The sequence below is a fragment of the Dreissena polymorpha genome, chromosome 5 (assembly GCF_020536995.1).
Source record: "Dreissena polymorpha isolate Duluth1 chromosome 5, UMN_Dpol_1.0, whole genome shotgun sequence".
Taxonomy (NCBI): Eukaryota; Metazoa; Mollusca; class Bivalvia; order Myida; family Dreissenidae; genus Dreissena; species Dreissena polymorpha.
In genome coordinates this window covers 8,493,751-8,565,839 of record NC_068359.1, presented here as the reverse complement: position 1 = coordinate 8,565,839, position 72,089 = coordinate 8,493,751, and the positions used below count along the sequence as shown (strand labels likewise).

The 72,089-nt window shown below is 34.9% G+C and overlaps 1 protein-coding gene and 1 long non-coding RNA gene across 3 annotated transcripts; both read left to right on the top strand.

Annotated features, from left to right (window-relative positions):
* Positions 1-37,055: 37,055 nt before the first annotated feature.
* LOC127832199 (uncharacterized) lies at positions 37,056-45,137 on the top strand. Of its 2 annotated transcripts, none has more exons than XR_008026738.1 (6): positions 37,056-37,594; positions 38,566-38,648; positions 39,915-40,010; positions 40,263-42,154; positions 42,519-42,587; positions 42,865-45,137. It is a non-coding gene; the product is annotated as an uncharacterized LOC127832199 (long non-coding RNA). The 2 variants fall into 2 exon arrangements; XR_008026737.1 differs by having other exon boundaries at positions 37,057-37,594; positions 42,492-42,587.
* Positions 45,138-67,628: 22,491 nt separating this feature from the next.
* LOC127881385 (uncharacterized) lies at positions 67,629-68,237 on the top strand. Its single transcript, XM_052429169.1, has one exon. The coding sequence runs from the start codon at positions 67,629-67,631 to the stop codon at positions 68,235-68,237; it is 609 nt and encodes a 202-aa protein (XP_052285129.1).
* Positions 68,238-72,089: the final 3,852 nt, after the last annotated feature.

Below are 72,089 nucleotides of genomic sequence, written 5' to 3'. Positions count from 1 at the left end.
TATTCAACGTATTTCGGCGGAAAATTTTATACCTAGTTCATAATATCGACATTGATGAGAGCAAGTTAAATAGTAAAAAAATATATATATCTAGAAATATCAAAACTCGAACACATGTCATTTCATGACGATGGGGGCAGCCATTTTTAAATTAATAAAATTGAAAGAAACATGCTAAAAACTCACTCATCGCCTAATTGACATTCCAAACGGTTGCCGATGACAAATGGATTGGATTGTAATCTTTCCGTTGATGTGTGCAAACTGCATGATCAGACCTCATAAACACTCCAAAAAATAACTGTAAGAAGCATTTCGGCAATGTTTACAATTGTTGTCGAATCACATGTACTTGTATTATTGCGCACAAAATAGTACGCTTACAGACTGACAGTAAGATCGATACGAACTCCGTTCAATTCATTACGGTATACTGTTATTGATAATATATAATAATAATTCGCTTCAACAACCTAAATGTAAAAACAATTCTTTTAAACGGAGTTTTTAATAACGAAAATGAAAACAACGGAAGTCGGATGGATATTATGTGAGATGCACTTCGACTCCAGAAAAACAATACAAATACACTAAAAAAGACGTCTGGGGGAAAATTTCAGCTGGAAAATATTTGACATTTGGTAAGTGATTATATCTCTGTGTGATCATTTCTCTTATTAAGCGCGATCTCTTCCTGATTAATGTAAACAGTTGTTTTACTAGTCGCGACCAAACTGTCAAAATAATGATGTGGTTTCTCAGGTATGTGTATACACATACCAGGTTTTCTAACTACTTCACGTGATTTCGACCGATTTGTAATGCACGTTTTGTCTACGGAGCACAGTGAGTGCCACGCTTTCAAAATGGGTAGAAGGAATCGATATACAAATGTATAGGAACACATTATTTAATACGGTACAAGGACAGTAGTTATTCAGGAAGGAAGAACGAAAAATACATGAGACCTAGCTGTGTATTTCTATGTAAAACTATGATTTCTAGAGTCGTCTGCACAACACTCATAAAATCTTGTTATTGATGAGCAATATCTCCTTTTATCACAATGATTTCTACCCAGCCAAACCTATTTTTTATATTTATTTAATATTTTAATTTTTTAATTTTAAGTTTTTTTAATTCACTGATATTTCTCTATAAACCACCGGAAAGCATAAAATAAACTGTTGTTAACACTGAAAGTGCATTTTAACCTATAAACTTAAACAATTGTGAGTCGAGTCGATGCACGGTCATCTAATCTTTACATAGTACATAACTATTTATAGAACTGCTTTTTTTTCAGGAATTAAATAGTGTTGTCATTGGTGTAAGGTTACAATTATTAAGTGAAATATTTATAAGTGCTCATAGTAACGGAAAGTCCGATTCGCCCATACAATTAGTCTGACAACGTGGGATTAGTTTAAAATTAATAGAAATTCTGTAATGTATACAGTTTTGCTAGTGAAAATTTTACCTTTGACACTATTTGCATAGTTATTCATGATATTGCATTATAGCAATTATCGTAAAGACTGATGACTTTAGTAGTGGTGATCAGGGGCGAGAAAAGTATATGTTGTAGCAAACACGCCGTTTCCAGTTTAATGACTACATTTGATGTATGTGGCGTATTATAAAAATTAGAAACTTACAATTAATAATTATTGTATGTGGGGATTGAAAACCATTTATTTGACCTCAGTAATTATCACAGTGTTAGTGAGCTGAATTATTCACAGACCGGTTATTTTAACTGATTTGAGGATTGAAAAACCATATTAATTACCTTCGTTCATTATCGAGAATGATGATAGGGGATGTGTAGGCTGTACAGTGGCATTGATTGGTTAAAGATTCGTATGGATTGTAATTGAAACTTATTGACAGACTGGATTAATGATGTTGCTGTCCAGCTTGCGAAGTGGTTGTTGCTCTCGCTTCCCACCTAGGTGACCCGGGTTCGACTTCTGGCCCTGTAGCATGTGAGTTTGGATAGTAGTCAGCATTCCGGACATGTGGAGTTTCCTCCAGGTACTCCGGCTCCCCCCCCCACACACACACACACACACACACACACACACACACACACACACACACACACACACACCACAAGACCACACCAAAAATGAAAACCTTCAGTAACAACGAAATGGCTCGAAAATTGCAGCTTTAATTCTACATTCGTCCCAACTTTCAATAGTCCAGTTAGATAATAAGGAAGGAGTATGCGGGTCTAGCCTTTTTCTCGGAAAGGACTTCATAAACTTCGAAATGACACCAAAACAATGATGATATTGGATGGTGCATATAAGCTATATTTCTCATTCTTATTTAATAATAATTTTCCTTTATTTAGTGTTCATTTGTATTTGCTAAATTATTGATTATGACGGTGATTGTGTTTTGTGAATATTCATTTCTGCGACTGAATTTGTTTTGTAATCAGATCTAGATTTTAAAATGTGTTTATCTTCAAATAATATATAATTTAAAATGATACATTAGTTTGGCTAAAGATAAGGTGATTTAAATGCTGCAACAATGTACATGATAAGTTAAAATATGTATTTACAATGCAATACAGATATACCATCGAGTTTATAAAATGTCACACGCAATTCGTTTAAATTTCATTGGGGTTTGCATGGAGTTATAACTATTGCTGTGTGTGTTATTTTTGCTGTGAAAAACTTGTTTACGTTCAACGTCCGAAACAAACAGATATCCTAAAATAACTACAATATCATAAGAACGCTCTGTTATTTGGGAAATCTTCATTTTTGGAACAAAACTGTTAATTAGTAAATTATTAGTGTGCATCGATCTGACATATTTAACGACCACTGCTCTGAAGAATTTCACGGGGTACTGTGAGAATTCTTAAGACTTCCGGTTTATCTGACATTATTCACGAAATGACAAAATTTACGCTACACCGACAGTCTGTCGGTTAGTCTGTCTGCCAGAAGACAATTTTGATTTTGAACGATATCTAGATATCAAGTTTACCTACAACCATGCACACTGGTATTATGCTTGTTTGAAGTGAAGGGCGACATCTATTGATTTCGACGTCAACAAGTAACATTTCAATGTCGCAAGGGCGTAACAAGAAATTCGCGAACACACGATATCTCCAAAATTATTTGACCTACGATCATTCACACTGGTATGCTGGTTACTTAAAAGAAGACGGCGTTTGATTTTGATGTCAACATATTAAAGGCCAAGGTCTAAGGAGTTTCTAGCATGCATCTCTGTTCGAAATCTCAAAGTTCACTCCGAACAACGGTAATCCGAATAGGCATGTTGGCTAGTGGGAAGGAAAGGATGACGATTTTAAGATTATTACTTGTTTCTGCACAATTCATACATTTGATTATCTAAATCGGTGTTCTAGTTACTTGCAATGAAAGTAATATTTCAGGGTGGGAGATCGTATTATAATGTCATGAGTGGTATTATGAAACATATTATCACAGATAATACGATAATATTAGTTTAATATGACCACGAATGAAAATTGAATCCACATTTGAATAGAAATTGATATGTAGGACTGCGATTTTTGCAATATTAATGATCTTTGTATTAAATATTTTATATTAAAATATGCAAAAGTAATTGATTAGGGTTGTATATTCAAGGTTAAGCTATATATTGTGCTTTAATAGTGATCTTGGGGACTGAGTGGGTACTAAATATTCTGGGATTCAATAAGTCGATATTCTTTGTCTTATAATATTTGAGAGCGAAAGAACCAATCTCGCTAAAAATAAATCGAATAATTTATGTTGAAAATCCGAAGAAAATAATTATGTGGTAAAATCTATTATAATGCAATTATATATGTAGATTTTCAATATTACTGATTTCTCGTCAAAATCACAAACCCAACATGTAACTCCGCATAAAAACACTGCTATATTGCCCTCTTATCTTTATTTAATCTCACATAACAGTATGTTTTAAAAATATTTCGTTAACAATTTAAGAAATCATCATACTTTGAAGAGAAGTATTAAATATGCGTAATTTATTTATAAAGAAATAACAGACCACCCTTTATGTTGAAAGCGAAAATAAATGTATATTTCCTCGTTAGATCTTTTGGAATGAATGACTAGTATTACTACTTTGTCGCGATTTTGTTCCCTTGAGCAATTTCTAAGAGTATTTTTCAGCTTGAAAAATACATTTTCAAAGAAATATTACACAATTACTCAATTCAAAGGCATCTCTGCGTTTTAGCGACACTGATAAAAACACAAATGCTAAAATCGAACGTATCTCTACTTTACAATTGCTGATTTGTCAAATTAATGTGCTTATTAGAATGTTAACAGGACTCTGTGGTTTGTCTGGGCATACGAAGTAATATTGAAATGATAAACACTCAATTAAAATACAATTTTGTGTCTAATTTAAATACTAAAAAATAGATTGTTAAGATTGGGGAACAAATAATGAGATGAAATAAACAACTTTAGATTTAAAGCGATTGTTGCGAAATTCCATAAAATATTATGTTTATAGATGTATAATGTTACTGTACTTATATATTTATTTTCATCTCCGTGCGAATTAGTGTATAATGTTACTGTGCGCAAAAATGTTTGAAGTCTGTATACGCATAGATGTACAGTGTTCATGAGGGGAAATATTAAGTGTGTAGGTGCGTATAGACATGAAGTGTGTAATCAGCATACTGAATATTTCTTCTCGAGTCTCAAACTTAAAGAACAACTTATGCTTGCGTTGAAGTAAGAACCCAATTCTTGTTTCAATTTTATTGTTTTTCAAGTAAAACAAGTCATTTAAATCTTTTTCAACGTGATAACTTTACTAACTTAAAAATACGATGATAAAATGAAGCTCATCGAATTGTGAAGCAAGAGGAAAACAAACAAAAATCATGTACCGTCATAAATGGAAAGCAGTCTTAAGAAGGATTTGCCGATACTAGCTTTTTATTTTGTTATCATGGCAAACCAAATCTAGCGAACACAATGTTGTGGTTTTTTATTCAGGAAACATTGTAACGGCTTTTACTTAAACTTTCAAATTCACTGGCGAAAGCTGTTATATGGTAATTAAAGACTCATATACTGTTTATGTGTCTGACAAATGTTGATGAAGCCGTAACGTCAAACGAGTAACAAGTAAATCATAAATCTTAATGTTTCATATGTTATTTGTATAAACATACAGTAATTTTGGCAATGTTTTTTTTTTCTTGAATGTGTTCCCGTTTTTAACCCTAATCATACCACCTTGTTTAATTTAGCAAATATATTTAAGTACATTTTGCTTTGACTTTGTTCAACTATTACTGGAATGCAAATTTTCAGGCATTCGTATAATAAAGCCGGCAAATCCAAATGATTAACACTGCTTTCCTTAATTTCAGTCAACATGATATCATGGTGTTGCTGAATAATGCATCAAGCACGTGTTTTGTTTCGTCTGCTCATTTCAAAACTTAAAAATAAATCACAATCTCGCATGGGTGAAGAAAATGTTCGATGTTATCGCGAAAGTTTATTTTATTTGTAATTTCCTGTATCTGAAGCGGGTGAAGTTTAGTCTGGAAGTTGTTGTAAGGCATACCCATACTAGTTGTCACATCAGTCGCTGATCTAGCTGGTTTTAGGAGTATCAATAGTTGTTGAAACTGGAGTTGTTGGTGTTGTTGTTCAAGGGAGAACCAGTAGCCATTTAGCCGGACTGACCGGATGTCGCACCGGTTGTCGTCGTAAGGGTTGTCGTAAGGGTTGTCGTAGGAGTAGTTGTAGGCGTAGTCTAAGGGCTTGTCGGAGGGGTTGTCGTAGGGGTTGTCGTAGGGGTCGTTGTAGGTGTGGTCGTAGGTGTGGTCGTAGGCGTGGTCGTAGGGGTTGTGGTAGGGGTTGTCTAAGAAGTTGTCGTAGGGGTCGTTGTAGGTGTGGTTGTAGGTGTTGTCGTAGGGGTTGTCGTAGGGGTTGTCGTACGGGTTGTCGTAGGGGTTGTCGTAGGGCAAGGCGTTGTTGTCGGGCATGTAGGACATGTCACAGATGGCCCTGAAAACAGACAACATTATATGAGCTCTTTGGTCGCTGTGGTGTATGTATACGGTGTGAATTAAGCGCCACCCTTTTACCGGGAGGTTCTTGGGTGGAGTCATGACCAGCCTGCTAAACTATATCGGCTTAACATCAAAGAGTTATGTTCAGAACGATGAAGGGGCAAACAATTTAAAACTACATATTCATATTCCAAATGTCTGAGTGCATGTTGATACATTTCCCCATTCCACAAGAGCCGTCACCGGCATTTGTTTATATTTCAATATACCTCGTTGACACAGTGTTTAAAACTTAGACAACTTCGACAATCGGTGCTGTATTCTGATTTTTTTTTATCTACACGACAAATAAACTTGATATTATATTTTAAACCGTGTGTTTTTGTTTTTTCCAAAGTATAGCTTATTCTTAAGAAAGTTTATTCAATCTTGTTATATGGATACCATACAAAGGTTGATATTACTTGTGGGGCAATTGAACTCATCCGTCCCATCGTGGCAGTCGCTGATGCCATTGCAGATCTGATAGGTTCTCAGGTACGTGCATTTCCCTCAACTGCCCCGGTCGCAGCGCAGCATGCTTCTCACCGCTGAAAAATAAACGTGATGAATCAACCGCTGGCAAATATGCAAGCTCACCGCACCGCTTTATCCAAATCAAAGCACTGACAGTACTGGTGTGACGATGCTTTTGAAGAGGATGGATATAAAACATCAATTTAAGTCTATCTATATCACCGCACTTGTGTATGTTGATACGAACATTTGGGTACGATAAAAAATTTGGGTACGAAAATTTTGGGTACGAAAAAAAAATTGGTACAAAAAAAATTGCGTACGAAACATTTTTGGTACGAAAAAATGTTTAGGGGTACGGGGAAGTAGTACCCGTGGGTAACTTGACCCATTGAGCGAAACTGGGAGGCGGGTCACATTCTTGTTCATTAAGTATGCCAATACCTTCATGATGATTCACGAAAGTAGGTATGAGCACATAGCCGGACCATGTGAGCTCAATCGTATGAGCACTTGACTATCCGAGTTCGCCCACGAACATATGGATAAGTTAACTAATAGCGAAATGACATTATACATGTATATGCTGAAATCTAACAATCGAACGAAATATCAAACATGGTATGTACACTTAGATGGTTGTGTAATTTCTGTTAGAATATCGTATTCAATATGTAAATTTTAAATGATTGTGCTCGCACTTGAGTTTGTTTCCTTGTTTGAGTCTATACGCGCCTAGGCTGCACCCAGTCTGTGTATTTGTGTTTTTCCAAGGTAATGAGTTACCTCCGCGCTGAGGCTGCATAATGTTGGGACCCGGAGTGTGTCCAGCACTCCTACCTAATAAGATTAGATTGACGACAGTTGGGACGAATTTTTAATGATAGCTGCAATTTCCAGCTATTTGTTTTGTACTGAAATACTTTTTAATTTTTTATATGGTCAAATGCTGCGGGGGGATGAGATTATCCGGAAAAAAAACACCTGTCCGGAATGGTGACCACAAAACAGACAAAATATAACATTGCGCCGGGAGCGGGAATCGAACCGGTGTCGTTAAGGTGAAAAAGCGAACGTCCTTACCACTTCGCTAGCGGGACGAACAATTACGCAAAGAAATGTTGTTATATCTATACATATCATAGCAGTGCAGCGTTTACAATTTGCAGGTTCGAAATTGTTCGCATTCTTTAGTTTTGTGATCACGTAAAAAGTAAATATTACATGTTTTTATTCGCAATTTATTTACTAAATCGAGAACAAATATCAAACAAAATAGATAAAATATATAGTTGTTTCATTAGTCCATAAAAATAAAATGGATGTAAAATTACTACTAATTTTAAATTAACGTTCTGATACACTTATTGAATCTGTTTCCTCACGATATGCTGTTCTATTAATATTTACCTTTATCAACACGAACGACAACTCTGCTAGGAGAATGTTATCAATGAATATCAACGAGCAATCTCCTACGCAGTGGCGAATACCAAGGGAAGTAACTGAAAAATCGAGTTATCTCAATCGGACTGGCTCGGTCTTTTACATAGGTCCCCATTGTGAAGAACTTTTTTACTGGTTATCAAACCTTAGACGACGCTATTCCAGCATCGTCAAAAAGTAAAGTCTTACGTTTATAACTAAATCAGCTTCAGTCGCTAATTTGTTTGAGGTATGTGTCAGTTAATAATGTTGTTAATACTGTTGTTCAAATGTTTGATGTTCTTACACATTCTTTATTTTACAAGATTTTTAAAGTTTAACAGATTTACTAAAGTATGTGAAACTGTTTAAACAGAATTAAGAATACAAATGTATGGTCCGGTTTCTAGTTGACTCCTGACCGATAAAAAAAGAATATACGATAAAAATGTACTGAAATGAATCATTAATTGTAGTTACATTTTTGCTGTAAGCACACACCTGTTATTGGTCTAGAGTCAACGTGGATGTACATAAGTGTAGCAATGGAAATGCTTTTCCCAAATTCTCGACTTTTCGTAAGATTAACAAAATAAAGTCTCTTGCTTCATCAGTGAAAAAAAAATAAACAAATATTGCGACACACAGTTTTATTAATTTGTGTCAATAGGATAATTTTCATTAGATTTATGCTATTTGTGCTTACATTAATAGTAATACACGTTTTTATTACATTTGAACATATGAAATCTGCTAATGATTTCTAATGAACATCATACCAATCAAACACACAATAAAGCCACAAAGCGCTTATATCAATTGTAACTATTTGTTGTTGTTGTTGTTTGCGTACATTTCTGTCAGTTTTTGCTGAGTATGTCTCTATATAATGTACATAAGCATAATTAAATTCTATTTGTATACACTGACACTCGAAAATTAACCCTAAAATGTGCATAGTTCATAGTTGTTTGTATGTGACTAAGGGGTACCCACACATCAGTTCCATTGAATAGGTAATACATTTTTAAATATACGGTCATGCATTTATTCCAGTGCATTATGACATAATTTTTGTAAATTTCAGTTAATATATCAAGGTCAGCTTTTCAAAGAAGGGTATGTACTTGAAAAGGGTAGTATAATGAGGCTGTTTATACATAATTTTCAAACAAATGTAAAACTGTTTTGTTCATGGATACTTATCAGACGAAATCGAAAACATAAACATGGTTTATTGCATTTTAGAAAAAAAATATGCATAATCTAATACAGCGTTTAAAATACACAGTTGTTTAGTCTGACTCAACGATTGCGTGTAACAATAAAACTAATCCAAACGTTTCCGGGTTCGAAAATGTAAATAAGTCCAAGAAGGCTAAGAATTATGAACTACTTTGTCAATAACATTCAGACACAAGCATCGCAATTTAAATAACATACTAATAAAACAGAAACTAGAGGTATTAAGCATATACAACTTACCAGGATAATATCTCGGTGGCCCTCTGTGACTATGTCTGTTCCTGTTTCTGTTCTTATGCCCTGAGGTAGCGTGTATCTCCAGAAGTGCAAATACTAACATGAACATCTACAAAAAATAGATATAAGCAGTCCAGTTGAAAAAGCAAACACTCAAGTGATCAAGACATAAACAGGAAAATAAATGTCTACAGATAACTTTACAAATTTAATATATAAAAAAATAAACCGAACAGTTATTTAGCGGCTCACCACACTTACCAGATTCTGATTCATCAATTATCCATGATTTATCAATGCACTTCGACGGCTGAAGTACAAATACTGAAAAGTTCTTACCAAAACGTGTTTGGCGTTCATATTTCCGGCAAAAGGCATCAACTGAGTGTACACATTTTGATAAATATCAAGCCAGCTTATGTAGCATTTAAATTGCTCATATCTTTGATGTTAAGGAAAACCACGGACTAAATCTAAATAGTATTGGCTAGCTGATGGTTTATGTTCAAAGAACTTTCGACGCCTCGACAGGACTTTTTTTTATAAATATTAGTTCTCACTTTCAAAAGAGATAGATAGTTCTTGCATTAACTTTGATGACTTTGATCATTTAAAGTATACACCTTAATCACACTAACTTTAATATCTATTTTTTTACCTTTGAAAAGGGTCAATTTGTTCTCTACCTCAGTTTGGTTACTTTGATCTCTTCGGTGTTTAAACGTTGAAGCCTAAAATAGTGTTAAATTATAAGCGGAGCATTTTCCAGCTGAATGTTTGATCTATGTAAAAGTATGGAGCCATCGTGATGCATTCGACCAAGCTACTAAAATCAAAGAAAGCAATTTCAGCAAAAATTGTCTACACTTTCCTTTATCAAAGTCATCAAACGCGGCAGTGTAGTCTAGTCTGATTCGCCTAGAGACACATGATTCAGGTCGGTTTGAAAATTTCAAAAGAAACATCAACTGAATAGTAATGACACATTATATATTTGTTTATCTTTAAAATTATAGTTAGGTTGGATAGGATTGTTTGTATCTGTTTAAAATTGCCATACAAGATACAATAGTTTCACACGAAATCCTTAAAATGTCTATGTTTGATCAATAGGCCAGACTAAATGGTGATGCATTTTCAAGTCAAAAGTCTGTGTCCCAAAGAAAGAAAAGTGAACTGCATACCCTCTTCAAGCACAATAACATTCAGACGGGCTTTCGTGTCGCTTTAATGAAAAACATAACACGTGTTACCCTTAGTCATAACATGTTTGGAGAGAGGCTCCATTTGATACCGGAAATGGTATACATTAGTATACTCAAACGTTTTGAGCGTTCTTCAAATCTACAAATCTCTAACAAAGACAAGTTACGCCCAATCAACTATCTTGCAAGGGTATAAATAAGCACACAACTAGAAACAATACGCTTGTTAAAGGTACCTTTTAACGTTTTGGTAAGTTGACAAAAGTTTGAACAATTGATTCAAATTCGCAAATTTTTAGTTGTTTGTTATGATATGTGTGAGGAAACAGTAATACTGAACATTTACCGTTCTCTTAAATATCCATTAAATGCATCTGTTAGGGATTTAAAAACCTGAAAATAATAAAGCGTTGCGACGCGAAACGAGAAAATAATTTGGGGAGTTCTGTTGTTGTCGTTAAATTTTGTGATACTACAAGGATTGCGTATATAAAATATTAAATACATGATAGTATGAGCATGGATGGACGAGTGGCCTAAGCGTTAGACTTTTACTCCAGGGGTCAGTGGTTCGAGCCCTGTTGAGGTTTCCTTTTTTATTCGTGTTTTTACTGGAGCTTTTTAGATCCATTCCTTACATTTATCAATTAAAAGCATTTAATGACAAACTTCAACACATGCCCAAATCTGCGAAAACATCAATTTTAGATGTTCTTTGTAAACATGTTTGCACTTTCAATTGTGTTATTATTTAGAAGTGGAGCTTGATTAGTAATCTGTTTGTTTTTTTCCAAAATTTTCAATTAAAGGTGAGGTATACTGAGCAGAACACCTCCTTGTTATACATAGTTACATAGATGACTAATCCTTCTGAACATTCTTGGACCTAGCGACTACAAAAGATCAAACAATATTTCATTTAAGTCTATGTATATACAATCCGCCTCACTCATCGCCAAAAGCATGGGCTTAAAAGTATATGTCATGTGTGGTTTTAAGAAGATAAAGCGAGTCCCTCAGGTAATTATATTTGATTTAACAGTCATTTAGTGCTTTGATTTATCGCTATTTTAGGTTTATATATAACTGTTGTTACAGGCTTGAATTTCATGTGTGTGTTTTATTGATTGTTCATTTAACAACACATTCCAGGCTTTTCTAGCTCGTAATTGAATGCAAAAACATCACTTTTGGAAAACAGTATTATTAAATATTAGTCAGAATAAATATAATACACAATTATCATTTAATTACTTAGTGCAAAGCACTATCTTCAATTAATGTTTTGAATTCAACATGACGTATTTTAATCATTCATATATGACAATTCGAACATTCTTATCACGAAATTGCATTGAAAAGAAGAAGAAATCAATGTGAACATGTATACAAACATAAGCCACAACGTGTACACATAGTGTGCATCAGCCAAGAAAGAATTGCCCAAAACATTTTCTGTTAAAGTGTGTACTGTATTTCGTAAATAGTTTAATAATAAGTTTGACACACATTTTATTTCAATTGTTTTAATTAGTGTTGTCTTCTGCACATGATGATTGAACAATTGCACAGATTGATAGAAACAATATGAACATTACAGGAATGCTAGTTTGACTTACTGGACCTTGTTGGTTAATATGAGTGTATGTTCTCTTTAAAGTAGTTCTCATTTATTGTGTTAAGCAGATGTGAAACTTAGTAAGATGTTACACTGAAGTTAAAATAACGATATTTTTTCAATAAAAAATCATTAAATAATTGTAAGAGGTTGACTTTAGACGTAACCATCACATCACTCAATGTTTTTTACTCCAAATAAATATCTTAATATATATTTATATGGATGAAGGATGTGTTAAGGTAAATAAGTAAAACGATTTCTCCAGTTCAAAGAAAACATATTAAAATTGTCCAAAAAAGCTTTGCACGTATTAAATTTAACACACATTATATCAAAATAAATTGACACTTCTTTATGTAAATGGACAATTGACACTTCGATATCTACATGGACAATTGACACTTCGATATGTACATGGACAATTGACACTTCGATATACACATGGGCAATTGACACTTAGATATGTACATGGACTATTGACACTTCGATATGTACATAGACAATTGACACTTAGATATGTACATGGACAACTGACACTGCGATATGTACATGGACAATGACACTTTTTTATGTACATGGACAATTGACACTTCTTTATATAATTGGACAATTGACACCTAGATATGTATATGGACAATTGACATTTAGATATGTTAATGGAAAAATTGACCTTTAGACATAAACAAAACATTCCGTGTTATGATGTAAATGTTCACATTAAGTTACAAGTTCGTGTTTTGCATTAAGTATGGTATGACAGCGTGTTTATTTTTAAAAAAATAACTCAGAAGATGTTCGAAATATGTATGATATGTTTTTTGAAGAAAGATGCCACCATAATTAACACATTTTAAAGAATATGATATTGAAAAGATTCGTGTAAATCAATAAACACCAAATAAAACCGATTCTTCGAATATTGTTTTCCATAAAATATAAATGCGTTAACAGTTTTACCATGCAACTAATTGTTGTAGGGCCATGGTAATGATCTGATATATGTTCGTCCATTAGTTAATTTATTATTCTGTTTATTATTTGTGTCCGTACCGAAATCTATTTTGTAATTTTAACAAGACTATGTGTGGCGTGCATAGTCCATGTTCTGTTGTAAGGTCAAGGTCACAGTGGTCACTGTTTGTGAAGTTTGTGCATATTCTGTATTTGGATATAATAAATGGCGTAATGCCTTGTTCAAACTTCAATTGCATATGATGGTTTACAACTGGTACAATGATCATCATATGAAGTTTCCGTGTCGAGTGGAGCAAGAAATATGACTCGCTTAAAAGTTAATGTCATATTGGGCACTGAGGTGCTTGAATGGGTTTCAAACTACATTGGCACGACTGTTGCTATCATATGAAGATGTTGTTCATGATTTTTATTAAAAATTTGTTAGGTGTTGTTTTTGTTTCGGTTTCAGTTATGTCGCAGTGCAATCGATGATGGACCTTGCCGAAGTGGTTACTTTTTTCCACACAGAACAAATACAGAATGATTACAGTCAGGTGTAACATTTTTCTGGCACTTTTATGTCAGACACACACACACACGCTCACACGGACTCACGAACCCCACCCACACTTATAATAGTAAACACCAAAATTTTATAAATTGTTCTGGGTAAGATAAGCAAATGATGTTGTTTCTAAATTCAAATACCAAGTATTTTGTGATTTTCTACCCACATGAAAAGGATTCGTCACTGATTTACTATATATACATGTTTTTGATAGATACTCGATTTAAATGATTTTCGAATGATCAGAAAAAATATTTTCACTGGGATTGATGCAGTAAAAAGTTAAAATGTGCTTTTTTATGATAAGGAAATGCTATAAATCAATAATCCACCACAAACAAACTAATTTTTGTCTTTAATTCTTTTGCTACCATTTATTCTCTTCGTTAAAGATTTCAACCGGAGAATATCCGCTCCGATAATGACGTCATGACGCAAAAAACGGCGTTATTTTACCCCCCAAAAAACTGCCAAAATTATCAATGATTTTCAATGTTTGTAACGGTGATTTATCTTTTTACAATTCATATTTTTGTTCCATTAGCCACAAAATGCAATAAATTAAACAAACACAATTATAAATAATTATAACATTTTGGCCTCTGATGGTATTTGAATAATGGTTTATTCGAAGCATATTCGATTTCGCTTCCATGTCTGGATCATCAAGGCTTTAACAGCATATTATAAACGCAACTGTTGTAGCATACACTTTTGCAAAATTCGCAATTAAAAAGCACTAAAAAACGCGCTTCCCTCTGATATTTTTCATATTTCTAACAAAATAGTATTTTGGATCTTGGAAAGAGATAAACTAATATAAATATTAATGGAATCTATGACATTGTCAAAGAAATGTCAATGTGTGATAATGTTCTTTAAAAACTAGGTGGTTTGGGTAAGGGCGCATGCATCCAGCATTGTTGTAGTGGTATCTCTGTATGTTCATGTTCCAGGGTTTCACCGGTCGAACACCGGTGATTTTAGAGCCACCACGTTGGTGTAAATTGTAAGGTATCTTTTGAAATTCACAAATTTGCGATTGGATGCACACAAAGTAAAACATCTTGGCACGTAATAATGTATTGATTTATTTATTAGAATATAACTTTGTCCAACATGAATTGTTGTTGAATACATATATCAGTTACTATTTGCCACATGACAGAAAATATACAATAATCGCCTGTGTAACCGGTCTCGCCGTGGTGCCTTCTACTAACACGGTCTCGCCGTCGGGCATGGTGCACACGTCGTGGTCGTCGCTGAAAAAAATGACATCGAAGTCAAGCCGGAACATATTACAGTATTATTTCAACATTGTATAGACCTTGTGAGAAAATTAATTCTCGCTCGTGGATACAATTAGTTGGGATTTAAAATACTTATAGGTATATGATAGTGTGTAGATTATTTATAAGTTTATATTTAAATTTTATTAATTGTATATCGTAACTGGCTATAATAAACAAAGGTATGTGGTGAAGAGGGACACAAATAATCGACGAAATGTCCACATGCCATTGAGTACTACTTCTTGACAAAACGTCTATGAGGTTAAAGAAATGGTTAACAACAAGGTTAACAGGTTAACACCAACGAAACAGCAAAGTTGTAATTAACGGAATGTGTCATTGGTTGAATAATCTTCAAGATAAAGCTCTATAACATTGTTTTTAGATTTTGTTAAACCAAATGTATGTGAATATGTTGACCAAATACATATTTGCAAATAGACGTGTATATACGAAAATTCCTTAGGAATGTCCAGTGGTCTATAATATACATGACATAACGTCGTGTAAGTACTGAATTGTTCAGGTTCCATATGTTTCATCGATGATCAAATACGTGACATATGAAACATAACAAGGAAAATAGTTCGCTTTTCTCTAATTCTGAAATGATATAGCATTAATTCTCGATGTCCAAGTGTCAATTGATCTTTAGTTTGCCTCACTCATCAAGTTTTTGTTTCTTAACACAGACCACTGTGAAGTTGACACATCATTGACCAAGCTATAATATAATGACACAATAGAAGCTAATGTGATTTTAAAATTACCTGTTCTAATTGAACCTCTCTACCCCCATGTACAATTTCTCTTAACATTTCAATAGATTGCCCACGACAGCGTCATTTTCGGTGCATGCGCTTTACCCTATTTACTTATTCATTATTAGCTTTTTTGTATTCGGTTAGGGGATCATTATATCCGTTAGCATCTATGAAGTTACTAAGTTACTATAGATGATGCCGAGATTTGGCACTCATATTCATAACAATGATGCCACGTTATGACAGTGCTATTTTTACATAATTACATGTAAACGAAGTTTAATTGATAGTCCGATTTTAAGGTTTCATGCGTTATAAAAAAAAACGTTCCGGTTTTCTATTGTCTGGTAAATAATCATTATGCAGTTTCGTTTGACGGTGCAGACTTCGATTGACTTTTATTCATTAACGAACCGATAGTATAAAGCTGTGTTTATTTTGGGTTGTTATTTCGCTGGTTTGGATACCTTTTTTTAATATATGACATGTTTTGGTGATAATCTCATGTCCAAGCTGTGATCAAGTTCCTCAAAGTTGGTCTTACTTGCTATGCAATTAAGTTCGTCGGCCCCGTCGTGGCAGTGCATGACTCCATCACAGACTTGCGCCGGGGTCACGTATGTAGGGTAGTTTTTCTGGCCACACTGGAGCCCTCCTCGTCCTATCACTAAATAAAGAAAACGATTTCTTAAGATGTCCATTTCAGAATGATAATTGTGATAAATGTTATATTGAACACAAAGTTTATAATCGGGTTCGTATTTTTATGAAAGTAAATGCCATAAATTCTATTTGAAACTTTTAAGGCCATGCATTAACTTACGTTTATCAAATATAATTATTTGCAATAAAAACGACGTTTTCCTGAAAAAATATACGTCATTTACTTTTATAAGCACTTGTTTCCATTTAACACAACTTATAATTTCTGTTACACTACTTTTAAAAGGTATTTGAATTATCATTTTCACATGGCATGCGCGATCTTTCTTATAAACAAAGCAGGAAATCAACGATTGGTTATGCTGCAATAAATATGGGCGGAGCTAAAACATTCAAAGCAGGCATTAACAATCAACCATTTGAGCCGATACATTTCCCCCTAGGGTAATATAATGCAACGTTTTCTCACGTATGATTAATTTCTTGCACAATAAATGTAATCATTTCAAAATAAGTAATATCAAATTATGAACACACAGTTATTCAAAGTGTTGTCATTAATGTCACCTCGAAGATATACACGATATATATCTAATTCAAAATTGCAATTATGCGAGTTCGTTTTCTTCGTGGTGGTTACCGATGAAGTGGTAAAATTTACACAAATTTGAAACCCTCTTATTTTGGTATGTATAACATCGGTAAATTAATTAATTATTGTGTAGCCTAGTTAGGAAAATCCGTTTCGGCGCTCACATTGCGTGAACACATCTTTTATAGATATTAGAAATTAACATTCAATACGCGTAACAATTCATAAAATACATATGTTTAAGTAAAGTATTTTGCTGCATTATTTCGAAGTGCATGTAAAGTGTTTTTAATTCGCCTTTTTTTCCGATTACACGCAGGAAATCAACACTCTTAAGCGTTCGTTCGTTCGTTCGTTCGTAAGTGTACACTTAGTATATTTCCCTATATGCATTTTGTTTATAGAATGCAAAAGAAGAACATGACAATACATTAAGTGTATCTACCAATTCTTAAATGCTTAACCCATTTATTCCTAGCGTCTAGAAAAAAGGCCTTGACAAACAGCGTAGACCAAGATGAAACGCTGCATGATGCGACGTCTCATCGGGGTATGTGTTGTTTGTTTAAAGGAATTTCTGTAAGAAATATTCTAAATATAGAAATAAGTATACTTGACATCCTTAATTTTGGAAATTAATTGATCCAATTTAGAAGGATGGGAGAGTCCACTAGGCATAAATGGGTTAATACTAACAACTCTTATTTTTATAGTTACAACTTCAAAATTCAATGTCTACATACCGTGGGGCCCAACCCATGGTTGTGGGCCTACCCATGGCATTTGGTGGCCTAGGCCGATGTCTGCCATCAGAACAGTCATCTGAAATATACCGATGAAAGTGAGAAATGGTTTCCAATTTTCTTTTTATATCCAGATCATAAACAATGCTCTGGTGTTCCCATGCGTATAAATTAATAGCCTTTTAGCTTATCTTAAAAGGTTTGTTAATTGGCAAATTAATAAAGATAGTGTTAAAATTGTTATTTGCCATTATAATATAAAAGACAAGTAATATTATAAATCTAAAAAAGTCTAAGGGAAACACTGTCAAACAAAAGCCAAGTTCTATTGTTGTTTTCCAGGAGACTAAATAATCATGGCAAGCTGTATCATCATGTTTGTCGTTAACCCTTTGCATGCTGGGAAATTTGTCGTCTGTTAAAATGTCGTCTGCAGAATTTCTAAAATTAGCATTTTCTTCTATTTTTTTCAAAGAATACTATCAGAATAGCAAACAGTTTGGATCCTGATGAGACGCCACGTTTTGTGGCGTCTCATCTGGATCCAAACTGTTTGCAAAGGCCTTTAAAATTCAGTTCCCGCACTGAAAGGGTTAAAACAACATCGACAAAAATCTAAATCGTCTTTAAGTACACACAAATTTGGACATTAATAGATTAAATAATAAAATACAATGCTTAAATTATACTTGTATACTTTACTTATAATATGGCAATACTAACTCAAACTTACTTCGTTTGAACAAAATGTATTTTAATGATCTATCGTGAGAATACATGAAACGTGAGAATACATAAAACAAATCAGATATGTAAATGAAATATTCTAACATTATGAGTTTTTTTTTTTGTTATTCTTCATAGACAAATACCACACTTATTTCTGTTACTAAAAATAATATACAATGGCAAGCCCGATAACGCTTTAACCCATTTATGCCTCTCCCATCCTTCTAAATTGGATAAATTTATTTCCAAAATTAGGGACGTCTAGCATACTTATTTCTATATTAAGAATATTTCTTACAGAATTTCCTTTCAGCAAAAAGCGCAGACCCTGATGAGACGCCGCATCATGCGGCGTCTCATCTGAGTCTACGCTGTTTGCCAAGGCCTTTTTTCTAGACGCTAGGCATGAATGGGTTGATACAGTCAATTGCATAAATAGTAGTCAAATTATGTTAAATCGCAATCCGTTTGACTTCATCGTTGTTTTAGGCACTCAAAACAATTCTTTTACTCATGACGTGTGCATATTTAACAACATACGCTTACATCCCCATGGTTTAAGTCCTACGCAGCAGCACTTCACATCATTGTAAAATGAATAACAAACAATATTTAATCCATTTATGCCTAGTGGACTCTCCCTATTATTCTAAATTGGATCAAATTATTTCCAAAGTATGGGATGTCTAGTATATTTATTTCTATATTTAGAATATTTCTTACAGAAATTCCTTTAAGCAAACAGCGCAGACCCTGATGAGACGCCGCATCATGCGGCGTCTCATCTGGGTCTTCACTGTTTGCAAAGGCCTTTTTTCTAGACGCTAGGCATAAATGTGTTAATCGATATATATCTCTGAAATATAACATTTGTAATACAAATAAACAGTACCTTTATAATCGGACAATCAAAATCAAAATATTTCCTTACCACAAGGAGCGCGATAAATGCTTGCATCTTTCCTTGACGAGTGTGTGTCTTTCTCAGGGCACTGAGTTGTGACATCACCTTTTATACTAAACATATACGTGTAAAAGGTTCTATTATGTGGTTACGCTATAGACAAAGTGTCTTTAGATCTATAACGGTATTTCGCTTTTATGTTTTTTTCGTCTATAGATACACCGCTTATAGTTGATTTATATCTTTTGATGTTGCCTTTGATTTTATAAAGACATATTGTACAAAAATGGCATTGACGTGTCATATCACAAATTCAGTTGATATTGAGAGAATCTGCTTGAACTTATGTCAAATTTAAAATGCGTATTTGGAGAAATTTTATATTTGAAAAATACACTCTACCATAAATTTCATTTTATGACTTATTATTTCATTTTATGACTTCATTAATAATTTTACCGCCGTAAATGAAGTTTGAGTGTAGCACATTGCAGTCAATCTGTATGTGATTGATTCATGAATTGTTATTTGGTCTTCCTTTTTTCATAAGGGATTTGATTGAAACTTCTATTATGTAATTACCATCAAGTGTAGATGAACATGGCACTTTTTTCACCCCAATGATGAAGACATTTCTTCGCTATTTGCCGTTGCACATAACCTAAAAATGGGTTCGTTGGTATTAGTACCGTTTGTAAAAACGCTCTATTGAAATATGTATGGAACCGTCATTTTTCCTCTGCGAATCCTACTTTGGTAGTCCTTTATTACATATTCATTAACTGGGCCTTTATTATGAGATATTTAATCCAAATCGTGCTTAAGTATGCTTCTTGTCTGTTTGTTTAACCTTTGCATTCTCGATTAAAAAAACTTTGATCCACGTACATTCCACCAAAAATCATGTCTGGTATTTATGATGTATAGTGATGATGATAATGTTGATTACATGATACCATTTATGATTAGGATTATGATGAGTATTACATCAAATGACGATGCTGATGGCGATGACGCTGATGGTAATGATGGTCATTGTAACATGTGGTGGCATTTGAGGTTTTCGGGAAAACATTCGTATCAGTTGCAGAAATGTAAAGCCGATACAACATTTTAATTTGAGTTCGAAATATAACATGTTTAAGTTATGATTTTCGTGTATGGTTATATTAAAGGTTGTAAAAACTTCTATCGGGTATCGTGTGTTACCTTCGAAACCAATAGCAACTTTTCATTACATAGATTTCATTGAAATCATCTAATACCTAGACAGAAGAATTGTCAATTACATATCAATTATATAGAATTGTATTGAAGTACAATAAGCATGATACGTGCATTACTTGACAGGCTTCTGAGAAATCGTTTTGAAACTGTCATATAAGGGGAGGTAACGTTTTACTTTTCCGAAGTTATAATACGTGATTGTTTGTTATCAAAACGGACGTTCTACCAAATGCCAGTCAAGCTTTACAACTTAACCACATCCTCAATCTCTATGCAAGTGGTAAACATATATTCAAAATTTTCAATAAAGATCATTACAAATGATCTGTGATTTTATCGATTTTGATTGGGTCGTGGTACAACTCACTATATTTATGGTCTAAGCATTTAGTTATTTCTGTATATACTCATAAACTCAAAACTTATTGGAAAAAAACAACAAGAAAATGAATTAGTGTCACGGTGATCGCATGGAGCACTTTACTAAACCGCAAAAGCGAAGATCAAATATACTTGTATTTATATCTATATGTTTCCTTCAATAAATTTTCCTCATAAATTAGCCATAAGCAACATACCAGACTGCAGGGTGTGTTTATTAATTGAAAGATCAAAGGAAATCAATATATAGTTGTAAGTTTAATTTGAATAGGTGCTTATATTAATCATTAGCATTGCTTGTAAATAAATAAATAACACATAAAGTATTCTAATATATGTGCTTTAATGAATAATTAATCGACAAGGCTGGTCTCTAAACTTCGTTTGATAAAAGAATTATTAATCACAATCTCGTTAGACAAAGTAGCCACAACTTGGGTATAATTCTCCGCCAATACCATATACCATATATAAATGAATGGAAAGAACATGTTTTAGTAATAATTGAACTGTTTGTTCACCTCTGGCCTCAGGATATTTAACTTGTTTCTTTTACATTAAAGCCTGGCACAGGAAGGCCTTGGTTATACCTCAGTCACAAATAGACACCGATCACCGTCCGATCAGCGGCCGACGTATTTTTGCGCTCATCGTGCTGGCGACCGGCCGATGATCGCACGGAAACCGGGCCAATTTGTAACATCGGGCGGCGTCCGGATTAATTTTAAGTCTCACTTAAAATTTTACCCGACGTCGGGCCCGGGAAGGAATCGTGTTGAGATCGAAACAAGATCGGACGATCAACGCACGGGTATCGCCCGGCGATCGCCCGACATCGGATTCATTCAACGTGTATCGGCAAAAGTAAAACTATTTCCCAGAGGCATATACATCGGCCGGCGAACGTCTGATTGCCGGAGGGCCTCCGCAAGATACCCGACGGACGCCGGACGATGCTCGTTATGATACACGTACAATGAATCCGATGTCGGCGCACGCCTGGCGATAACCGTTCGTTGATCGTCCGATCTCTTTTCGATCTCAACTCGATTCCTTCCCGGGCCCGATGTCGGGTAAGACAAACTGTGATATAAAAAATTAATCCGGACGCCGCCCGATGCTACAAAATGACCCGATGTGCGTGCGATCATCGGCTGGCGCCAGCCCGACGAGCGGAAATAAACGTCGGCCGCTGATCGGAGGCTGATCGGTGTCTATTTGTCACTCATCGGACGGCGGACGGCTCCGACGTGTCAAGTCTTCCTGATGCCTGGAGATCGGACACATCGGCCGGCGACCGGATTATTTGTGACTGAGGCATTAGCCATGTTGCGTTTGTATTATTGGCGGACGGTCTCTGGCTTGTCGTTTAGCTCCAAGTACCTCCCTAAGTGTTCAGTTTAGGTTGATTCGTTGAAAATGTTTAGAATTCATAGAATTTCAAAACAAATAAACAAAAACGATTGTTAAATCTAATGTCTGTTAGGTCAATTATATTTATATCACAAAGTTAAAAAATCAATTATTAAAAAGCCAGTATTTCTTTTACTAATTCCGAACATTTTCAATGTCCGGCTTTGCTTGCGGTATTTTTGCCATTTGTTACTTGAAAAAGTATAATCCTTTTGAAAAAAAATACTTCTGTCCAGCAATAATACGGGTAATGCGCACGAACGGTCCAAAACGTTCCTACACCGGTTTAGAATAGTTTTGAACCAGTTCGTACACCATATCCGACCACGTGAACTGTGGAATGCCGACCCCTTTGGCAGCCAGTCTCAGTGATCTGTGTCGCTTTCGATTCGGAAAAACGCACACAAAATCATGCCCTTTAGTACGTTTTTTATGATTTTTAATAGATATGACGATTACAATTAAAGGGATTGTAATACAGAATTACTAGAGATACAGCCTTCGAAGTTTGTCTCCCTTGACATACGAATAAATAAATTTTATTGTATTTTTGTTATTTTATTTACAACATAAATTATATTAACAGTAAATAACACTATTACAATTAAAAGCAAAGCAGTCGAAATTGTTATAGTAACAACCTTCGTAATTTGTTTCCCCTGATCTGTGAATAATCAAATGTTATCATATTTTTGTAACCTTATGTGTACATAATAAATAAACTAAATAAGTAATTCGAGGACATCTGAAGACAGAGTAGTAAACACTTATTGTAGATACTGTTTTCGTAGTTTGTCTTCCTTGATATAGGAATAATCATTTTTTATTTAATTCTTTTTACAAGGTTGTATTTTTTATATCTGCATAAATTGCATTTAGTGCGGTTAAATTGCTAACCATTGAATTTAAATAAATCGTTAGAACTCACAAGAACGCCGTTTGTTTGAATTGAAAGGTTACACTCTACCACGTTAGTAGTCAATGCGCAGATAATAACAATAGACTGCGAATTACAATAACCGGTACGTATATGTCAAAATGACTTATTCCGCATTTATAATATTGCGTTAAGCATATGATTTTTCTTCAATAGAATATAATGAAAGCACGACTTGTTTTTCTCTAAGGCACAAGGTCATTCTTAAAATGTTAATTTAGAATGGTTAGAAAATATTCGAATGTGCCCGTCTAATTGAATATCACAAATTGTTTGTAAAATTTTATCCCGATGTTATTATAATGGCTTTGTGTGCATTCAACAACTTTTCTTTTAAAGTATAGAAATAAATTCAAAGCAATGAAATGTTGATGTTTAACGAACTAAAATAATAGATGTTTAGAATTAATTGACGTTTAGAATTCACATCAGTTAAAACTCGAAATTACAGCGAAATTAGAGCTTTACGACTTTTCATTTGCAAAAAAACTCGGTCATGTGTTTCTGTGCAGTCTATCATACGACACATAGAAACTTTTTGTTTCGCTAATTAACACTTTAAAATGTGTCAGTATTGGACTAAAGCTGGGAATAAATGAGTTAATATGCAGTTAACTTTACATCTAAATTACTCTGAAGATTGCTTTAAAACATGCAAACAAAATGGACACATTAAACTTGTTAACTTCCACTTTACAGTTTTAGTACTTTCTGTAGATGAATTGTTGTTTTGCTTTTCACAAAAATGTTAAAATTGATGAAAGAAAGAAACTTACACACTTTGATCGCTCTTCTCAGTATTTTTTTTAATGGAAGAAAACATATTAAGGTAATTTAAAATATAGAATCCGTTTTTGAAATGCGTCCCAGGAAAGTGTCCAGTTTTGTTGCCAGGAGCTTCATTTGAACACATTTTGGACCTTATACAAACCAAATATTACCGTTCGTTTCTGAAGAGTGATGTGTCACCTCTAGAATGTGTTTTAGCTGTGTTGACCCGCATACGGATCAAACGGATGAGAACAATTTAAGAGTCCCCAAGGATCATACCTATGAAGCTTTGTGTCAATCCCTAAGTCGCATAGGGGATGTCGGTTGAATAAAACATTCAAGAACAACAGACGAAAAATCAAAGGCGAAATCGGAACCTCACTATAAGCGTATGGTGTGCACAGGTGAGCTAATTGGTTTTTTACAAGTCATACAATCTTGAAAAAAAACATTGCAATTACGCAGAATTGATGCAAGCAATTTCCAATTACATAGTTTTTATGTTCAAATAAGCCTTTGTATTTTCAAGTCATTATAATAGTTAAGTCTGGAAATAAATCTGCAGTTTTATGTTTCTGCAGTGTCATGTTTCTGAAGTTTCATGTTTCTGCAGTTTCATGTTTCTGCAGTGTCGTGTTTCTGCAGTGTCATGTTTCTGCAGTTTCATGTTTCTGCAGTTTCATGTTTTTGCAGTGTCGTGTTTCTGCAGTGTCTTGTTTCTGCAGTTTCATGTTTCTGCAGTGTCATGTTTCTGCAGTGTCATGTTTCTGCAGTTTCTTGTTTCTGCAGTGACGTGTTTCTGCAGTTTCATTTTTCTGCAGTGTCATGTTTCTGCAGTTTCATGTTTCTGCAGTTTCATGTTTCTGCAGTTTCATGTTTCTGCAGTGTCATGTTTCTGCAGTTCCATGTTTCTGCAGTTTCATGTTTATGCAGTGTCGTGTGTCTGGAAATAAATAATTGCAGTCATAAATTTTAAATAAAGCAAGTCTGTGACAGTCATTTTTACGATCGTAATTTGTAATTGGATCATTAAAGCGCCACTCCTCACAACCTTAAAAAAAAACCTCTTCAGAAGTCGTCTCTAATGGACATCTGACATGACAACACACAATCTACAACTAAAGATCGCATCGGAATCAGTCAAATAATTAAAAATATATTTAATGAAATCACAAACAATGAAATTTGTATACCAGGTTTTAATGTCATCCGGAGAGACAGAAATCGTAATAGAGGAGGAGTAAGCTTATTTATAAATGAAAATATTGCATTTTCGGAAAGAACTGATTTACACGGTGACACTATTGAGGCCGTTTGGGCTGAGATACATCTTGTAAAAACTAAACATATCCTGATTTGTTCTTACTACCGGCCTCCGAATCAAAATGATTTTACGGATCATTTAGAAAACATTTTATTGAATTTACGATCTAATTTTGAATGTTTTTTAGGTGATTTAAATATTTGTTTTAAACCAAAATGTGTTCACTGTTCACTGTTAAAAAAATGAACTTTTATTAGAACTTTCTAACCTGAAAGAACTGATTGCTCATCCTACTAGAATAACTGAAACAATTTCATCGATTTTAGAGCATATCTTGTGTAATCAAAGTAATAAAGTTTCACAATCTGGTACTTTACCCATAAATCTAAGTGACCATTGCCCAGAATATTGTACAAGAAAAACAACCAAAGAAAAAAATAAGTAAGCATAACACAGTTCATGTTCGGTGTATGAAAAATTATACTGTTGAATTTATTAACAAACTGAACAATTTTGATTGGAATTTTATGTTTACCGCTGAAATTGTACAAAAATCTTGGTGTTTTTTTTTCAAAGACAAATTTTTTTACAGTTTTTAATAGGAAACTCCAACCAAAGAAGTTCGTTTAAAGCAGAGAAAAGAGCCATGGATGGATTCGAATATTTAAGAACTAATTAAAAATAGGGTACTATTATATGTACACATTTAAAAAACTAATAATAAGGAATTTTTTTCAGTTGTTTTGTTCATATAGAAATAAGGTGCAAAGGTCTGTGAAGAAAGCAAAGGTAGAATATAGATGTGATCAATTAGAAGAAAACTAAAACAATCCTAACAGTATGTGGTCTCGTAAAGATCGTTAGGTCATAGCAATAATAATAAATCCTCACCAAATGTTGTTTTAAAAATAGAGGGCAACCTAAAGCTTAAAGTTAAAAGCTTAAACAATAGCCAATCATTTTAACCATTTTTCACAACTGTTGCTTCAGTACTAGTTGATAAGCTTCCTGCTGCTCCAAATCTATTTAATACAGTATCTAGCATTTTAAAATCATTTTACAGAGACAGAAATCCTGCTCACAATTCGTTAAGCTTCATATAGTCTCTGATTACTTTGTTTACAGAGAGTTGAAAAAATAGAATTTTTCTGAAAGTACTGGGTTAGATGAAATTCCGGCCAGATTTTTGACAGATTTTGCTCCTTATATCAAAACTCGTATTAAATTTTGATAAATAGCTCTATTGCTAAGAATATAGTTCCCAATGATTTAAAAAGTGCTTAAGTAAAACCACTGGTTCATAAAGACAATAGGTCCGAGGTTTCTAATTATAAACCGGTTTGTACTATGTACATTGTTTCAAATTTTTTAAAGATAGCTGTATACAACCAGTTGGAATCCTTTTTTGCACGGTCTGGTGTATGAGTATCAGAGTGGCTTCAGGGGGAACTACTCCACTGACTCCTGTCTTATTTACCTGTCGGATCATATACGTGGACAGACCTCTAAGGGCTTGTTTAATGGTTTGATTATGTTGGATCTACAGAACGCTTTCGACACTGTTGATCATGACTGTGAATTGGTGGTTTCGCTCGTACCTAACTGATAGGATGCAGTCTGTACATGTTAATGCCGCTAAATCGGTTTTCGAATCGGTTGTGTGTGGAGTTCCCCAAGGGAGTATACTGGGTCCCCTCTTGCTTTTGACTTCCATTAATGATATGAAAACAAGTTTATCAACCAACTGTAAATTAATACTCTATGCTGATGATCATGTTATAAATTCTCAGGCGCATGTAAAATATCTTGAGTCAATTTTTGGATGCTGATTTGTCTGGTACTTCTATTGTAAATAATATCGTCAAAAAGGTTAACTCTAGACTTAAATTTGTATATAGACAAATTGCTTTTTTGAATAAAAGTCTTAGATGAAGCTTATGTAATCTTTCGTACAATTACATTAAGATTATGCATCCTCTTCGTGGTATTGTGGGCTCACGAAACAGCTCAAGCACAAGCTACAAATAATCCAACATATAATGGTTCGCTTTATTAACAATTCCCATTATAGAACATCACTTGATGTATCGAATTTTGAAGATCTTGGTTTATTGAACGTTGAGCAAAGATGCAAGCAACTTCGACTTAACCATATCCATAAGATTTTCTGCAATAAATGCCCAAGCTATATAAAAGACAATTGACATGACGCCTTATCTATGATCGCTCCGCCCACTTAATCACGTTTCTCAGCGGGTAGCAAATCTAGACAAGCTAACACCAAAATGGCTTCATTGCCTATATACTGCATGTAGATTAACTCGATATTCCGAATTATTTTTATGGTCTTTCTGACACCATATGACACTTGTATTAGGGGTTTGTGTCATTTAGTTATTCTGCGAATGCAAAAAATATAGGTTTATAGAGAACATCAGCTAATTATAACGGGTTTTTCGGTACATGAATAACGGTCTCAAACGCTTGCGCGCTGACCGAAATCGAACCTGTTATTACGTGTGATGTTGGTATTAGCAATAAATTAACACTTCTTCAACTGCATTTACCCATGTTATTTCCGAAACATTCCCACTTGTGTATTTGACACGAAATAGCGCTTTAAACTGGGATTTCGGTGAAGTTTTACACGCTTTCTGACACCGAGTGTACCAAAATTCCACATGTTATTACGTATAAAAGTGATATTAAAAATATTAAACATTGCTTATGGGACATTTATCAATCACTTTAATTGAAAGTGCAAGACAGCACAATAAGTTTGGTGATTGTCATATAAAAAGTAGCGCTGTATGAAGGGGAATTCAGTAAAGCTACCTGTATCAGACGCTGGCGCAGGTACCGACTTCTCTAAAGTTCGGCATTTATTGGTTATATCAGTAATAATAAATCTTATTATGTGGCATTTATCGATTCGATTCTATTAAAATAGAAACATATAATCGTTTTCACTTGTTTCTGACACACACAAAACTCGATTTTGAACGGGGATTTCGTTAAGTTACGCAAAGTTGGTACCAATCTTCTCTATTATTCTACAAGCACACGTGATATAATTCATACTTAATAATGCTTAGTTATTTCTAACATAACATTTCCAGTTTTTTTAAATAAATAAATGCTCCATAAGGTTGATCTCGGTAATTCTACACATTGAAGCTTCCACTTGCTCTTGTCAAGACCGCATTTCCGCGCTTGAAATGGTATATATTTAATAATCTAACTTATGGATACCGAATGTCAGAGTTACATAAAACCTATTCACACCGTTTTTGCCTTATTTCGTTTCCGCCTTTTTTTCGAACAAATCAAATGAAACTCGTTGAAAAAAATGAGAACTAGGCATTCGATCTCAAAGGTGGATTAAAAGCGTTCATTGGTGACATCACATGTGTAGATACCGTTATGAATATAATATATCACGTGTCACCTTCTAATAACATGTATAATGGCAATAAAGTGCATTACTATCAGAGTAATAAAACACAGCACAAATTAGGCTTCATGCTGGGTTTTATTTCTCTTTAAGTTATGCAGATGAACCTCGCTTCTGTATATTAATGACCTAGTAACTGATAAAACTATTTAAAAAACGTGAAATATTATGTGATAATCAGATCGATAACATAAACTATTTAAATCTGCTAGTATATCCGATAAAAATATATTATAATTGTCTTTGTCAGTGTTGACGTTCAGTTGTTCGTGGTGACGACCGCATGCATTTATACATCTCTTACACTTCTCAAGATCTCTATTCTATGGAAACGTATATGGTACACCCTGATACTGTGATGATGTCAACATTCTATGACGGCATGATATGAAAAAGGTGTCATGTCGTCAAAAATAACTCATCATGTCGACTAAAACTACGATGGTAAGTCATTTTCAAAAGAGCATGACGCCTAAAATTATGTTGATTTATCGACATAAGATATGTTGTCAAGACGTAAATTATCCGCATGTTGGAATAAGAGTCTAAATCTCTTAAAATATTTTATCCTTAAGCCGTTTTGTAAATTTAACTATTTCTGTGTTGTTTACTGTATGACGGCATATATCTTGATGACTTGCAAGTAACAAAATGTTGACATGGCGATATAACTGAAGGCGTCGATATAATTTATGTGGACAAATGGTGTTGTTTAAAAATTATGGAATCGTATATGGTACCCAAATAATATGGTCATGCAGGGGCGTAGATAACCTCCCAACATTGGGGGGGGGAGGGCGGTCCAGTTTCTGTACTTGGAACATAAAGAGGTTCGTTTGAGAGGGTTGTCCTCTCCCGTGGTTCCGGAAAAAAATACAATTACAATTAATATTGTGCGTTTTGGGGGAACTTTCATGTTGATATAAATGTTATTATTTTCTTTCCAAACACTCTAATTACAACATAAAATTAAGTAAATGTTTATGTCTTTTAATGACGGAGTTTAACAAGTGATATGAGAAATAAAAACATTAACATTACATTCACAATGGATATATTTTATTACTGATGGACATATTTAACACCTAAAAATGGGAGAGTGTTATAAATAACCACGTCGTGCCCACGTAGCGCAATGCCCTGGCGTGCGAGGTACCGTATGCTGCGTAGGATTTGCAGCAGCTGCTTCCGGTTGTCGGCCTTCTCCTAAGCGTGCCCCGCTGACAGCATCTCTCCCACGTCACGCGTCGTGGCGGGAAGCGTCACCAGTCGCTCGACCGCCTCCTTGTGGCACTCGCTTTCGTCGTGCTTCCGGAACTTCTCGGTACCCGCTTTCCAGTTGGAGAAGCCGTCACTGATGAAGCTGCCGTCCACCTTCGTGTTGCCGATCTTGCCCAACTTCTTGGCCGCCATGCAGAGATGGCAGAACGCAAGGTCCCGGCTCTGAAAAGAATAACATTGTAATAAATTTTGTGTTAAATATTAATGAAAATAATAAGAAACATTATTAAGCAACAATTTTTTTTACAAAACGAGTATTGTTTGTATGTTGTGTCTTTTTTTCTAAATTTCGTTTGTATTTAGATCAACGTTATGTTCATAAAAGATAAGAACGATCGCAAATTAAAATTTAATACTAATATACATACCTCATCGTAGTGGAGCCATGTGAAGGAATCAAACCAGCAAGAATGGAATGAACGCTGTTCTGGCTTTTTCTTCCCGAATGTACGCTTAGGAAACGCAAAATTTCGAGGCTGATTAGGAATACTCATTTTGAACATTAAACAATTACATATATGATATTGTTTCAATGATTTCTAATCAAATAATAACTGATGTACTTAGAGAACAAAAATATTTTCAAACTAATTACTGTTTTTCACGCGTATATTTACTCAAAATTGTTTTAAGTGGCAGTTACCTTTGAATTGAAGCGATCAATTAAAATTAAAAGAATCGCCTGTCCCTAATCAAAACACCGACAGTGCAATCACGGAAAAGAACAATAAAACAATTAACGCAATGACATTTACCCCGGCCCCTAGTTTATGACACCTAACAAGGGATATTGACACATCACTATTGGAAACCTCAGAGCAGACGGAGAGGGGACACATGGCTTCTGCACTGACGGCGCGTGATTACCAAAATACTGGTTTTGTGGCGGCGATTTTTTGGGGATTTTACGTTTATTTATATAACGATGACTAGCCGAAATATTGGGGGGGGGGCGGCCGCCCCCCTGCCCCCCGTTATATACGCCCCTGTAATGCCGAATTAGTTTATATCGACTTACTGTGAAATAACATGGTATGTCGTCATAGTTTTGGGTTTCAAAATCTGTGTTAGGGTTTCAAAAAATGCTCATAACTTCTATGTCACTTCAGATATAACCTTCATATTTGGTAAGCATGTGTATATGGACAAGACTTTACCATGCGCACACAATGTTTGACCCCTTTTACCTTTACCTTGAACTTAGGGTCCGCGTTTAGGTTTCAAAATCAGCGTTCAGGTTTCGAAAAATGCTCATAACTTCTATCAAAGCATTTTTCGGGGGCATATGTCATCCTATGGAGACAGCTCTTCTTTATTCAACGTTAACCATTTCTATAACTCTCAAAACATTTGAATGAAAGTACAAAACACTGTTATTCATGTCAATGTAATCATTCTGATTCGATGAGTTATTGCCCATAATGTTTCTATGTCTGCACTCAGTAGTCACTAATTGAATTTGTATAAAAAATATAGAAGTACCAAGATGCGCGTACGGTCACATATGTATATATGTAAATGCATACGTACGTACGTACTAATTGAATTTGTATTAAAAAATATAAAAGTACCAAGATGCGCGTACGGTCACATATGTATATATGTAAATACGTACGTACGTACGTACTTACATACATACGCATGCATGCATGCATGCATACATGCATGCATTCACGCATTCACGCATTCACGCATTCACGCATTCACGCATTCACGCATTCACGCATTCACGCACGCACGCACGCACGCACACACACACACACACACACAGACACACACACACACACACACACACACACACACACACACACACACACACATACACACATACACACATACACACATACATACATACATACATACATACATACATACATACATACATACATACATACATACATACATACATACATACATACATACATACATACATACATACATACATACATACATACATACATACATACATACATACATACATACATACATACATACATACATACATACATACATACATACATACATACATACATACATACATACATACATACATACTATTGGTCCTTTCAATGCCTATATCAACAAATTGGCTGCCCAGTGTTTAGCTCACATAAGCACTTATGTGCTAATGGTGATATTTGATCGACCTGTGTCCGTCGTGAAACTTTGCCTTGTGAACACTAGAGACCGCATTTCTTGCCCGATCTTCATGAATCTTTGTCAGGGCATTTATTTAAATCATACCTCAACCGAGTTCTAAACTGGTCATGTGGGGTCGGAAACAAGGTCACTTGGTCAAAAAAATAAATACCTTGTGAATACTCTAGAAGTCACTTTTACTTTGCCAAAATGTTTGTGTAAATGATATGTCGCTTCTTGAGTTCGAAAATGGTTCTGGTCGGTTGAAAAACATGGCCGCCAGTGGGCGGCGCAGTTTTCCGGACAAGGCTATAAAGTTACATTGTAAGTCACATTTTTCCCTATCATGAAACTTGGTCAGAATATTGGTTTTATTGATTTCATGGACGAGTTCGAAAATGGTCAAGATCGGTGGGAAAATATGGCTTTTAGGGGGTCGGGCAGTTTTCTCTCTCTATATATAGTTTGTTTGAAACTGGTTCTGGCTGTCAAAAAACATGGCCACCGTGGGGTCATTTTCCATATATTTTATGTAGTAAAAGAAGCTTGTGAACACCCTTAAAGACACTTTTTTTGCAAATCATTATGAAACTGTTTTTTCTTTTTTTATTTTTTTATATTTTCCAGTGTGTATATGTATATATATATACGACCAATGATGTTTAAATTGTACTAGCAAATTTAAAGGCATAGAGAGAAACATTAATAAGAGCATTCAATGATGCAGATATTTTTTAGTGGGTATAGATAATCAATGCTGTATAAATGATGTAAACATTGTAAAAACAGATGAAAATTCAATAATCCTCGCGTTTAAAATCAATGTCTGTGATAAAATGGTATTAAAAAGTTCCCATTCTCTATCAAAGGATTCTTGTTTTTTTGTAATTGAAATTTTTCTCAAGTTATCATATTCATATTTGAGGTATTTCTTGGCTCCTGCTATGCTTGGAATGATTTTTTTTGTTTTACACTTGTATAAGTATAGCTTTAAAAATAAAATTACATTATTTATGGTACTAGCAGACTTCGTTAAATATCCAAGAAGAAAAGTTGTCTTATCAATAAATGGAAAAGATTGTCTGGGTTACATTTCGTCAATAATTGTTTTAGATATCTGACATTCCCAGAATAAATGTTCTAAAGTTTCATCACTTTGTGTGCATAAAGAACATAATGGATCATTAGTAATTTTCCTTTTATTTAAGAGACTATTTGTTCCAAGTATTCTGTGAGTTATTCTATATTGGAACCACTGCACTTTTACGTCATTGGTTATTAAAATGGTAGCTAAAATATGCAATTCCATTCTTTTTTATTAATTGTGGCATTAAGTTAAGTACACCATTTTGCTTTTACTGATGGTTGTTCATTATTTTTATTTATAATGATGTATAGTCTTTTTGCTCCAGATTCTTTTTTCAGTAAAAGTTGTAATAAAGGGGGCAAAAAGGGTTTTATCATTTGTTGGGTGGGACAAGATACTTTTTTTTTCAAAAACTCATCTATTGCTTTTTTACCCCTGTATAATGAATGAAATTTATGTTCAAATTATACATTCTATTTATTTCATCTAAAGGAATAAAGGTTCCATTTTTAAATATATCCCCTATACAATGAATTCCAGCATCAAACCATGACTTAAAGAAAATACTTTTATTTCCTACTCATATGTTTGGATTGTAGAAAAGTGGATAATATAGAAACTCTTCTATGTTTAAATCCAATTTATTACAATAAAGTGAGAAGCTTTTTAAAACATCTACCCAAAAAGGATTTCAAATTCTATTAGCTGTATTTAAAGCGTAATGATAACTGCAATTAAAGAGTTCATACTTATCAAAATACAGTTTTGTGATGTCTAACCAATTTCCACTAAAGCATTGAAGTTTTTGTAGCCAGGTAAGTTTCAATGCTGGAATAAATGCATCCAAATTGATCATTTTTAAACCTCCTTCATTATGTTCTTTAACGATCGTTGTGAACTTCATTTTACTATGCCCATCCCAAATAAAACTGAGAATAGAAGATTTTATTGAATTTAATATGGTAATGGATGGGTTGGGCAATGATATGAACAGGTGATTGAATAATGACACAATAAGTGTTTTTATAATCACAATTTTGCTAATGTGTTAAAATTCTTCTTTTCCAATTTTTCAGAATGTTTTCCATTTTAACAATTTTTTCATCGTAATTTATTTGTTAACATTTTTGACAGGTCTACATGGAAATGTATTCCAAGCATTTTAAAGCTTTGTTGCATCCAATTTAGTTTCCATTTGGTTTTTATGGTATATGAACTATATTTGTCCTTGCCAATCCATACAACATTTGTTTTATCAAAATTAACATTAAGGCCTGAAATATATGCAAAATTATGTATAACAGTAAGTGTCTCATTTAGGGATTGTTCGGTACCGTCTTATAAAATAGTAGTATCATCAGCAAACTGGGACAATTTATGTTCAGTTCCCTGAATGGTTATACCTTTCATATTATTGTTATTTCTCAATACAAGTGACAAAACTTCGGCACAGAGGATAAAAATGTAACATGAGAGGGCATCTCCTTGCCTGCAGCCCCTTTCAATAGGGAAAAAGTTAGATAAGTACCCACACTGAGGAACGGCTGATTTAGAATCTTTATATAAAACCTCAAACCAACGTTTTATGTCAGGACCGAAATTAAAGAAAGAAAGTGTACTTTGTACAAAGGACCAGGCCAATGAATCGTACGCCTTTTCAAAATCAATTAGAGAAGTAAGCCTGGGATCTCGTTTTCTTCAGTATAGTGCATAATGTCATAAATTAACCTAGTATTTCCCCTATGTATCTCCCTTTAATAAAACCCGTCTAGTCGTTATGAATTAACTTGTCAATAAATAATTTAAATCTGTTAGCTATTACTCCAGAGGCAATTTTATAAACAGTATTTAATAGAGTAATTCGACGCCTTTTTTTTATATAAAGCCTAGGTTTTTCAACCTTTGGAATACAGGTTATGATACCTTGAGTTTGTGTTATAGATAAATGACCACACTTATAAGCTTCATTTAAGGATCTGACAATAAAAGTACCAATTTTTTCCAAAACATTAAAAAAAATTCTGCACTGAAGCCAGAAATGCCTGGGCTTTTATTATTTGACATCTTTTTTAAAACAGTTAAAGCTTCCTCTAAAGTTATAATACCTTCGATTAAAATGGACTCACTCTGGTTTAATTTTGGGCAATTTATGTCTTTTACATAGTTATTAAAGTCTTCACTACTGCAATCATTATTGTGTTTATAAAGAGACTGATAATACGATGCTATTGAATTAAGGAGACCGGTTTGGTCAGTTATTTCACTATCATCTTCATTTTTAGTTTATATATTGATGTTGTTAATGCATTATTTTTTCAAGGCTACAAAAATATCTAGATGGCTTTTCACCTTGTTAAGTCCACTGAAATTTGGATCTTAGCATGTATCCTTTTAAATGTGTGCTCTGACTATTATATATTTCAGTTTTTAAATTTTCAAGTTCTTCAGAGTTTTCATCTAGGAAGTTTTCTTTCAACTCTTTAATTCTTGTTAATAATTTGCTTTCTATAAGTTTTGTTTCTCTTTTTTATAAGACCCATATGAAATAGATTTGCCCCTTAATTCCATAAGCAGGGTTTCTAGTAAAAGTTGATCACTTATCGTAAACTGTAATTCACTGTCGGGAATATCGTTTATATTTTGATAATTATAAATGGGTAGTGCGTATTGAACTTAAATATCATCAAATTATTTGTTGATTTCCTGTACATACATTATGTCTGACAGTAAAGAATTATTATGTTTCCAAAGACCTGGTTTATGAGGAAAGTTACTAAAGGTTAAGTTTAAAGTAATTATCGAGTGGTCCGATTGTAAACATGGTTCAATTCCAGTGGTTTTAAAGTGTTGCAAGAAATCTTAAGTGATTATAATAGATCCAGCCTAGCCTGTTGTATCGGATTTTATATTTACAAGGTAACAATATTTGTATAAATAAAGTTTAAAAAATATATTATACATTTAGATGGGATAATAATATGAACATTTTTTTTTAAATTGTCAGTAGCAATGAGTTTCCTCGACATGGTAAAAAACGAAAAATTGAGAACGCTTCCCGCAAAATCAAAAAAGGAAGCATTATCAAAAATGTACAATAGGAGAAATAATACTTTCATATAATTGAACAAGCATTTTAAAAAAGTAAATATGTTATAAAGGTAGATCATACCCTTTAATTCCTACTTATGTACTCTTCTTCAATGAAGAAGAATATCTTGGGGAGAAAAAGTGTTATTTTAATCTTTGTACCTTGGTTTCAGTTTTATTAAACTTGAAAGTGGATACAACAAGGTACATGTAAGGAAAAACTCACTAAGAATAATATATTGTAATTATTCATAAGTAATCATCAGGTGTAAGATGTTCTCAAAATTATTGAAAAACAGAAACTTAACTAAAGAAGCTAGATACAAGGCGATTCAGTCCAAACAAAGACCCGGAAAAACTGCAATAGAGTAAACGTATATGCTCTTAATGTTGAAAAAGTAATATATTCTACTTCTTGCATGTGTGTGTGTGTGTGGGTGTGGGTGTGAGGGTGTGTGTGTGTGTGGGTGTGTGTGTGAGGGTGTGTGTGTGTGTGTGTGTGTGTGTGTGTGTGTGTGTGTGTGTGTGTGTGTGTGTGTGTGTGTGTGTGTGTGTGTGTGTGTGTGTGTGTGTGTGTGTGTGTGTGTGTGTGTGTGTGTGTGTGTGTGTGTGTGTGTGTGTGTGTGTGTGTGTGTGTGTGTGTGTGTGTGTGTGTGTGTGTGTGTGTGAGTTTGTAAAACCTACCAACCGGGGAAAATCGTATGAATACACACCAACAAACCGGGGAACACCTACCAACCGGGGAATTCCCCGGTTGGTTTTAGGCGAAAATCTCTAATCTACGTGAATGAAATACCAAACTGTCAATTTAAATTAGAAATCCAACGCCTTCCCCGATTAGCGGGTTTGTGGCATGCACAAAATATACACAAATCTTCACCATATTACAATCGAGTGTGTATCCAGGCTTATAACAGTTCCCCGGTTGCGCTGTTTAAAAATCATACACTCGGTATTTATATCATTTAGTGAAAGTCAGTTGGAAAAATGGAGTTTCGAGCGAACAAACGCATTAAACTAAGGTAAGTTTTTTAATTATGTTTATAATTTTTAATTACTATTAAAAAGCGCTTTTATGTAAACGTTAAAGTAATACTGGAAGACGAATTCTAAAGATCGATTTATATAAATATCATTTGATTACAAAGCTTGTTTTACGGTACATATTTCAAGAATATATTTTATAAATATACGTTAAACAAAGTAGAGCTCTAGGCAATTTTTAGCTCGACTATATATATACAGTGGAGCTATCCCGGCGTCGGCGTTAGCATGAGCGTTAGCGTGAACGTTGGAATGTTAAAGTTTGCGTACCACCTCAAATATTGTCTATGTCCCTTGACATATTGCTTTTATATTTTGCATACTTCTTTACCAACATGACCCCAATCTATAAACAAGAGCAGACAACTGTAACAAGCATCTTGTAAGAATTATGGTCACTTTTTTCCACTTAAAATATGCATATTATTGATAAATCTTTGTGAAAGTTTACGTACCACCTCAAATATTTTCTATGTCCCTTGACATATTGCTTTTATATTTTGCATACTTCTTTACCAACATGACCCCAATCTATAAACAAGAGCAGACAACTGTAACAAGCATTTTGTAAGAATTATGGCCCCGTTTTTCCACTTAAAATATGCATATTATTGATAAATCTTTGTTACAGTTTACGTACCACCTCAAATATTTTCTATGTCCCTTGACATATTGCTTTAATCTTTTGCGTACTTCTTTACCAACATGACCCCAATCTATAAACAAGAGCAGACTACTGTAAACAGCATTTTGTAAGAATTATGGCTCCTTAGTGATTTTGTTATTACTACACATGCCTAAATACATATTATGTATATCATGAAATTAATGTAATTTGTGTACAAGGAATTAATGTCAATGTGTTGTACTAAATGGTTTTATGAATAACGAACTTTTTAACTCTGACTAGATTATGTGTTATACCATTTTTTATTGTTGTTGTGAATAGGCAACACAATGACTACTAGATCTACGGACAGCCAGGAACCAGGACAAACAACATCCGTACATACGGAAGAAGTCGATGGGACGGTTTGTAATATTTCACTATGTCGAAGCTACTAAGGCGTATTTTCTGGTTTGGTTTAGTCTTCAGTGAAATAGGCGTAATTTTGCCTTAAATTATATTGTGCCAATATTTATTCCGGGTGATGCTAATTGGTATTTGGGCTTAACATAACACGTACGTCGATGATCATTATATTAATATGTTATGCGAATTTTAAAAGAATAAAATATTGTTTACCAGTTGTAGTGACTTTGAACTACTTGTCTTTCAAAATCTTCATATACACAAAGAATTTAGAATTTACACCTGTCAATGAAACTGGTGCGCATGTGTATTAACCACTGTAGTTTATAAACATCGACTACATCATAATCACAAAAACGTTAATTATCGCTTATCCATTAATTTTAATTTTCAGTGTAAGACTTATACGCTGCCAATTACTGTGTATGAAACTCTGAGACATTAAGAAATTTAACTTGCGTGTTACATATGGTCATTGGTTGATATTTCATCTTAACGACAAAAAAACAATAGCGTCTACTCGATATTTTGCTATACGATACATTCTGACATGGGTAAGAAAAGATAGTTCATTTTACACCAACCACCGCACAATACATACATGATTTACCGTGAACCACAGTCCGTTCACCAGTTCTTTTTTCTTCCAACACATTTGTCCAGAGAAGTACAATACCTTTCATTTAACCGTGCATACATTTTGTCTTATTAGTATCTGTAAAAAAATATTCCTTGTATACTTTTTCGAACTTTGATAACATGTTTGGAACAACCTGGTATATGTTAAGACTTGCTACGTCGGTGTATTCAGCCAATCTTTAAACAAGCTTGATACGTTCAAGATAAATAATCAAAGATATGTTAAATTTGAAACCGTTTTGTTGAAATTGATCATTTAAATGCAACCTTTAAAAATGTTTTATGGGTGTTTTTCAGTTTGTTATTATGTCGACAAAACAAGCTATCAATCTGTTTCAAATCTTCCCCAATGACAGTGAACGGCAAAAAATAAAACATGTGATGTAAGATAAGCAAAAGTAAACTATTTTGGACGAAGGTTAATTAAACTTGTATTATACCATCGGTTGCAAACATTTACACAAAATTCTCATGTCACCTAGATTTTCTACATCTTAATAAAAAGCCACATGAGTGATGATATCAATTGAAAATGCTGCTACTAAAGAATTGCAATTTCAACTGATACTAAGTAACGTGGATGTATGAATCTTACTCTATTATTGTCTCATTGAATTGTGTTGCAGAGTACCGAAACTAAAGAACATAGCGACACTGCACACGAGTACAATTCACAAGATGCAGCAGAAAATATGTTGAACAGTGAATCATCGGATATCGATGTACGTAAACTTATAACGATTTTGTGATTGCAATACAGTACACACATTTAAACATTTTATCTAAGATTATATATAGTTCCGATTTTTTTCAAGCTCTAGTACCGAACTGTAATTAAGACATGCATTCTGGTAAGTGTTATGTTACACTTACACATTTTTATGGATGTAGTTCACCAACAACAAATTATGATGTTGTGATATTTTCATATTTTTATATGATCTCACACACAGGAAAACAACTTTATTTTACAGGATAGTGACAATGACAAAGACTATATTCCGGAAGAAGGCGATGCATCGTCAGATGAGTCGATAGTTGTCGAACTCATACCAAACATTCAAAGATTTCAAAAGAAGACAGCGTCAACACTACCTCCTGTTGAATCCTTGCAATCTCGTGAACGTGACGAATCATCCGCAGAGGCACACAAAACCAACATCACCATCGCTCAAACAAATAACAGTGAATACAGACATTACGATAAGAGATTTTATTGCATGTTTTGCGAAAAGGCTCAAATAAAACTAAAAAAAACATTTGCTTTTGCAGCATAAAGATGGGCAAGATGTGAAAGATCTATTAAATACGGAAAATTCAGCAGAAAATAAAAAAATGTATGAACAAATAAGGAACGTAGGGAACCATCTCCATAATGTTAAAGTATTGCGAGATGGCCAAGGACAACTATTTGTGTCATACAGACAAAGTCACAATCAACGCGTAGCTGCAGACGAGTATGGACCTTGTCCTTACTGTTACGGGTATTACCCGAAGAAAATCCTGTGGAGGCACACTCAAAAATGTAAGTTTACAATGCGGCGTGATCAAGAAAACGACTCGCTTTAGAGAGCAGCCTGCTATTACCAAAATCAAAAGAAGGAAGCACTATTTTAAGACGAGTAATCGAGTCCATGAGAAACGACGAAATAAGTCGCAAAGTCAAAAGTGATAATACAATCCTTGCATTCGGTGAAAAACTCTGTACAAAAAGGGGCCATGATAAAAAGCAACACAATTATATTAGACAGAAGTTAAGAGAAGTTGGTAGCTTGCTGAAAGACATGCGATCTTGTCCAGGCAATGTTGAAATGTCTTTGGAGAATTTCATGTATTCAGATGCTTTCAAATTTATTACACAATCTTGCAAAAACGTTGCAGGCTTCGACGGAAACACCAATACTTATGCTACACCATCATTAGCCTTAAAGATTGGCACAACGCTTCAGAAATGTCTAAAAATTCTAATTTCGAAAGGAATCGAAACAAACAACCAGGATCTGCAAACAAGGGCTGAGGAGCTTTCCAAACTATTTGAAATTAATTGGACGGATGACGTGTCTTCCAATGCCTTAAGAACACTTCATGAGGCTAAGCAGAACAGTCAGAAAGAACTGTTGCCATTGGCAAATGATGTCAAAGTAATGTCTGAATACTTACGACATGAAGCAGAAACACATGCAAATACCTTACAAGAATCAGCAAGTGATTGCGAGAAAAGGCAAGCATGGCATAAGTTGTCTGAAATCTGCTTATGTTTAATCGAAACGATTAGACGATGTGTCAAAAATGACAGTCGAAGAATATTCAAAAAACAAATTGACAAATGACGATGGAGAATTAGATTGATGTTTAACAAAACTGGAAAAAAACCTATGCCGTTATTTTTACCGTACAGAGATTATTGCAAAACGAGGTCGAATAGCTGCAGTACTGTTTCCAAGACAGGTGAAAGAAAATATCGACCTGCTCATACGCAGCAGAAATTCTCTAACAAACTGTTTAAATAGTAAATATCGTTTCCCAACAAAATCTGCATCATCGCATATTCGTGGGACAGATGTATTACGTTCAATTGCAATTGACTGTGGAGCTGAACATCCGAAAAGGCTTCGTTCTACAAAGTTAAGGAAACATATTGCCACAATGACTAGGCTTTTTAACTTGTCTGAAAATGAAATAGACATTCTAGCTAAATTTCTTGGTCACGACATTCGGGTACATAGAGAATTCTACAGATAACCAGATGGAACCATGCAGGTTGCCAAAGTCAGCAAGCTGCTCATGATGATGGAAAGTGGACAAATTACCAGAAATTCTGTCAATTCGCTAGACGATATTGATGTGGACGACGAATGTATTGTAGGTATGTCGCATTTTTAGTGTTAAATTCATACAGTAAACTTAATGTTAATAATGGGCTCATTACCGAACTTGATTACCTAAAGTGATAAAAAGAATTACAAACATTTTCTGAAATATACTTGTGTTATGCAAGGCAATTCTTTTTTATCGGAGACGACCAGGTAAGGCGGAATTTAAAGTGTACACTCATTTTGTGCTCAGTAAGGTTTACATTGGCTACTTCTAATTTTTCAATTTCAATGCACTAACTGCATATTTATTTGGTGTGCTTCGGTTGTTTCCATCATTGTTATATTATAAACTATATATATTTTTTGATCTTGTGATTTACACGACAGATGAACAATATTCTTCTGAATTATCAGAAAATGAAAATACTGAAGACCTTGAAACTCTTCTTCCCAGCACCAGTCAACCAAAAATAACAGACAAAGGTATGCATACACATGTGAATGCATTTAAGTTATGTATCTCCAAGTTTCTTATGTTTCTTAGAACATGATTTGCTTACATGTAATTGTTTGATTCATTAGGCAAAATAATGTTTCCAAATTTGTCGTGTGACATCGATGTCATTATCAGGTGCCGTAAGTACCTGGACGCTTTTGTCGTAATTTTGCTATGAAAAATTGTACTGAAGTATATATATTTAATATGGATATCTTACACATGGCAGTTAGCGACGTCATATGGTGTTTTATCCATGTACAGAAAAGGGTACTTCAAATACCAGGAGAACAAAACAAGCAGCCAAAAAGCAACGGAGTGAAGACGAAAACAGGAGCTGTTCACAGACACTTAGATCGTTTTTTGATAATTGGTAAATTACCAGGGAAAAAATCATTACTTGCATGTATTGAAAGTGAGAATGACCTTCACAACAGAAGTTGGAAAAATGTCAAAGACTTTTGCATAAATTTAATTGAAACAAAAAAGCGACGGGGACTTTTAACTTAAAAAAATATAACACATATAATGCACGTTTAGGAGAATACGTTAAAGGATGAAGTTGCCACATGTGTTTTGTGTGTTTTCTTGTTCTATATACTCTTTTCGAAAACGATATATGTGTGCTTATTGTATTTGAATGTTTTATTAATACGGTTCAGTCAAAAACGATATTTGTTCATAATCATATCGCCGAACAAATTAGGATTGGTATATAGTTCGGCCAAAGAGTGTTTCTTTGTACTTTCTATTACGAGTTTCTACGAGTTACTCACTATACAAGTTATTTTTTACCCCAAACTTGGTGAATATGAATGAATATAGCAAACATGATAACAAATCAATCTAGAAGGCTAAACGTTCAGAGAAGGCACAAAAAAATTCAGTCGGATAAATGGAAACAAACATTTTGTTCAAGCATAACAAACAAACACTTTTAGATATAATAAGATAAATGTAAATAACATAAAAAAACTACTGCTAAACTACTGCTACAATGTGAAGTATACAAATGAATATTTTGTCAATTTTACAAAATTTGTTTTGAATGACAGGTGTCTGACTTGCAGTTGAGTACTTAATAGTTATTTTAAAGTAAAAATTTACCAATATGTAAACTATTGCGTAAATATCGCACTAGAATTGATTAAATAGTTGTTAAATATTACAATAATTTCCTACACAGACTTTTGTGTATTTGTTTTGCGTGTAGATATTCACATTAACTATCAATTCACATATTTGCTTTGTGTATATAATTGGTATGTTTATTTTCAGAATTGAGTCACACTGTTATAATTTCCCTGTTGGTACATATTATTTTTAAGTTGGCACCAACAAGGGTCTAGCAATTGATTCACATGTGCACTCCCCAGTAAGTATATATACTATAATGTAAGTGATGCAAAATAATATTAAACTACGTGTTTGATAAGTGTTTGCTTTGGTACATATTTAATTATTAGTGTTTTTATAAAATGATAATGCTGTCAAAGTCAGCGATGATTATACGTGTATAACAACATTAATTATAACTTTTATATTGTTTTCAACAAATAATATATGGTTGACACATCGGCATAAATTTTCAGTGCTTAAAATACACTCTTTCTATTGTATTTTATGCAAAAATTAGGTACATAAGTTGGTTTACATAAAGGTAGTTTGAACAAAATACGTGAATTCAAATCTTGAAAAAAGGTGTTTGGTTTGCAAGGGATAACTAAGCGATTGCCAGTGACTATTTTCCTTAAAATATAATCTGTTATTTCGACAGGTAGAATTTAATGTAAGTTCATTATTAACGTTAACCCGTTTTTGGCATTCTCTACTCAAACAAGTTCATACATACTGTATTTTTTTAATACAGCACATGTGTAATGGTATCACAGTTGTAGAATTGGAATTCATATATTATAACAATAAATACTGATCATTATTCAGATTGACCTACCGCCGTAGACTAAGTCACTGGCGCATCAAAATGCATTGTTATCAAGTCGTTTTGCTAGTTTACTAAACTATTTTGTTTCTCAGGCCTCGCCACATTCGTTGTGAAACGTTCATGATTGTTTAAAGTTACAGATTTTATTATTTTTGAAAATGCAATAAATGTATTTAAGACAATTTAAGTGAAGTGGAAGTTGCCCTGCGTGTGAATGAATTTTCTGATGTTAACCTGTTTCAGGGGATTAAATGCATGAGTTATTTTATAATGTCAGAGTAAGGACAAAGTAAATTTACACTACTCAATCTACATGCTTATGGGCAGTTCTACTTTAAGGATAAAAAACTTCATAGTAGGTGAACATCGTGAATATTTTTTTCTGATGGAAAAAAGGAATTAAACAAATAAGCCGCCTCCCCCTCTCCTTCATTCGGTTTGACAAATAGCGTGGCCTAAAACAAAAACATTATTTTTTAGTTTTAAAAACGAATTGTATTCATTTGTTGATTAATTCACCATGATTGATATGGTATAATGCAGCACTTGCATGTTTGTAGTCGGCTTATAACTAATAAAGTCATAAATGTATTGTTTGATTTGCGTTATGTCTCGTATGCTTATTTTGATGTGAATAATATTTGAGTCAATCAAATGAGGCATTTTTGCAGAACTTATATAAGGTCATATAATAAACATATTTAATTTAAATATTGTTTCATACATATTTTTTTCAATTTTTGTACTTACTTAAATATTATCCATGAACGTGCACGCCATTGTCCTATCAACAACGGTACCATGATTACACACAATTACCCCTGTTGGTAAACGCAAGTTCCCCGTTGGACATTATTGAAGTTCCACAGGGATAGCGCGCTTAAGTTCCTCTCTTGGTTAACACAATTCCCCTGTTGGCACACATTAAAGTTCCACGGTTGGTACGCACATAGTACCCCTGTTGGTATACACCGTTCCCCAGTTGGAACACATTGAAGTGCCACAGTTGGAACGCACTAAGTTCCCCTGTTGGTATACACCATTCCCCTGTTGGTACACATTGAAGTTCCACAGTTGGTACGCACTTAGTACCCCTGTTGGTATACACCGTTCCCCAGTTGGCACACATCGCAGTTCCTCATTTGGTACGCACATAATTCCCCGGTGTGCATGTAAAATTTTCTTTGATTTATTACCCTATTTATCATAATTGTTATGTCAAAATCGTATTTTAGGTTCGAAACTTGTCTGTTTTTTATCACTTTCAGCTTTCTAGAATATGTGGAAATGGTGGTCCCCGGTTGGTAGGTTTAGAACACATTTCCCCGGTTGGAAGGTTTTACAAGTATGTGTGTGTGTGTGTGTGTGTGTGTGTGTGTGTGTGTGTGTGTGTGTGTGTGTGTGTGTGTGTGTGTGTGTGTGTGTGTGTGTGTGTGTGTGTGTGTGTGTGTGTGTGTGTGTGTGTGTGTGTGTGTGTGTGTGTGTGTGTGTGTGTGTGTGTGTGTGTGTGTGTGTGTGTGTGTGTGTGTGTGTGTGTGTGTGTGCGCGCGTGCGTGTGTGTGTGTGTGTGTGTGCACGCGTGTGTGCATCTGTGCACGTGCGTTGGTGTGTGAGTGCGCGTTCGTATCTGTAAAGTGTGTGTTTGTCAAATGTTAACAGCTTATGTGCTTCGAGTCGTTAGTACTCGATTTACACTGTAACCAAAAAAAGGGGGCTGTGTCATATAACAATAACAACAACAAGAAAAACAACTTCATGGCACCTGTCGACTTAACGAAGCTACAATACTACTCGGTCCATACTAATATGCATACATAAACAAACGACTAATGTTTTACAAATATAATATTGTACAATGGCATATTATGGGTAATTGTTTTGTCACGCTATATTCCCCATTAGTATATCTAGGCCTCTAAATGAGCAAATATAAAAGTATATATTACTACTACTTGCATGTGTGCGTGTGGATGGGTGTGTAAGTGTGTGTGTGCGCGCGCGCAAGCGTGTGTGTGTGTGTGTTTGTTCATGCGTGCGTACGTTGCGTGTGTGAACTTACACCGTATGAGATTGTGTCTTATAACAATAGACATAGATTAAGATGGATTATATTAGTATGATATGCTTAAAAAGTACGTATCTTTATCGAATTAGAGAGAGAAAAAAAGTACTTAAGTTAGGAAATTACAAACAATTAAAAACGAAGAGAACAACAGGATAAAAAAAAACACAACACAGATATTAGGGTGGTCTAGTTACAATGTCATGATTAAGCTGGTTTGCACACGTATTACAAATACGTGAATATAGACTGTTAATGATATGATACAACAAAACAAACACCGTCAGTTCTAACACGGAGAGCCCTATGTTACCGGCGTCGATTTGTGCAAGCTGAAACCCTTCTGGCGTACGATAGTGAAGCTACCGCCTTCGGCCATGGTTTGTTGAGCCACGTCTGAAAATGTTCGTAATCGATTATCTCAGAGCGCTCTTTACCTCTGAAGCGTGCATAAAGCTTCCCATTGAACGACCACGCTCGCTCCACCGTCTCGGGGTCCTTCAGCCTAACGGACGCTAGAAATTTAGCGTTCAATTTTGTCAGGCCTTCATTCAAGAAAATACCGGAACCTTTGAGTAGCTTTGCATTTCGCATTACATCCGATTTTGTTTGGCGCCGTATGAACCTGACGATGACCGGTCGGATCTTCTCTCGGTGATATTTCCCTATCCTATGCGCTATGTCTATATCCTCCTTTTCAACGCGCAGACCAAGCTTGGAACTTAAAAGGGACGACACCTGTTAAGTCAACGCTATTGAGGACTGAAATTCTTCGTCTCCTTGTAGACCCGTAATTCGCAAATTGTTTCTACGGCTATACTGCTCGTGCTCATTTAAAATTTCTGCAGTACGCTTTTCTGAGTCATTCAGCTTTGTTTTCAGGTCTTGTAGCTCTTTGTCTTTGCTGGTTATTTGACAATCTAACGATTCAATTTCCTTTGTCTGGTGGAATATGTTGCATTCAATGATTTCCAACCTTTTGACGACTGAGCTCAAAAATTTATCATTGACTTCATCGAACGTTTCCTTAATCATGGTACGAATAATGGAGGTGTCATCTTTCGTAAGGACTGTAGACAACTTGGAACTAATCTCTTCGAGCCGCGATTCTATTGAGCGAATTGATAAACTTCCATAGATTGTTGCTTGGTACTTTCCTGTTCAATTGTTTTCTTTTTCGAGTCTTTCTTGGACTTCTGCCCCTTTAAACTTTCGAATACAGACGAGTCTAATGAGCTATTGTCTGTTAACTCGCTCACGGTAGATGAATGCTGGCGTTTGTTCATGATTTCACAACTAACACGGGATTAACGGGACAGTATTCACAATAAACCCTTAAACACTCTTGTTCACTTAAGCTACTGTCACGGTGAACTATTAACATGTTTATTGATGCGTCACGGAGGCGCCAGACAATGACAATGACAATGACAATCACAATGACCTTATGTGTGTATACACATATTATGTAAATATCCAGGGTCTTTCTCACACCCCACCCGTCAATAGAAAAATACAAAAGCTTGAGGAAAGGCCTTCTCAAAGTCACAAACCTCGTTTTATTTTTTACATGTCACATCCTGTTCAATAAACTTCACATCACTCACAAATGTTATTTGTGTGCCTCACACGCGTTTTTTTTTAGTTTTTAGAATTACATTTTAAATTGATGCTCACTCAAAACCGGAAGCGGATTGTCTTGATTATGAAACTTAGTCAGAAAATTGGTATTATTGATTTTTTCAGACAAGTTCGAAATTGGTACTGATAGGTGGGACAAAAATGGCCGCCATGGGGTGGAGCAGTTTTCTCTTTTCGTTTATAATGTAAACATGTACAAACTCTAGAAGTTGCATTTTTATCCCAATCTTCATGAACTTTGGTCAAAGCGTATGTTTCCTTGATACTTTTGTATTGTACATTGGTTCTTGTCAATCAGTATTAAAAACCAGGTCGGGTAATTTTCTATATATGCTTATATTAAATACTTTGGAAGATCTTAACCTCGACTTGAAGTCAGCCTTTGTCATATAAATGTTCTGAATTATTTGCACACGAGTTTAACTAGTCTTTAATTTCATCTCATTCCCTCAGGTGAGCGACCCAGTGCCTCTTAGCCCTCTTATTTGTTTTACTTGATTTTGTTGTTTAAGGACATATCACTTTCTGAAATAGTCAGAAGTGGTTAGAGTAATGTCAAATAATAATTCCTCATATTGGCATTCTATATTAAGTTTGGAACAATATGCAGAACTAAAATATCATATACTTCAGTGATACATGAACCAGTTCTAATGAAATCTTTCAAAAAGAGTAAATAATCACATGATTTCACCTTATAAACCACTTTCTTCTTGTGCATTGTAAGTCCTTATTTATTCATTTTTTGTTCATAAATCCATTGACACCAGCTGGAACCTACACTACTGTAGAAGATAATGTTAGAGTATGATTAAATATAACACACTATAAACACTGAAAAACAAGATCATTTTTTTGTAAGAAAAACATGTAAACAACTTGAGTCTAAAAATAGTTGGGGAAAGTATGGTTGACCAGGATGACAAATATAAATTTGATTGAAACTTTTGGAAACAGTGTAAAATATCACTTTAACAAACACATTGATATATCATTATCTTTATAGTATTATCATACGCTATAAAATTAAAGGGTTTTAATTAACATGTTTTCAATATTTATGTATCTTTCATTTTTAAAATATCATTTCTGGCCCACCATACTTTTTAATTTCCCCCACCACTATAGTGGTGGGGACATATTGTTTTTGCGCTGTCTGTTGGTTTGTTTGTTTTCGTCAAACTTTAACATTTGCCATGACTTTTGCAATATTGAAGATAGCAACTTGATATTTGGCATGCATGTGTATCTCATGGAGCTGCACATTTTGAGCGGTGAAAGGTCAAGGTCATCCTTCAAGGTCAAAGGTCAAATATATAGCTTCAAAGCGGCGCAGAAGGGGACATAGTGTTTCTGACAAACACATTTTTGCTCAAGTGTACTATTTTTTTACTCTAGTTGTTTACATTTTTTTCTTGCACAAAAGTATCCCTTTTTCGGTGTTTCTAGTGTGTAATATTTAATAATACTCTAACATTATCTACTACAGTAGTGTAGGTTCCAGCTGGTGTCAACGGATTTATGAACAAAACAAGAAAATAAGGACTTCCAAAGCCCAAGAAGAAAGTGGTTTATAAGGTGAAAACATGTTATTATATACTCTTTTTGAAAGATTTCATTAGAACTGGTTCATGTATCACTTAAGCATATGTCATTTTAATTGTGCACATTGTTCCAAACTTCATAATACAATGTTAATATAAGCAATTATTGTTTTTACATTACCCCACTCACTTCTGACCATTTCAGAAAGTAATATGTCCTTAACTTTGTTTTCATTTGTCTTACTTTTTCATAATAAATACTGAAGAACAGTTTGAAACTCATTAGCTGTTATGTTGTTTTATAAATCATCTTTTTATATTTGATATTTAGAATTAGAGATTTATAATTTAAATTATCAGCTTCTATGCGAAGATTTGAAGGTCAACTTTTGTTAAATCTGAATAAAGGTTTTATTGAATCGTATATAAATGCTCAGCATTATGTATCTGCTTGATACTTCACTGCAGCTATTGAAGTGATATCTTGAATGCGCTTTCCGGTCTTTTAAATGTAAGATGTTTAGTTATCTCTAGTTGAAAATGTGCATGTTTTGTGTGAGGAACTAATTTGCATAGCCGAATTAAATACCAAAACTAACCTACTTACATCGTTGAAGCGAAGAAAAGAGCGTTTCAATTCTTATACATGCAATTACGATTATCATTCTGCATATGTTTTCAATGGTTTGGCTAAAATACAATATAATTTGGGATTTATTCGTGCATCAATTTAGTAGGCGCCCCTTTTACAATACGCAGTTTTGACTGTGTGAATGTCGCACATGGCATAATTAAACCAAGTTGTCCCACGCTCGATTTCCTCGTGCGCTTCGTGGAGGCAACTCGCTTCATTGAATATTAAAGCCCAGTCAAATGATATACTATAGCCAATCAGAATAATGTACACTAGTGAAACATAAGGCAATTGTAATTATGTAATAAACTGCAAGAAAAATAAAATGTTATTAGTCAATCGTTACTTAAATATTCGCCGTGCATTTTTGTCGTTTTACAATGATGACTGCACGTAAAATTGGCGATTAAATGCATAATTCGCTTTCAATAATCCAGTTGAGTATATATATATAGGGTCAGACCACAGACCGATCTAGTCAAAGGGTACGTGTATCACAACTAATATAAAACTATACCGGCTCGTAACAAATATTTCAAATTTTTGAAAATATTTTGATAAGTAATGTGCGATGTGGACATAATATGGAAATAAAAGCAAACTACAACCTTACTAGCTTTGAAGACTGTTCATGTTTTGGTATTATTGACACAGCTGAGTAGGTGATTTCGCTTTAGTGCAAATTTTGACGGACAATGAAGAAAGACCGATCACATTAACTAGCCCTAAAATTGATCTACAAATAACCCAATTTTGTGTCACATTTGAATAATTTTCCATTTTCTCAAAAACGAATTATTTGACCATTAAAAAAAAAAAAAATCTAATTGCAGTATGAACATTTATTTCAAACATGTACTATATACACTGGAGTTTCAGGAACAGAAAATCAAGTAAGAAAATACAAAATAAACATATCATATATTTGCGACAGTGTTAATATTAAATATAAGATTTACAATAGTCGTTTTGTTTAATATATTGAAGTTTGAAATAAAATTTTAATAAATCTTTTAAAAGAACCATATTTTAAAAGGAACATTCCACAATTTACGAGGATTTCATAACTAAATGACCGCCATGTTTTCAAACAATTAGTAACGTTTCATTGTTTGCAATGTCTGTAAATGTGTACAACAATATGAGTGAATTTATTTTAACAAACAAAATAACAACGTTTAACTACTTCAAGATCAATTCCAATAACAAGAATATCAATTTGTGTTGCTTATCGAAACATTGTAAATAAAACTCGAAACGAAACTTACTTGAACTAAACTAACTTAACAACTAAATTTGCAAAATATAACCAATTATTAAGCATATATTTGTGCATATGTAATTAGTAACCATCCAATATTTCAGTGAAGGCCAAGAACAAAGAAGTCGCACTTTCAATCGATTCAGGAACTGGCAGTTGCTCCCGCTGCATTTCACACACATGTTCTAGGACGGGTATGAAGTCATCTTTACACCCAAACTACGGTTTCTTTACAAAGTATCTCTCTTGAATACGATCAATGGTTTCCAATTCGCAAGGAAGCCGAAATGAAAAACCTCAGTGCCACTAAGACACAAATCTGCAATATAAAAAAGTTGCGAGTCGTTAAACACACGTTTTGCATGTATTAGTTAAAGAGAAATATCTAAACGAATCAATCGAGATTTAAGCTCTCTAAATGCCCATAAAATCCAACGAACACATTAATATTTATTGTTTGCAAATGTTATTTTTACCTTTATACCAAGCATTCCTGATGTAAAAATGGAATGTCTGAGGCCTTGCGTGTTTCAAAAGAGTATACCAGAAACTAAACATCTGTTCGACGCCGGAAGTCATGAACCAATGTTGCAATAATGTGATGATGTCAAAATTCTATGACGACGTGATATGAAAAAGGTGTCATGGCTTAAAAATTAACTCATCGTGTCGACAAGTCATTTTCAAAAGAGCATGACGTCAAAAATTATGTAGATTTGTCGACTTAGATCATGTCGACCAAATATATTTTCGGGAAAAGCCGGAAACATTTACGTCGAGACTTCAACTTAATGTCGTTATGACGAGTAAAATTAAGGTGGGGAAAGCTACAAAACTATGTCGACATACCATGTTATTTCACAGTAAGTCGGTATAAATTATTCCGGCATGACCACATTATTGGGGTGTACCATATACGTTTCCGTACTATTCGGCTTTGGAAACGATATAAATTAAATGTCACCAACTAATCTTTCATGATATCGATTGTCCGAGTTACATAGTCCCCATCGACACCGTTTAACCATTTTTAATCTACGTTTTTTAAGAGGAAAACAAAAGAAACTCGCTAAAGTAAAAGTGAACATACATAGCTTGTCTAGAAAATGGCGGACAGTTCGTTGCTAACTAACGCGCCCGATTAATCGATCGCTGATTGGTAGATCAGTTCTTAGATAAGAACTTGATTGACAGGCGGCATCATGTCAATTTTGTCAAATGTACAGATGTCCATTAGTATGGAAATATATCAATATTTAATTTTTATGTACCTCCAGTTGATGGCTTTACTAGTTCTTCATTTTACTATAATGGTATTAAGGATTGGAATTCATTACCTGATAATATAAAGTCCATCAAATCGAAATTAACTTTTAAGAAACTTGTAAAGAAACATCTATTGAATGAAATGAAGGTAGACGAGAATTCCATGTATTTTTACTTTTAGATTTGTTTTATTTTATAAAATTCCTTATTTTTATGCTAATTTGTTTGTGTCTGTGTATTATCTTGTCAACTTTTGAAAGACTCACTAAATATGGAAAGCAATAATTTGTAAGATCATGTCGATTTTACATTGAGAACTTAAAAAATTATATATTTATAGTCACTTATAAGACCTGTTTGACAAAATCCAGGGACCCCGTTGGAAATAAGCTTAATCATGTTAGCAAGTATAGGTTTACGGGTTAATCCTGTGTATACATCATGCCGTAATATTAGTTAGATCTGTAAAAAAAAAAGGAACCATTCACATTTGAAGTTAGAATGTTTGTAATGTTAGAAATAGTAATTATTATTATAATTAAGTCAATTTAGGCAATTTTCAACAAAGAAATGGGAGAATTTTATTCTCTTTCCAATTTATAAATAAGGCGTTCTTAATCAATTTTTTACAGTTATTTAAATTTAAATACATTTTCAAACTCAATGTAGTTAGCAAAACCTTCAATGTCCGCTTGGAGAAGTTTTGACGCAAATGTCAGCGCTTTTATCCTGCCAGGAAATTAGACGCCTAAAATTAAGACTATTTGAGCCCATGGGAAAAAGGGCTAAAGTTATGTGCGTAGAGTGTCATTCCGGATAAGTATGTGAAGTCCGCATAGGCTAATTTTGACGACTCTTTCCACGTTTATTGAATTACTCTTTTGAAGGAAGTTTCTTTTAAAATAAAATCCAGTTTAGGCTGAAAGTTCCATCCCTGACTATTATATAAATATTATATTTTATCTCGATTGCATCGAAAGCCGAATTCTTATTGAAATACGCCGCGGTTGCTCTTTGGTCATTTCTGTTCTCTAACTCGAACAGTTGGGGTTTTTTTAATCTGATTGCCACCAAACTTTCTGGAAATGTTAATAAGCATAAAAGGGCTTTATTTCCAGTGACTCAGCCAAACAGATGAAACAGTCATTAATTTAAAAAAAAGCATTTTCATCTTACTATTCTACTTCAGTGATGATGTCAAACCAAAGCAGACCTAGAGTAAATAGCATATTAGTAAAAAATATACTCTTTCCATGGGTGTTATTAACTTTGGTTGTAAAACAGGTTTCGGTGCAAGAATCAATATTAACTTTGAAACTTCATATGTAAATGCACCTTGACGAGTTCTACACGCCACACCCATTTTGGGGTCACTTGGTCAAAGGTCAAGGTCACTGTGACCTCTAAAACAATAATCTGGCAAGCTTTCATTTATTCAAAAATGCACCGCAGCCGAGCGTTGGCACCCGTTATGCGGTGTTCTTGTTTGTATCTATGTTGACACATAAACTATTTGGTCATAACAGTGCATTATGTGACCATCATAGGCAGTTTCCGCAATCTGATTCTTTGGCCTGAAAATCGGAACCCACAATCGATACTATGACGCTAGAAGTGAAGGGAATCAAGATCGATTTAAGTGTTTACTCTTCGCACCTCAAAATATTCGGTTGTTACAGTATTCGAATATTTGATCGTCCGGTAATCACTGTATTGGAGGGTGTAAAACCTTTTAAAATGAACAAAAATGCTACACACGGATTATGAACATATTCAACAGTATACATGAATAGAAAGAATACTCCTAAAATTTCTCAAACATTATAATGAACAAAACTGCTTAAAACTGATTATGAACATAGTTAACAATATACATGAATAGAAAGAATTCTCTTTAAATTTTCTCAAATATATCCACGTATGGACCGGATAATAAGGATGCAAGGGCAGTTGTTTATTTGTTGACCGCTTCAAAGTTTTGAAAATCGTTACTGACAGTCATCGAATAGATAACGTCCATGTGCTTGATAATAGATGGTAAATAATACTTTCAATTCATGTACATAAACAAACAGAAAAATGTATTCAACACGCTAAAAATATTCGAATAATTTATGTTATTCGAATATTTGACTATGTTTTGTCATTCGTAGATCATATATTTGTCAACAATATCCAATACCCATCGCCTAATAAATACATTTAGGTAACTTTATAGTCAAAATACTGTTTTGAGTTGAAAATTTTTAAATTTTAACCGATTAAGGTTCAAGATAATCAACTGGACTTCTTACACTATTTCTTTCATTACGATATAGTGTACATTCAAGACTGGTCTTCTTACACTATTTCTTTCATTACGATAAAGTGTACATTCAAGAGTAAAGTGGCATTCATCTTCGAGAACTTTACAAGAGGCACATTCCCTTTCTTCGATGGATGGGTATTGCAATCGGTTTTTACGATCGACCAATTACAAGTTTCCGTCTACATGCAGAGACCCTAATTCACGAGAGTAGATAGGAACAATCTATATTTGAAAAAAATCATATCATATAACTATGATTGGAATTTAATTTCCAATATGCACACACATGTTTTAGCTTTGTATGATTTACTTAATATGAAATTCCATCTTTGTATAAACAATTCTGTAAGTCGTGTTTAAAAAAATCTCCACATCACTAACGCCTTCGTTTAACAACACATAATTAACACCACAATTATTTAGTATGTATGATATCATAACTATTTTAACATATTTTACCATACGCATGTTTTATTAGTTTATAAGAAGCAAATACATAATTAAATTTAAAGATTGTCTAGCCTATAAAGATGTTCCACCAAGTTCATCATATATAAGATAAATCTTCGTTGGGGTTCGGACTGTTAACAATTCTTTGTAAAAATCAAATGTAATGTTTTTTATTTGTTTTGAAGTCCACTACATCTCTGAACCATAGCTTAAAAGAGGATTTTATTTGATTTCGACAAAAAGTGTCTTAAATTGAAAAGAGCTTTCAATAATTGTCCAGGTAAACAACAGTTTTGGAAAATTTCCACCCGAGATATGAAAACGATTGCGAGTCGGGTTATCGGCAATCTATGTAACTGGTTATCGTTAAAAAATAACTAAATATCCCTCTGTTATATTCCTACTTTTATAAATCAAAGCGATGTAGGCGCTGAAGGCCTGGGGCTAGATTTGGTTTGATGTAAAATGCATTTAGCATGTATCGTCCGAATATCTCCCTTTGTCCGAATGTATACGGATTGTCCCTAGCGGTTGAGTGCAGAAGCTCAGAGAATAATTCTTGTCAAATTAACAAAAAACTAATATTTATCATGGTTTTGTTGAAAACACAATGAGAATCTATTATTGACATACCATAATTATATCGCCGAATATCTTCATTTAAAGGGACCTTTTCACAGATGTTGGCATGTTTTGAAGTTTGTCATTAAATGCTTTATATTGATAAACTTAAACATCTGATACAAAAAGCTCCAGTAAAAAAACAAGAATAAAATAAAAAAGATAACCCTCAGCAGAGCTCGAACCACTGACCCCTAGAGTCCTGTAGTAAAAAGTCTACCACTAAGACCACTCGGCCATTCTTCCGAATACAATGTCACAAGTATTTAATACTTTATATAAGCAAGTAGTTTCACAAAATATAACGACATCAACAGAACTCTCCAAATAAATAATGCGTTTTGCGTTGCAACGCTTTATAATTTTCGGGTTTTTAAATCGTCAAAAGATGCATATAATGGCTATTTTAGAGCATGGTAAATGTTCAGTATTACTGTTCCCTCACACATATCATAACTAAAACGAAAATTTGCGAATCTGAAACAACCTTTTTCAATTTTGTCAATGGACCCAAACGTAAAAAGGCCCCTTTAACATATTTCTGGTCTAAAGAAAATTCCAGTTCACCTAGTTCAGGCGATAGCGTCCATATTATATAACGATTATTTTAGTGGCCGCGAACTTACCCTGATACCTTGCGGGTTGGAATGCAATGCATCAAAGTGAGGTCACGCTTCCACTGCTGGAACGACGGCTTGTTTAAAACTTCATTCGTTTACGTTTTTAATGTTCAATTTCGAAAACAATGTAAATGGTTTGGCAAAAACGAATATCAGGATAGGAACAAACGATACTTTTATGAACGTAAATATACTAGTACAAAGACAGCAAAATGGAAATAATTACTAAATATGAGAACATAGCCTTTAGGTACCAACGCTCTGGCGCTGACAACCTCTAAATATAAAGAGGGCACACACAGACTGTATTGATGTCAAGAGTTGAGTGTAAAACTGTTCTATCCATCAAGCCTTTTCATTAGAGATAAAATTATTTCATGCTGATCAAGCAGTAAAACAGTGTTACATGCTATACTACAAAGACGCGGTCATGTTGCCAATGTTCTGGGGGATTATGCTCAAATCAGCCAATAGAATAAATGAAGTGTATTCATTCGTGTATAGCCGCGGGAATTTTTATTTGAATTTTATTGGACACTTACAAAGGTCAGGTAAGGTGAAAAGCTGGCTTAGACAGCTACGCCGAAAAAAAACAATGTCGTACCCAATGCTAAGCAATTTTGCTTCAATAATATTTTACACTTTTAATGACGCTGTCATGTTTTATAGTGATGTTCTGTATTTACAAGGCGGGTTATTCAGGTCTGCGAAGAACTACTTTTATTGCTCATGAATTAATTGGTAAATCGGAGTTTTGGGAATTTGGTTTTTGGCAGCCAGCCATTTCGGATAGGCACAGAAATTGATATCATTACTATGGCCTTCGGGCTACGCCCCAGGCCAAAAAAAAATACTTAAGTTTTGTTGTTTGAAAACTTCTAACTTTCATCTGTTACAATACTGACGTAAACATTAAGTCCTCACAGTAAGCACTAAACGTAACGTACACGATTTTATTTTGGAGTTGAATGATAAAAATATTACAATCGGCTAAGACATGCAAAAGGTATGGGCATATTCGTGACGTCATGATTCGTGATGTCCCATTTCATGTTTGACCTTGAAATCTTTTGCGACGAATCAAGAAAATAGCACGCGCTGTATTTTAATTTTGGTTTTGTTACGAACATATTGATTAATCATACGGACTATAACAAAGGTTAACAATTTTGTTTTATTTAATATGTTATCATAATAGAATAAAATATTGTTGCGTAGCAACGATGAAACGGAAAAAAGTATAGAACATAAAGTTCAAGTTCAATTATTATTATTACTATCGACAAATATAAGCAAACTTATTTGTTTGAATGTGACGATTACACAATTCAAACTCAATGTAAAATATCGGTAGAATGACACCATTTAAGAAAGACGTGTAATCTACCCTCAACAAATGACAAATTGCCATTGAAATAAAAAACACACCAAACACAACACGGAAATGTAACTGCTTGTATTATGCACACTAAGGGTAAGACAAAAGGTGACCTGACTGACTAATGGGGTTATTTACCCTCGGGACTTCGGTTAAAAACCATTGCCCGAGCACACTGCTTAAAATAGAACTCTGCATAAAAAGCCGAAAACGGCCATAAAATGGACAGCCCGATTTTACTGGGCTGTACCATTGGTATAAATATAAAACTTTGCAGTGTTGGTGCGGTGCCTTAATAAAAATCTATTGGTTTAAAAATATATAACCTTTATATAAAGCGTTAAAAAGACGCAGTGCTCTACAGTGGATAGGCCTAACGCGGTTAAAAAGCGGCGTTTTAATTGGTTGATGCGCTTATATAACGATGGCGCTGATTGGCCGAAATTTCTTATTAAGGATTGCCAGTAGGTCAATCCGTTTAAAAATAGATTTTCCCACGGCTGACTTTGTATTTTTTAAAAAAGTAAACAATAATGGTTTATATGCAAAAATATAAATGAAAGAAAAAGAATGAGTTAATCCAAAAGAACTTGGAGTTGTTTTATAGTATTAGATTACTATGTTTTTGTTACGTTACTGTACTTATTATTAATTATTATCATTCATAAGATGTTGTTATTGTATGTTATTCTTTGTATTGTTTTTAAAGGAGGAGAGAGAGAAAGAATAGCCCAATTTTTATAAGTAAAGATGGTGAAAACACACATACTGTTGTATGTGGCAGCATCATTACCAGACCCACTGTTCAGTATATACTGCAATGGGTTTGTTGGAGTCTTTAGACTTTGTGATCTGTGTTTTAAATGTTTGAATCCAAATAGGACTATTTTAATATATTAATTAAAGAAAAAGGAATACACAGATGTGTAATATGTTTGTGTAACAAAATAATAATATTTGAGGGTTTTCCAGATCACAAAGTGGTTGAACATTGCCACAATATGTTTACATGCATAGTCAAGTACCATTTTTATGTGTATGTTTAAAGTTTAAACTAAACGCCAAACAACAAGACCTAATCATAAGAGAGATATGTTTATATCTAAGAACATTAATTAATTAATATTAAAAAGGTGACCTTTTGCCACAGCAGCCTTATATACCTTGTCGAAATGCAAAGCCCAGGCACGTTTGTGTGTGAAAACTAATTTTCATTAGCACATTTTTCACAAAGTGTGAATACTTCACACACTGTCAAATTAGTCATATTAAATATGTTAGTATGATTCTTAACGTCTAGTGCGTCGATGCTGTGGTAATTTATGATATTTTTCACGAGAAGGCATAAGGTGACGAAGTGAAAGTATAGCGTTTCCGACAGATCGTGACAAATACGAGATACTGTGCGCTGGCCAGCTGAAGGAGCACACGAAGAATATATTTAAGACGGAAATCTATTGCATGCATAGCCATTTAACCAACATCATGACTAGCAGCATGAAGTTCGTGACGTTTTTTATCTGTATAGGTTTTGCCACGAATTTTATATCGACAGCTACAAATGCAAATTCGGTGGAGGAAGCGGTGATATCGATATTCCGCAATCACGGACACAATTTTTGCCCGGGGACGGACGTGTGCTTGTCCAACAGGTCGGAACTCCAAAGGACTAGGGCTACCGACAACTGGTCCTCATGTTGTACTGGTATGGACATCGAAAATTTATTAAATATTTTGTTAAAAAATAATAAATTCATGCTGCAGTTAAACATAGAAAACATGTAAACATGTATACTAATTTTGCCATCGTCGATAATTTTAAAAAAAGTTATGACAATTGTAAACGTGTGTCCTAATAAAATATATGCCAAATTTTTAATACGCATATTTTGGAACATGGGAATCAGTTCCGATTTTTCGTTAATATTTCTTTTCAATGTTATAATATTTATTGTCAAGGTTAGGTGTTCCAATCATGTCATCGGATGCCATAAGCTGATTGCCCAATAATTATAAATGTAAAGTTATTACATAATTATTTAATAAACAGGTAACGCTCGACTAAATTTATGTCATTATGAGTGCTTTTCCAGAACATGGTAGATAATATGTAATTATAAAGATCTTTAAATACAAATATTTATCTTGTTTTGCTTAATGTACACGTCTCTCATACTTAATATTTCTGCCTGAAAAACGAAAATGGCATGTATATTTTTATACAATTTTATTAGCTCATCTATTTTTTGAAAATAAAATATGAGCTATTGTCATCACCTTGGCGTCGGCGTCGGCGTCTGCGTCGGCGTCGGCGTCGGCGTTGACGTCCGGTTAAGTTTTGCGTTTAGGTCCACTTTTCTCAGAAAGTATCAATGCTATTGCATTCAAACTTGGTACACTTACTAACTAACATGAGAGAAATGGGCAGGCAAAGTGAGATAACTCTGGCGTGCAATTTGACAGAATTATGTGCCCTTTTTATACTTAGAAAATTGAAAATTTTGGTTAAGTTTTGTGTTTAGGTCCATTTTATTCCGTAAGTATCAAAGCTATTGCTTTCATACTTGCAACACTTACTAACTATCATAAGGGGACTGTGCAGGCAAAGTAATGTAACTCTGACTGGCATTTTGACAGAATTATGTGCCCTTTTCATACTTAGAAAATTGAAAATTTGGTTAAGTTTTGTGTTTAGGTCCACTTTATTCCTACAGTAACAAAGCTATTGCTTTCATACTTGCAACACTTATTAACTATCATAAGGGGACTGTGCAGGCAAAGTTATGCAACTCTGACTGGCATTTGGACGGAATTATGGGCCGTTTATACTTAGAAAATTGAAAATTTGGTTAAGTTTTGTGTTTTGGTCCACTTTACCCCTAAAGTATCATAGATATTGCTTTCATACTTGGAACACTCGCAAATTATCATAAGGGTACAGTAAAAGGACAAGTTGCATAACTCTGGTTGTCATTTTTACGGAATTATGGCCCTTTTTTGAATTAGTAACTTTGAATATATGGTTAAATTTTGTGTTTCGATCCACTTTACTTCTTAAGTATCAAGGCTATTGCTTTCAAACTTCAAATACTTTCATGCTATCATGAGGTTACTGTACCTGGCAAGTTGAATTTTACCTTGACCTTTGAATGACATTGACTCTCAAGGTCTAATTATTAAATATTGCTAAAATTGCCATAACTTATTTATTTATGATTAGATGTGATTGATACTTTGACAAAACTACTCTCACCTGACATACCACAATAGACTCCACCCAAACCATCCCCCATGCCCTCCCCCCCCCCGAATCCCCCCTATTTGTTTTTATTTTTTTTAAGATCATCTCACAAATGACCACCACACCCTCACACTATACCCCCCCCCAAATATATTTTTTAACGGTTAAAAAACACAAATATTTATTTTTATTATTTTATGTTTGAAATACCGTCCAACCATCGCACCCAAGAATCCCCCTCCACCCACCCGAATCCCCCCCCCTAATTTTTTTTTAAGATCATCTCACAAATGACAACCACACCCTCACACTATACCCCCCCCCCCACCCCACTCCCCCAAATTTCTTTTTTTTTTGAAACGGTTAAAAAGACAAATATTTTTTTTTATTATTTTATGTTTGAAATACCGTCCAACCATCGCACCCAAGAATCCCACCACCCCCCAACCCCCCCCCCCCCCGATTATTTTTTTCATTTTTTTTTCATTTATTTTCGCATTTTTGGAAAATAATGTAATAAATGTCCACACCCCCACACTATACACCCCTCTTCACTCCACCCCCCCCTCCTTTGTGATTGAAAATGAGAGTCCCTTCACCTTTAAAAAGAAAATAGATGAGCGGTCTGCACCCGCAAGGCGGTGCTCTTGTACAAATCATGCATGCGCCGTCAACGTTTAGCTCGTTACCTATTGGCCACTTGAGCCATCCACTTGCTGCAGCTTGGTCATCATGTTTATCTAGGTAGACGCTAAGCCGAGTTATAATACGAGTAGCTTGCGTCCAGAAATTATGTTACCAGGTCAATTATTTTGAGAAACATTGTATCATGTATGGCTCAAATTCGAATCTGGGTCTGATATGTGGTTTTTTTTTTCTTCAAAAAACGCTTTTATTAAAAAAATGAAATCGGAAAAATAATTAAGTAATGGCAATTATTTTTATCAACAATTTTCCATACATGACACAAACAACAAACATGTTCAGTTCAACTGAAGGTTTAAGAGATATAGGGTCCACTTCGAGTGTAGAAATTCTATGTGATCGTTTCAATTTTTAGGCATTCATTAGTGTACACATTTAAAGGCTTGCTTTGATTTAGAGCGTTGGATTAAAGATCCGAGAATCATTTCATTAGTTTACACATTTAAAAGCTTGCTATGTTTTAGAGCGCTGGATTAAAGATCCGAGAATCATTTCATTAGTTTACACATTTAAAGGCTTGCTTTGTTTTAGAGCGCTGGATTAAAGATCCGAGAATCATTTCATTAGTTAACACATTTAAAGGCTTGCTTTGTTTTTGAGCGATGGATTAAAGATCCGAGAATCATGTACGTGGTCAAGCAACATAGATTGTGTGACTGGTCATGGAATTATGTCTACAGCCATTCGTTCTTTCCTTTTAGTCACGTTGAATAGTTCTTCTGCTTACACGTATAAGTACTTAGCACAGGTAAACCGTCAAGCCAATGAACATAGTAATAAAGTTAACTGACCGCTTTTAAATACTGATGTTTGTAAAAACGGTTAATAAATCAAACGTTTGTTTCAGATTGCTCTTGCGAAGCAGACTGCGGCCGATACAATGACTGTTGCTTTCCAGGCGGAACATCTTCCTTGACAACGGAAACTGAAGTAAAGGAGGAGGAAGAAGAATGTATCAACACCACCCCGTCTCTGCATTCAACCTCCCCAGCATTCTATATGGTCACAACATGTAACAGAACCACCAAATGCTCTGACCTTGTTCGTTACCCCTGGGGTCACATGCTGCCCGTCTATTCGTTCAACAGGCATAAGATTTATGTGAATGATATGTGCGCTATTTGCAACGGTGCCACAGACGGGAAACAATGGGATCTGGGGGTTGTTATAGACTATTTTCAAGCTTCGGTCATAGATTCACTTGTGGCGTACATGCATCCAGAGCTTTTAAAATATGTATACTTTAGATACATGCACGATGACATTTACTATGTCTCGAAGAAAAGATGCCTCGCTATGCGCGTTGAAAACTGTCCGAGTGGGTATTTGAACAAATCGGATCCGATATATATTGCATGGCTGAAGGACGTGGACCTTGACCTACGCATTGTTGAGTCTTTGTGTACCAACTCGTTCGATTCGACTTACATCTATCAGAGTGTCATTGGAAGACGGACTTATTTCAAGAATATTTTCTGTTTTCTCTGCTCAGAAAGTTACACAATCAGTGTATATAAGCAGTGCACGAACGTTCTTTTTGATGATAAAATTTAATCCGTCGTAATGGGTGTATGATGGGCAACTTGTGTTGCTCTAAGTGTGTGCTTTATGTATCTCGCTTACAGCCTCACACCTGGATACCAGCGTATGCTGGGAAAAGGGGAGCATATTCAGTCTCCCTCTTCCAGGCATAGCCTCTCATGCATCAAGACCGCTGTGGCCCAGAAATGGGATCCTCCGCGAGGTGATGGATGGTAACTGGGCACCTTGCGGCCCCAGGCTAAACCACAAGGTCTCGGAGGAAACTAGGCCCCTAGATACTGGACTTGCATGACCCCCCGGCGCGGGGACATGCTCTGCAGTTTTGTAAACCTAGTTCCCAGCTATGGGTCAAATAGCTCCACTGCCTTGTGGATGCCTTGGGAGAGGAAAAGGCTAAGGGATGATACCCCGACAGAAAACCGCTGCTGCCTTGCAGTCCGTCGTTGGATCGACAAAGGCTAAAGGAAAACAACCTGACAGAAATACATTGCTGCCTTGCAGTTCGTCGTTGGCTCGACAAAGGCTAAAGGAGGGGTAACCTGACCAAAACCTAGAGAGTTGAAATCAGAGATGCTGGGCCAACTGGCACTCTCTTAACAAACCACAGCATCATGTAATTTCCGCAATGACTATACAATCTACTAGTTATCAACGATGTGGTGCTGAGTCTTTGGGATCCCTCCAGGGAGATTCAGTGCCGGGCTCTGTGCCTCGACAGAGTCCACCCAAAGCTACTGGGGGTCACTCCTTCAAAAACACCAAGAGGAGAAGAACAGGCTTCAACAAGCCAATGATGAGAAAAGTCAAACAGCAACACTTTACAGTGATGCATTGGAATGCAGAGGGAGTGTTCAACAAGAAGGCTGAGCTAGAACATACCCTTCATGGGGAAAACATAAATGTCTGTTGCATACAAGAAACTCACCTTCAACCAACAAAATCCTTTAAGATCAGAGGATATCAGTGCTTCCGAAACGACAGGGTTGGTAGAAAAAAAGGAGGAATCATGACATTAGTCAGGAACAACATCAATGCTGTCCAGACTAAAACGCACATGGACGACTCTGAATTCTGAGTTCAGAAATAAAGATTTTAGTTTGACCCTTGTGAACATGTACTCTCCAAATGACAAAAATCTATCCCTAGAAAACATCCCAACTGACAGTGAAAACTTCATGGTAGTTGGTGACTTCAACAGCCACTCTCAAAGCTGGGGATATGACCACATAGATAAACGTGGAGAAGAAGTGGAGACCTGGCAAGATGATTACAACTTAAATCTAATCAACAAGCCTGATGACCTTCCAACCTTTTACTCTAGAAGTTGGCACACTACTTCAACTCCTGATCTTGCTTTCTGTACAGCTGACATACATGGCCATGTCAAGAGGAAAGTAGCAGAACAACTAGGAGGAAGCGACCACCGCCCAGTCCACATCATTCTGGAACACACTGACTCTACTTCTTCAACTCTACCCAGATGGAACTACAAGAAGGCCAACTGGACCTTGTACCAATCTGAGACAGACATCCTGTGTAAAGACATTAGAGTTGATGGTAGGGACCTAAACCAAGTTGTAAAGGAGTTCAACAAAAGCATACTCAAGGCTGCACAAAAAGCTATACCTAGAGGGGCAAGAAAAGAGTATAAGCCATACTGGAGTGAAGAATTGGAAGAGTTGCAGAACAAGTTATCAGAAGCCAGGGTGGAAGCTGAATCCAATCCCTCACAAGAAGCCAATCTGTCTCTACAGCATGCAAAGGCAAAATTCTTAAGATGCAAACTTGAAGCTCAGAGGAAAAGCTGGAGAAGGAAAACTGCATCTCTCAACTTAGAACGAGATGGACGCAAGTTGTGGAGACTTACAAAGCAACTGAATGATGACAATGAAAATGCGAGGGGCTCAGTAACTTTGGAGGAGAACGGAGAGATGTTAACTGGAAAACAAGCTGCAAATGTGTTTGCCAAAAATTACAAAGATGTCAGTAATATTCATGTCAACAGAGAGCGACAACGAGAAGCTAGAAAAGAACAGAGGGATAGGAGAGCAAGACGTGAATCATCAAAATCTATGAATCAGGAACTGACCATGCACGAGCTTCAGACAGCCATCAGACAACTGAAAGCAAAGAAATCACCAGGACCCGATGGAATTACCAACGAAATGCTAATTCATCTAGGCAAGACAGCAAACTCCTTGACATATACAATTACAGCTGGAAACAAGGTAAACTTCCCCAAATCTGGAAAGAGGCTACCATGATTCCTATCCACAAGAAAGGAAAGGACCCTAAGAAAGCCGCAAGTTACCGGCCGATCAGTCTCACCAGCTGTGTTGTCAAGACAATGGAGAGGATTGTTAATGCACGCCTCAAGTGGTATCTGGAGACCAATGATTAACTGGCACCCCAACAGGCAGGTTTCCGACAGTTTCGCTCAACTGAAGACCAGACTACTTACTTATCACAAGAGGTCGAAGACGCATTTCAAGAACAGAAGGTAGTCTTGACAGTCTGGATTGACCTTCAAAGGGCGTTCGACAAAGTCTGGACTGATGGTTTACAAGTGAAACTTATGAGGAACGGAGTTGACGGATCCATGCTGACCTGGATCAAGGCATATTTATATAACAGGAGAGCCAGGGTTAGTCTGAACCAAACAAAAAGCAGGAAGTTCCTACTGCGCCATGGAGTCCCCCAAGGTGGAGTCTTATCTCCAACACTCTTTGTGCTTTTCATCAATGACATAGTGTCTGAGCTACCAAAGGGAGTAAAAGCCGCACTTTATGCAGATGACTTGGTGCTATGGTGTAAGGAAGAACATGCAAGCACGGCCACATACAGAATGAAGGGAGCCATAGACAAGCTTACAGCATGGGCCAATGACTGGTGTGTCTCCGTTAACAAGGAAAAATCATCCACAACACTATTCACCATGTCCACAAAGCAAAGAGCTGGAAAGATCATGATGGAAGGAACACAGCTGAAGGAAGAAGATGAGGCTACATACCTAGGAGTCACATTTGACAAGAGGCAAACTTGGAAGCCACATATCAGCCGTATTGAAGGAACCGCCAGAAGGAAACTTGCTTTGATGCGCAAACTTGCTGGAACAACATGGGGTGCTAATGAGCAAATATTGAAAACCATATACCAGGGCACAGTGAGACCCACAATGGAATATAGCTCAGCAGCATGGTCCACTACAGCCAAGACCAACCAGCAAGCCCTCGACAAGGTACAGAACCAAGCACTGCGAATCATAACAGGGGCCACCAAGTCGACACCCATTGCCTTCATGGAGAAACTTACTGGTATACAGCCACTGCATGAAAGAAGACAAACTAAAGTACTACTACAGGCTGAAAAGTTCAAATCCCTACCTGACCATCCAATAAAAGCTAGACTAACTGAAGGTACTAAAAACCGGCTGAAGAGAGGTAGCTTTGTACACCAAGTGAAGACACTTAACAGACAGTTTGCACAACAGCTGGACACTCAAACAACTCCACTCAGCTCTGAAGACATTGTTAATCCAACAGCAAATGATCTGTCAAAAGTACAAATCAGACTTACTGTCCCCCTACTTGATTCAGAAGCACAAAATGAAATCCTGAAAAGAAGTCATACCTTAGCCATGATAAACGAGGATTTCCCATCAGATCTGTGGACACAGACGGATCAGCTACTAGAGCCGTTGAAGACGGAGGAGCTGGGATCCTCATCAGATATCCATCAGGCAGAAATGAAACACACTTCATGGCCACAGGAAAGAGGTGCAGCAATTACAAAGCTGAGACAGAAGCACTCATGAAGGCAGCCTCTATGATTGAGAACTCACCTGAAGATACCACTTCAGTAGTATTCCTCACAGATGCAAGATCAGTCCTTGAAGCTCTGACAAACAACACCTCCCCAAAACTAGCAAAACTTATGACAAGACTCAGCAATAACCTCAACATAGCACTCCAGTGGATACCTGCCCACTGTGGAGTGTCAGGAAACGAGGAGGCTGACCAACTAGCTAAACAGGGAGCAAAAACAGAGCAACCAAATACCCAGATTACATACAGAGAGAAAGTCAGCATCATAAAGGCAATCACCAGGCCCCAGCAAGAGCAAGATGCTTATCACCTGCTTAACAGAGCAGAACAAGTAGTGATGGTTCGACTACGCTCAGGACACAACAGACTGAATGCCCACTTGTACAGAAAATACAAGCTGGTACCCTCACCACTCTGTCCATGTGGAGAAGAGGAACAAACTGCTGAACATGTTCTTCAAAGATGCAAAAGACACGATCAGGAGCGAGCTGCGGAGTGGTCCGAAGACACAACCCTCAACAGAAAACTGTATGGAGGTCTGGAAGATCTAAGACGGACTACAACATTCATTGCAGAAACTGGCATGATTGTGTAGCGCGAACGCAAAGAAGAAGAAGAAGATGATAAAATTTAAATAGGTGGCTTTCATAATTTCGTCATGATATTAGACTGGGCGAACTTTGTCACGAATATTCGAGCCCCGTTTAAAAAAGCGTGCGAGTTGTTTCCGAATGGTACAATGGTGAGTAGATATGTTGTTTGTTTATGCAGAGATATACAAACGTTAGTTTTATTTGAACTACATATTTGTAGGATTATAAATGGTATTTAAATATGATATTTGTAGGATTTTAAATGGTATTTAAATATTCTATTTGTAGGATTATAAATTGTATATAAATATGATATTTGTAGAATTATAAATGGTATTTAAAAATGATATTTGTAGGATTATAAACATATAACCAACCTGATACGAATAGGTTATGGACATTATGTGTTTGGCGACAATATTGGTAGCCGTGAGAACAAACAAAAATCATTTCATGGAACGGTAATATACACACGTAAGCGATGTTCATTTTAAACCATAAGATATGTTTAACTTATTTATTATTAAATAGTAACATGTTATATATAGCAATTTCTATAACAGCAAAGAATTGCTCAATATGATTGACTTTCAGAATGTGTTATGCTATTGCCCTTGTGAATAATTAACAATTGAACAAAGCCGTTTGCTATAAAATCTTATTTAGAATCTCTTTTATTGCTTTTTTAAATAACACTACTATGATGTCAATGTTTATTTACACGTATGTGTCAGTGATTATTTCTGGGCTAAGTTTGTGGTTCGGCGCGCTAGTCAACCGGGTTGAACACTCAACGTTTTTTTTTCATTGACCGTTCACAAGCGGTGACTCCATCTTTAGTCAATTTATTTGTATTGTCTTGTATAAATTGTCTCCAATCATATAGGCAAAAAGTCACTCGCCTTAATTTAAAATATTTTTTTTTAATTAATTCAATAAAAACAAAGCAGCGGTTGTTAAAATTCGAAAACCTTTCTAGAAAATGTCGCTGGAGTTTCTTTATTCCTATACATTTCTTGTCTTTACATATCTGCAAAAGTCACCACTTGAACAGCTCGTTTCGCTCTGGTATTTTCAGAACTATCGTAATTGCAGAAACATGGTTTGTCCAGTGGGTCAGGTTCTTGGCTCAAATAGCATATGCTTTTATCCATCCAGGGAATGGACCGCCACTTTCTTTGAAATACCTGTCAAGCTATCTCTTGAAAATCCGATTATATTGCCTCAGAATACTTCTCTGGAAGAAATACGTTTGTATACGAGCAACATAAAATTTAGTTTCAACGCTTTAGAGCATAACAGTTCCATACAAATAAAGGACGCATATGTGAATGTGGTAAACAAAATCGACAGCGTTGAATTGGACTATATTGCCTTATTTGTTGTCGTTCATATTGTTCAACTCGATCCAGCGAAAGCGGTTCCGCAACTCCTGCAGTTTTTCGAAGCGAAATGGACGGCGGTATATGGCGGCTCGACTGTAACATTGAAGCAAACAATTATGGATATTGATGTGACTTCAGCTGAATTAGTTACCATGATGGCCAAAGAAGAAGGAAGAACTCTACCAAAATGCTCGTCTAATCTGGCTTTAATCTATAAGTCGTTAGTTTACGAAAGTTTAACCAAAGCGGTTCCAATTAGCAAGACTTATTTCTGTCGCCTTATTGAATTCGTCGAAGACGAGGTGGAATTATTTATAATGACTCTGTGGTATATATAAAGAACTTCAATGCCTATTTTTGCATCTTAGAGTTTGTAAAATCAAGGAAAGCGGACGGAGCCACTATTATAAAAGTGTGTATGGAGGATTTGCCATCTCGACCAAAAGAATCAAGTGATGCACGGATAAATTCAATATCTAAGTCAAAGCCTTCCTTTTGGCTTTGCTGTGCATTAATCTTAATAATTGTTTAACAAACAGAACAAATTTGATCGGATGTGTACGCTATTTTGCGATAAGTTTTCTTGTCACTCATTGTAGTCCATATATATATATGCTTTATATGCTTTGCATTGATCGTTCCACAAGCTTTTTTTATAGTTTGTGTATTTGTAATATAGTGTCTTTCTGGTCGGGTTCTCTTGTCTGATTTCATTATGGTCAGTATAAACAACTTAAAAACGGTTTATTTCAATAATATTGTATTAATTGGTTCTTAAGGTATAAGTGTAAGTGTTTAACTTCATAATAAAATTTTCCTGGTGAAACACATTTACTCAGTGTAGATTGGATCAAGACTTTTAAAGCCCTGAAAATAAACAATAACATACACATATGTATCATATAGAAAAAACTTATAATAACCTGAAAGTAACTTATGTTTACACATGCAATTATTGACAGGATGAGGTCTAGTGACCCAATTAAAATAATCCTTTACACATGTATAAATATTCTTTAGGCAATACATATGATAAAACAATGCATAGAAAACAGTTAAAGCCACACACCTTGAAAAAAAATACGTAACATAGTAAATTTAAGTACTATAAATAAGAAATATATTTTATCTATGCCAATTGGAATATAGCTGGTGGTAACAATGTAGAAATCCGTCTTTTTGCGCTTTAAAACTAAAAAAAAACTCGCGTTTGTCGAAATGGACGTATAAGTCTAGAAATTTTTTTTTCGGTTTTAAAGGCGGTACCGTTTGAAAAATAATAAATTACTTGCTAAATAGGCTATGCATTTAATTTTATGTATGTCAATTAGATTTTATCTGGTGGTTACAAGGTAGAAATCCGTATTTTTGCGCTTTAAAACTTAAGCATAATCGCGTTTGTCGAAATGGACGTAAACGTATAGAAATCCTACTTTCGGTTTTAAAATTAAAAAATAAAAATAAATTACTTGCTTACTTTGCTAAAGATTTTATGACAATTTTGCACACTTTCAAATTGCATCTATATGTATTGATTTACGTGTATTTCATTTCAAGGTGTGTAGCTTTAACATCACAGATATAAATGACATGCAAAAGTTATGTTTTCTTCTCTTTCACACATACACACAAAATACATATCAACATACCAAAGGTGTTTTGTGCTTTTACATCAGTCTGTCTGCCTCTCTGTTGTCACTGACTCGTGATGGTTAAAACTGCAACATTAGATTCATGGTGCACAATAGAAAGAACGTGATTACTGAATATCGGACTTATAAACGGAAAAGCACAATACTCTCCCAAATACAGGTTTATACACTGAACCTCAATACAACGTTTTTACAAACAGAGCATTACCCATTTGCAATCAATTCAAAAGTATATAATAAAACAAAAATGTACACAAATGTATTGCATGTTTAATACACTTAGTATTAAGCTGGTAAGAAGTTTTACAAATGAAGATATAAAAAGAGCACCGCATAACGGGTGCCATGCTCGGCTGCGAAAGCTTGTCAGATTATTTTTTTTAGAGGTCATAGTGACCTTGACCTTTGACCTAGTGATCCAAAAATGGGTGTGGCGAGTAGAACTCATCAAGGTACATCTACATATGAAGTTTCAAAGTTGTAGGTGGAAGGACATTGATTTTTGAGCCAATGTTAAAAACCTTAACAAACCTTGACACGGACGGCGGACACGACGACCTGACTATGACAATACCACGGGTTTTCTCCGAAAACAGCCGAGCTAAAATTCTGCAGCACAAGCAAAAACTGACTGCTCCAGAACATAATGCAAAAGAGAGGGAAAGGGAAAAATAATCTGGCTGAACAGGTTTTTTATCAATCAACTGTTGCTATTTGTCACAGTGTTCACCTGACTGAGTTGATTCAAAAATCAGTCAACTGTGATATTTGGTCACAGTGGTCAAAGGTAGATAATTGACTGCTTTGATAGAATTTT

Coding starts and splice junctions, on each gene's coding strand:
- LOC127881385 (XM_052429169.1), top strand. CDS start 67,629: ATGAAGGCAGCCTCTATGATTGAGAACTCACCTGAAGATACCACTTCA.